Source organism: Adiantum capillus-veneris, unplaced genomic scaffold (genome assembly GCF_014529385.1).
Source record: "Adiantum capillus-veneris isolate H3 unplaced genomic scaffold, ASM1452938v2 Hic_scaffold_478, whole genome shotgun sequence".
Taxonomy (NCBI): Eukaryota; Viridiplantae; Streptophyta; class Polypodiopsida; order Polypodiales; family Pteridaceae; genus Adiantum; species Adiantum capillus-veneris.
The window spans coordinates 10,914-78,506 of record NW_028221561.1 but is presented as its reverse complement, the minus strand read 5'-3'; the positions used below and the strand labels follow the sequence as shown (position 1 = coordinate 78,506).

At 44.5% G+C, this 67,593-nt stretch overlaps 1 protein-coding gene across 2 annotated transcripts; it reads right to left on the bottom strand.

The window, feature by feature from the left end:
* Positions 1-9,664: 9,664 nt before the first annotated feature.
* Positions 9,665-19,446, bottom strand: LOC147416766 (putative DNA helicase MCM8). Of its 2 annotated transcripts, none has more exons than XM_086508070.1 (15): positions 19,341-19,446; positions 19,012-19,234; positions 17,701-17,864; positions 16,920-17,177; positions 16,657-16,752; positions 16,305-16,457; positions 13,654-13,724; positions 13,431-13,549; positions 13,191-13,320; positions 13,052-13,097; positions 12,818-12,971; positions 12,519-12,693; positions 12,274-12,444; positions 12,075-12,188; positions 9,665-11,494 (listed from the first exon to the last, which is right to left on the bottom strand). In XM_086508070.1, the coding sequence occupies exons 2-15, from the start codon at positions 19,197-19,199 to the stop codon at positions 11,435-11,437; spliced, it is 1,899 nt and encodes a 632-aa protein (XP_086364196.1). In that variant the 5' UTR covers positions 19,200-19,234; positions 19,341-19,446; the 3' UTR covers positions 9,665-11,434. The 2 variants fall into 2 exon arrangements, with proteins under 2 accessions (XP_086364196.1, XP_086364197.1); XM_086508071.1 differs by having other exon boundaries at positions 12,075-12,145.
* Positions 19,447-67,593: the final 48,147 nt, after the last annotated feature.

Below are 67,593 nucleotides of genomic sequence, written 5' to 3'. Positions count from 1 at the left end.
GTGCAACTTGAGCAGAAACAACACAGGCATCTTTGATCCTCGTACCTGATGACTTTGAGAGTGGTCCAAAGACCTCTCTAAACAAGCAGTGGAAGCGTCCTCGTATCTCGTAGTAGACGGGGCAGTGGCATGTGTAGTGTAATTCTGTCTCAGGCTCCATGTCATCTTTGATCCGCGTACCTGATGACTTTGGTGAGTGGTCCAAAGACCTCTCTAAACAAGTAGTGGAAGCATCCTCGTATCTCGTAGTAGACGGGGCAGTGGCATGTGTAGTGTAATTCTTTCTCAGGCTCCATGTCACACATGAGGCCTGTCCTGGCCTCTGTTGGTACTCCAATGATCCTCGTACCTGATGACTTTGGAGAGTGGTCCAAAGACCTCTCTAAACAAGCGGTGGAAGCGTCCTCGTATCTCGTAGTAGACGGGGCAGTGGCATGTGTAGTGTAATTCTGTCTCAGGCTCCATGTCACACATGAGGCCAGCCCTGGCCTCTGCTGGTACTCCAATGTATCTCCCAGTCTCGATCCGCAACTGGTGTGAAGATATGTGTATCTAGCAAATAGCACACCGTATCCCATGAGACAAGTGGGTGTCCATGTATCTGGGCCTCGTCACAAAATCATCCGCTGTAAGCTAGAGAAGATGCTCTTTTTAGAAATCCATCTTTATGCCCAACTCCTGTGTTGGCTGTATCCATGTTCTCCTGGTGTCTAGCTGAGTCAGGTCCTGGCGGATGAGCCTGGTCATCTCGGATTGTGTAAGAGTCAGGGAGGGTGCATCCAATGAGTACTGGAAGGGGGGCAATCCGTCTATACTGAACCCATGCGCCTGGAACCATGATGTCATCTCCCCATACCAACATGTTGTATCTCCCTACATGGTTAGCTGTCGAGAGGACTCAAGTGCAAGGCGGGCGTATCTGTCTCTGGGAAGTTCCCACATGTGGTGCATGAAGGAGACAGATCTGGTGAGCGCCTCAAGCACTAGTGGGGGGGCACCTAACTCTGCTCGGATAATGGCACGTGGTATTGAAGCCCTTGCTCTAATGATTCGTGAGATCATAGAGACTAGGGGCTTCTCCATGCCCCCCATCCATCAATGAGATATGTCCTCCCGTGATGATCCAATGAAGGCCCCGAGATCTCAGCTCCATAGAGCAATGCAAAAGCCACCAAAGTGTCAAAGAGCCAGAGCTTCGTCCGAGGCTCCTGAAACTGAACCTGTGAACACATCCTCTTCAATCTACCTAATGCCGAATGAGCTCTCATCAATCTAGTCTCTGTTGCTCTCCTCAATGAAAATGTCCACTAAAAACCACTCTAAGGCAAGTGTAAGCATCTGTATACTCCACTGTCTCCTGGCCGTATGTGAATTTGGCCGCTAACCTCCTGATCCACTGTGGGGTGGTATTAAATACCATGAGCTTGGTTTTTCCATGGTTGACAGACAAACCACTTTGATGGGCAAACCTATGCAAAGCATCCAAGTGACGTTGCATCCCCTCTGGAGAGTCGGAGATCAACACAATATCATCAACATATAACAATAGCGGAATCCATGTCCCTGTCAGCGGTGCACCTCTATCCCCATCTCTCTCAATGTAGTAAGAAACCTCATTCACATACATACCAAACAGAGTAGGAGAGAGCGGGTAGCCCTGCTTCACCCCAATAGTGGAGTGAACCGGTGTAGATAGACCCTATGAGGTGCGTACATGCCCTACTACTGATCTATACAATGCCATGATCCCCTAAATGAGCTTTGTGGGTACTCCCATCTCCTGTAATCTACGCATCAATCTAGCTCTGGGTACTGTGTCAAATACTTTGCGGAAGTCCACAAAGCTACAATAGATCCGTCTCCCACGAGATCTGACCTCCTCGATGATGGCCCTGAGTGTCAAGATATGGTCAAGAGTAGAAAAAACTCTCTTGAACCCTACCTGCCCAGCTACACGCACTCCCTCTCTCTCTGCCCATCTACTCAGCTGCTGCTGCTCAAGAATGGATGCGTACAACCGTGCCAATGTGTGTCCAATCATGATAGTGCGATAATTCCCAGGCTCCATAGGGTCTCCTGATTTGAAGATAGGTATAAGGGTAGATAGGCTCCAAGTATCACGCAACCCTCACACATGGCACGGTTAAACATGAATGCTAGAAGCTCTGCTAGTAGATCTCTGGCTTGCATGAAATGCTCAGCCACCAGGCCATCATGATCATATGCTTTCCCAGTCCTCATCGTGTCAATGGCCTTCTTCACCATCTCAGCAGCAGTGAAAAAAGCACGTGTGTGAGCATGGATCGGGGGGGTCGGGAAGAGGCGGTTGTCCAAAAACTGTGTACAAAGATGATGCGTACTGACCCCAAGTCTCTGTAGAAGTAATGACAGGGGGGGAGATAGCTCATGAAAGAGCCGCCATGCCTCACGCGAGTCCTGACTCAAGAATAGCTGGTAGAGATCCTGCTCTAGTCGAGCCAAAAATACGCTCTTCTTCCGCCGCACTAGGCGTCGAAAGTCAATATGTGATTGTCTGTGAGTGGTGTCCCCGAAAAGCACTTCCCTTTGAAGTCTAGCTCTAGTCTGGCGGCATTCCTCATCATACCAGTTGTTCTGAGGCATGCTCCCAGAACGGCGTCTATGCTCAGGCTTGGTGTGTGGGTATGTCTCTACTGCTGCATCATGTAATGTCTGTGTCAGTATAGTAATAAGCTTCTCCAGAGGTCTCCCTGGCTCCTCAGTGCATATGCGTCTGTAGATCCCATCGATGTATACAGAATCCGTCTCTCGCGTGAAGGTGTAGCGAGTAGGGGCTGCTACCTGTGGACTATGTGCTACACTAAACTGGAAAGAGATGGTCAGTGACACAATAGCATGATCCACTGCCACCCCAACAGGTCTTGGCCCAACTATGAGATCCTGGATACTAGAGATGAGGCTTGGTTGTGACATGACATAATCCATTGTGTTGGCTCCATGTCTGTGTGGAAAGCATGTGAAACCTCCCGCAACGGGAAATCTCTGTAGGCCATTCAAGATGGTCAATCCATGTGCAGCCCCCATGTTTATCAAGTGTCGTCCATACTCAGTATGTTCCCCATCCTGTGATAGTCTAGATAGGCCCGTCTCTGCAACATCCAGCTCTCTCAGCATCTCCTCTGAAGTATCATAAAATATTGTCTGATGATGGGCAGTCCTAGCATTGAAGTCCCCTAGAATGATAATGTCACCATCTCTAGAGAATTCCAATATGTCATCATCCAAAATAGAGAAGGGGGATTGTCCTCTAGGTGGTGCATATACTGACGTACTCAGGGGAAAGTAGCACATAGCAATGTAAAAATATATGTCAATCTTTGCTCTCGATCTCACCCACATGTACCTAGCTTGCTCATCCCTGCGAGCCATGGAGATGATTTTTTATTATTAAAGAGCAAAGGAGAAGGATCGTTCCACATGGTGCATGAACCACGCAAGAGGGGACGGACGAAGCGTGGCTAGTGTTTTTAGCTCAAATTAAGCAAGACTTATACCAACTGTTCTTGAGCAGAGACTCGGGAGAGGCATAACGTCTCTTTCATGAGCACTCCCCTTCCCCAGTCATTACTTCCCTAATGTGTGGGGTAAGTATGAAACTTCCTTATATACGATCCCTAGACAAACACCCCTTCTAGATCCTCCTAAGCCATGTCCATCTACGAGTACCTTCTTTACCACTAAGATGGTAAAGACGGCCATTGATAGGATGAAGTCCAACAGCGCATATGGTAACGATGGACTTATGGCAGAGCATTTTCTACATGCTAGAGATATGTTGGCAAAGGTTCTACCATACTATTATGATTGGACACAAACTAGCACGGTTGTATGCATCTATTCTTAAGCAACAGTTGAGTGGATGGGCACAGAATGAGGGCATATGAGCAACGAGGCAAGCTGTTTTTGGAGAGGCTTCTCCACTCTTAACCATATCTTGACACTCATTGAGGAGGGCAGAGCACATGGAAGACGGATTTATTGTAGCTATGCCGAAATCATTTGACATGGTGCCCAAAGCCAGATTGATGCAAAGGCTACAGAAGTGGAAGTGCTCAATGAGTTGATTTGGAGGATCATGGCTCTCTACAGATCAATGATGGGACAAGTAAGCACTTCAAAAAGGATATTTGATTTAGTTCACTCCACTATTGGAGTGAAACAAGGTTATGTCATCCCCTACTCTCTTTGGTATGTACTCTGTCAATGTAATAAAAAACCTACCTCATCTATATACATACCAAAGAGAGGGTGACAAAGGTGCCCAATTAACAGGGACATGGCACATGGATTCCATTGTTGTTACATGATATTGTGTTGATTTCTAATTCACCAGGGGTATGCAACGACATTTGGATGCATTACATAGCTTTGCGGAGGATAGTGGATTGTGTTTATACCTTGGTAAAACTAAGGTTATGGTGTTTAACACCACACCGCAATGGGCCATGAGATCAACACCTACATTCACTTATGGTCAGGAGATTGTGGAGCATACACTTATCTTGGGGTAGTCTTCACTAGGCCAAGGTTTTTTTTTACGAGAGCGACAAAGACTAGACAAACTAGAGCATATGAGGCTTGGTTAAGGTTGGAGAGGGTGTGTTCCCAAGTTCAACTCCACGAACCCCCCAACAAAGCTCTAGACATTGGTAGTTTAAGCTATGCCCTATGGGGTTCACGTTTGGGGACCCTCTATAGGTCAGGATGGGTAGAGAGGGATGGAGAGTCCCAACTTTCAAGGCTTTTTGTCTCTCTAACTGATGGAGAGGCCCAAGGCTCTGTCTCTCTAACTGGGCATGCGGGTTATTACGAATGCATACGGAGTAAGTGCATGAGGAGGTGGGGTTGGGTCTCCTACTCTACAGTGAAGGCACAATAGGTGTTGGGTGGAGGTTGAGGACAACTTGGGTGAGGCAAGCTATCTCTCTCTCTCTTGTGCGCTTGTGATGCTAGTATAGGCTATCTCTATGTCGCGTGAAGGGGATGGGAGCAGGGTCGTGGGTGTAGCAAGCATAGTAGCTACGGTACGAGCGGGACATTTAATACGCGACGATGTACAATACGCATACTATATGTATTTTTGAGAATCGAAAATAAAATACGTCAACTTAGCGGTTCATGGACCTCCTTAATGACTCTTCAATATTAAGCCATAGCATACATAATTTTCAACAAAAAAAACGTTAGAATAGAAAACGTTATGAGACGTATTATACGTTTCAATACGGAACGTTGTGTATTCTAAATAAAATACGCGTATTTTAGCTGCTATGGTAGCAAGCAGATGACTATTTGGAAACACAAGCATGATGGTAGCCAGAGGTCTAGGTACGCGTTGCTAGTGTTGGAGCTGCTCAATTGCAGACATCATGCAAACATGTGTGCAAGCAACAGAGCATCAGAAAAGGGGGGAGGGGGGCCTCGTGATTAATTGACACCCCTTCGTCAGGTGGGATCTACGTTCCCTATTGATTGGGGGTGCCGGGATGGGTTTTGCACCATCCGTTGCCGGATTAATCCCCAAGTGATCACTATGTGATCACAATTAAAGTGAACTCCACGTAAACCTGATGTGAACATCAAGTGACCGCAAGTGATCTCCATGTGAATTCCAATCAGGATGTGATCACCCTATGAACCCACTTATTTCAAAGTGATCATGGTGTGACCTCAAGTATCTCAAAGTGATCGCCGAGTGAACACCATATGATCCTCACCCCGTCATTTTTGTTATACGACCGAACATTCTCACCTCCATTTCAAGTAGCGCCCGATAGCATAATGGAAGAGCCGTGGTCTCCGGTGTGGTAGGTGGTGGGTTCAAGTCACGGGGGTTCAACCAGTCGGAATCTTTTAATTCCTAATAATAAACGCACGGTCGAGATTGTCCGAAGATCAGGACCGTTGATCCCACTTGACAAGGGGGGTGTCAAATAGTCCAGAGGGGAGGGGGGTACGTGAGAATAAAGAGGGTATCTTTTTCTAAAGAAAACTTCTTTCATTTTAGAAAGTAGAACTTTAAAATTAGATGGAAAAAAGGAAGATACAACGCAGAGCTATTAGGAAGGGGGCGAGCAGCTCCATCTTACAATTAATCATGGGGGATTTAAAATCAGTGTCTCGCATGTAAAACCTTGGGCTGAAAAAATTTGGGGAATTTGTTTCTTCCACTGCTGCCATCTCAGAGACCTTTGAAGCTAAGTGAAGGAGGATTGTTCTTGGGCATCCTTAACCTGACGGCACGTAGACTCTACAGCTTTTAGCAGCTCTTGATGGAGCCCAATGGGGTGAGTAGTGGGAGACCACGTCCAGATTATTATACCTCTCCAAATGTTCCAAAGTGGGGCGTCCAGGCCCTTTCTCGTCTATAAGCGTCACAGGATAAACTCGAGGGATCTACGGTGGATGTTCAATCCACCGTTGATCGCATCTTTGGATATCAAAAAATTTAGGCCCGCATCGCGACTTGACCTCGCCACCTCCCGCTCCACACACACAATACCTATCCAACCCACCTGTCACGATTACTTGAAACGTACATAGCCGCAGTACTATATAAGTTCTGCTCCCCCTGCTGCGTCGATCCAACGGCCCAAAGCCCTCCCCGCCCCGCCGATAACGCGCCAGCCGTAGATCCCTTGAGTTAGACCCCGTGTCATTTATAGACGAGGCAGGCCCTTGCTACAACCTAAGAGAACATGCATGCAATCCAAAGTTTGTTGAGTACAAAAGTAAAAACATTTTTGGATGGGAGACAAATACTGCTTATTCTCTTTACAATTGAAGAATAGATGGGAAGTATCTTCAATATAGCATTTACATCTTGAGCACATGCCATTACTGATTCCACACTTCAAAGCTTTTGAACCTGTCTATACCCCTTGATGCAAAAGAAGCTAGAGGAGAGTACGGTGTTTGATGGAGAGGGGGTAGGCCCATAAACGCTTAAACCTATAGGGCCATTGTTTGCTGCTCCACTTGATTTTCCATTTAGTGTTGAGTTTCTTCTTCAAGTCTTCATATACCCCTTCCTTATCTTTGAAGCTTGAAAAAATTTCATGGGCAACATTGTAAGGATCGAGAGGGGAAAAGAGCTCAAGGAGGCTCAAAGGTAAAAGACTCCATTGTTACACAATGAGCTACACACAAATAATAAAAAGGTACACGATCACTAAAGGGACAAATTGATGTACACACAAAAGTAGGATATCATATTGCATAGCATATTTTTATGTACAACACAAGGCTTTATTTATAGGCCTTGATATTACACAGTTGGTAGACTTGGCTCATTTTTGTGTTTACAGCAAATATACTAAGGTGTCAACATCAACTGAAATGAGGTGTAGAGGGATGTCCCATGCCTATCTCAACAATCCTCCCCTTAGGCATGGACTGTACTGAATGAAGCTGAATCTAGACCTAAAGCCACACAAGCTAATGGTCACACAGACCGAGGTAGTCGCACAGACTATAGTCACACAGACTGAGTGGTCTCATTACATGGTGTCACACAGACTAAGAAGTCCTCCCCTTAAACAGAGAAGGTGGAAGACTATCCATTTTACAGTAGATCAATATATTCGTAAAAGTAATTGGGAGCGGCACACACATGGAGACAATTCTCTTCCTGTTGAGCTGCATCTCCATCCTTTTCTTCTGCAAGATTGACTCTATTTTTGTTGCTTCCTTGGCACTTTGATGGTGGATGACCTTTGATGCCGCAATTGCTACAATATTTGTTCTTGTAGCAGTCCTTGGAGAAGTGTCCAAGCTTGCCACACTCATAACACTTCTTGTTATTTAATCTAGGTAATGATGATGACGCCCTAGATGATGATGATGATGATGATGTAAAATAAGCTCCTCCCACTGATTCAAAATTCTTCTTATTTTTCTTTTCTTCTTCATGGATTCCTTGTAACATATTGCAGAGAAGGCATGGGTTCCTTTTGCTCTAAGATTGTTACTATGTTGTCAAAACTTTCAGGTAGAGCACTTAGCAACACAACGACTTGATCTTTTTCCGAGACTTGGCACTGAATGTAAGTGAGCTGCGTGATTATGCTCATTAGTCTATTAACGAGGCTTGAAACATCCTCCTCTTGAAGCATAGTAAGTTTGTAAAGATTTTTCTTTAAGTTAATCTTACTTTGCTTTTGTTTAGCACCTAAGTTATGTTCCAAAATATCCCATGCATGGATTGCAGTGGTACGGCTATCTGTAAAATGCACATAATTATCATGCAATGATGTGATAATTATGCCGAGTGTATGTTCATCTTTAGCTTGTGCTTGTGCGATTTGGGCTCTAGTGAGGGTGCCTACAACAAAAGTGGATGGTTCGCTTATTCTTGGTTTTACAATAGACCATAGTTGCTTTTTCATAAGATATCCTCGCAACTTGGTCTACCAAGTGTGGAAACCGTCTCCATTGAATTTTTCAATCCCTTTCTCTCCCATGATGCAAAGTGGTTCCAAATGCAAAGGGTCTCGATCTTACCGGCAGAGAGACTCTCTCTACAGCAGCTTCTTACCCAAATTTTATTTTATTTTTTATTAAATATACACAACACGAATATTTTGACCAATAGGTGAAGTCACTCTTCACTTGTGTGAAGCTCCTCTTCACTGTGTGGTTAAAAGAAAAGAATACCGTCGTGTAGACAAAATTAATCTGCCGCTGTGGGCTCTTGAACGGTCTGCAAGTCAACGAAAAATTGCCATATGAATTTGATGCTTCGAGTGGCGTCGTTTAAGAAATTGAAGTCGACCCTTGAATTTGATGAGCTCGAAGTCCGAAGCTGAGTGAAAACTTTGTGTGGCTTGAGAGTGAAGCCGAGCCGAGAAGCCGGAGCCGAGACTAAAAATTTGAACAACTTGAGCACTTGTTTTTTGAGGTTTTTAAATGAAGCCAAACTAATCTTTAAAAGCTAATGTGAAACCAAAGAGTAAATGAAAAGAAATCAACTACACAGAAAATGGCGAGGTTGGCACAGAACCGAGCAGAGCAGTCCACTAGATGGGCAAATCGAAATCGTGTTGCAGCTCGATCAAGCACCGCAGATGGAGGACACTAGCAAAGGCGAAATCATCCATGCAAGCCGATTGATTCAAGGCCGAAGATCAAGGATTTATGTGAGATTGAATCCGGACCGTCGGTTGCAAGAGAAGGTTTTGATGCCTTTGAAAAATTTGTTTTGAGAGTGTGCAACAACTCAAGCAAGCAGAAACCGTCGATTTGGCAAGAGGTTGAAATCTTCAGCTTATAAAGCTCTCCAAGCATACAAGAAGGTCCTTCTTGACGTGGGAAGATGATCTGTAGGTTCCGATTAACTCCATTCCCCTTGAGTGGGCTGATAACAACCGATTAAATAAGTTGTTTTTGGCTCTTAATCAGCTTCTAATCGACTGTGTGATTAGTAGAGAGTGCACAAATGGGATATCTATGGAATGAGGAGAAGATTGCTAAGCTAATTATGGTGCTCACTGGCTCTGATACCAGTTGTAAGGATCGGGAGGGGAAAAGAGCTCAAGGAGGCTTAAAAGTGAAAGACTCCATTGTTACACAGTGAGCTACACACAAATAATAAAAGGTACACGATCACTAAAGGGACAAATTGATGTACACACAAAAGTAGGATATCATATTGCATAGCATATTTTTATGTACAACACAAGGGTTTATTTATAGGCCTTGATATAACACGGTTGGTAGACTTGGCTCATTCTTGTGTTTACAGCAAATATACTAAAGTGTCAACATAAACTGAAATGAGGTGTAGAGGGATGTCCCATGCCTATCTCAACAAACATTTGGTAGCAATGCCAACCTTTGTGAAGCCCTTTTGTTGGCAGATGAATTTTGGAAAGCAAAAGGTGAAGTCTTTCCAAACACCAAGTAGCATCGCTAATTGAGATACTGAACTGAGATGCACTGCAGCAGCATCTTTGATTTTAGCCCCCTGGAACAAATCTTCCCAGGCAGTAAGACCAGCTTTGAAGCATTTGTGAGCTCTTCTATTTAGGGGCAATCCAAACCTGTCAGCAAAGCAACCATACCAAATGGAACCTTGTAAAAACAAGAGTAGACATAAATGAATGAGGTACTGTTCAGTGGTGCTTTACATCCTGCCATGAGTTCCAGAATTTGCAGGTAAGCTTGGAACCATAGGGTATAAATCTGCAGGGAGTTACAATAAGATCTCTGAGTGGTACATTTTCCAAGCATTGTAAGAGAGGAGCCTGAATTTGCTGATGTTTCTTTTTAGAAGCAAGGCCCAGAAGTCCTCAGAATTCAGGCTTCTCAGAATCCACTTGGCAGACATTTTGGTAGCCATCTTTTGTAGGTTGAGCAGGCCCAGTCCTCCCTTGGCTTTTGGGAGGCGGCAGGTATCCGAGGAGATTTTGTGATGATCCAAATCACCACCCAAAGAAAGTTCATAAACATGGCAAAATCTTTCTGAAGCTGGGAATTAGCAGGGTGGCAACAAGACAGAAAATTAGAGAAGAGAGCAGGTAGTGAGTTAGAACAAAAGCTCTACTAGACAGAGAGGACTGATGTCCCTGCCATCTGATTATCTTTTGCTTGATCTTGGCAAGAACCCATTCCCATCTTTGCAAGAAAGAGACATTGAAGCCCATTGGTATGCCTAGCAACCTGAAAATCTGTTCATTTTCTATCTGTTAACAACCTGCATCAAGCACTACCTTTGGCACAGACCCTGCAGATACTTTAAAACCTGTTTTGGAATGGTTAATCACTGATCCACTTGCTACATAGAAAGTATTTAGGCACTTCCAGAAATGTTACACTGTAGTGTTATCATTGCTCATCACGGCATCGGTGTCATCTGCAAACTGTTGCAGACAAAGCTGATTAACTGAACCCGGAATGTTTATCCCTTTCATTGTAAATTTGCTGTGTGCCAAGTAGAGAGAAGTAGAAGAAGAAGAAGAAGAAGAGAATTTTAACATCGTAGGAAACAATCCCAAGAGACTAAGCTTATAGACCTATCCAACGAGGAGAGTTGAACTCAAGACGTGTTATTCAAGAGGGGGAGAGAGAGCAAAGAGAGAGTGATGCTAGAAGAAATAAAGGCCTTCTCTGCTGTACACCCTCCCTTTTTGCCGAAAAGGGAGTGCCAACAACTTGCTAGTAAAAGGTAAAACCATGACAGGTCGCAACCATTGATCCACCTGTTTGGCCTATTTGGCATAACGGTCTTTAACTTTAATAAAAAAAGTGCAAGACTCTCTTCATCTATAAGTTTCGACTTCTTTTATGTATGTACAGCTTCCTCAGCTCCATGGAGAAGCTGCCCTTTCTTGGAAGGAATTGTGGCCTCTTCCGTTAAACAACAAGGCTTCCTTGTTGAACCTTAGAGTCTGGAATATCAACCTCTAGATCTTAGCTGGCTGCCACGCTGTGTCCCTGCAAATGAGGATGAAAGTACCTGCAATATCAATTAAGGACTCAGCAACACTCCATGGCACCAAAAACTAGCTGACCTCTCTAGAAATGCCACTGATTTTCATGAAACAGTGTCTTTGCATGTCTAATGCACAGAGAAGGAAATCCAAGAAGAAACTATGGTGGCTTTATGCACCTTTACAAGTCAGTCTCTGAGCATAGACAAGTTGTATGCAGGTCAAGGAAAATAAACTAGTAGTTCTAACATGAAGAAAACCTGATAGCTTGCCTTCATACTGATCTAATTTCTGACGTTAAGCTCAACAGATTAAGCAGACAATTTGGTCAAGAACATTGTGGTGTTCAATGCATGGAACATTGACAGCAAGTCTACCGGCGGCGGGGAAAGGAAATTTTAACTCAAATCTGAGCGCTGAAAATCATTGGTAGAAGAAGAAGAAGAGAAGTTTTAACGTCGTAGGAACAATCCCAAGAGACCTCAAAGATCTCTCCAGAGGGTCTTGAACTCAAGACCTGGTACTCAGGAGGGAACTGGGATAACCAAGAGGGAACTCAAGACTTGATACTCAAGAGGGAGCTTGACACTCAAGAATGAAGACCACCTGGTAGGTTCTAGGTCCCTTCTTAAGAAGATAGCCAGCAGCATTCAGATTCTCAATAAAAGCGTCAATATCTGGAACACGCAGGTCAATGTCATCTGCAAGGCAGCAAAGCTCCTGTACCCAATGCACTTCCTCAAGACAATCAGTATGCAGCAGATAATTTGCTTCTAAATTTACAAAACAACAAAGAAGCACATACACTCAGTGTAAATGTAGCCTTTTGCTGGACTTCTGACTGTCTCTGTAGTGCATTTAGAAACCTCTTTGTTTCTTTTTGTTGACTCATTCCACCACTCCGGCCAAAGTCTAAGACTCCATGCTCATCCACCAATTTGTCATACAAAGACTCCTTCATTATCTCAACCACATCCTAATCACAGTTGCAAATTGAGTCGATGTTTGTAAGTACAACATAACAGACTCCAATGGGAATCATAGCCGTACCTTGGCATCCTGTTCAGTGATTGTATCCCTTAGCTCCAGGCGAGCACGTGCCTCTGCGAGGCGTACAAGACTTTCTAGTTGTCGGGCTGTAATCGGTGTACCATCTGCGCTATGGCTGTGTTTTCTTAGTTCCAGATAAAAGTCGCCAAGCTCCTTTGCAGCAGCATCTGACATTCTGCCCTCGCAAGTCCACTTCTATCAGTTCAGAGCTTAGCAGTTTTTTGCACGTAATTCCAATGCAAAGGCAGCATAAAAATAGTGCACATTGGCATAGAGAATTAGGGGGTTAGCAGAAAGACCTTGGAAAGACATACTGCTTTGCGTAGGCAACATATTTTCGTAGAAGAGGCCCTGGCAAAGGTGAGAAATCGCGGTCGGTTTGGCTGTGCAGTTTCAGTCTAGCAGCCAAACTAGAACCCCCTCCACCACTGCTTTGATTTGCAGCTCGATACACTTCGAAAAAAGAAGCAACTGATTGGAAATTGACTTTGAGCACAATCAGAACAAACATCTGAGATTTGGAGCTGGCTTACGAGACTGTTTTGCAGCATTATAGCGTTCCTCAGAACCTGCATGAAGCTGTTATAATACGAATGAGCTGGAACGCCTTGGCCACACGAGTAACCAATGCTTTTAGTTAGGCACCATATGCATGTGCACAGCCTGACTTACTGCCATGATGTGTTCAGAAAGGCGTTGGTCCATTAGCTCGTCTGGTTTGTCCAGCAAGATGAAAACGAGATCAAATCGAGATAAGAGAGCAGCACTCATTTTCAAGTTTTCATTCACCGTCTTTGACCGGCTGCACAATAAGGAATCAGAAATAAGTTAGCATCAACAAGGCAGCCTACTGACATTGGTAACAAACTTGCTGAGGTTGCTCCAGCAAACTCAAAAGATGCAAAGACATACTTGTAATGACCTCCAACTGGATTGGCTGCAGCAAGAACAGCTGTCCGAGCTGATAGACTAGCAACTAATCCAGCCTTCGCAACAGAAACACACTGCTGTTCCATAGCTTCTAGCAATGCCTGTTAATAAAGTCAATAACAAACTTAAGGAAGCTTGGGCATCTATATTTGGTACCAGAAGGCCAATAAAAGCGCCTAGAGGTGATAGAAGAAGTTGGAATAACCTGGTGTTCAGCAGACATTTTGTCAAACTCATCAATGCAACAAATGCCACGATCAGCAAGAACCATAGCACCTGTTATTGAAGCAATTCACTTACAAGGTTCAAGATAGCAAGTCCTTATATTGTGGAAATTCCATGGGTTTGTAAAGCCCACAACTCAGACACATCAACAAAAAAAATTTCATCAACACGTTCCCAGGGTTGCATATGCATCCATACATGAGTATGGATCCGGACGGCACAGTACGTCCATACGGAACCCTTTTGCTTTTTTAATCCTGATCTTCAGCATGGCATGTGTACGCCTCACATTTTGGAATCGCCTGCAGCCATTCTTTGGTTTATTATAGAGAGCAACCTGCTATTGCAGAGAGTGTTCAAGGCGTGACTACGAGGGTACCGTGTAATTATTTAAGGGTCTTATCTAGTGTTCAATCTATAGTGCTAATCCATGAAGTTGGTTCATTGCACACACTGTGTAATCGATACATAACCAACAGGTTTGTGAAGAATCTATCTACATTTCAAGTTTTTAAGAAAATAGTACATACTGATACGTACCTTAACATTTTCTCTATGCAAAAGTATATACCTTACGTACTCCCTACCGTACACTATGTACCTTTCCACCTTGCACATTCTCCTAGTCAGAGCAAGTATATAATGGCAGCATAACAAAATGCCAAGTTAAGAAATGGGAGGAGAGTGTAGAATCTAGATACTAAAGACAAACTGTCAGAATCCCAAATGAAAAGGGCCCAATAGTGGGTAAGGTGCCTGACTAAGAGTGAAGCTAAATCAGTGAACTCCTCTGGGGTCAAGCCTCGGGCCCAGCTCAGCCTTACCAAAATTCAAATATCAATCCAATGACAAACAGATATTGCTGAGCCTAGTCCCATGCAGAAATAGAACTTGCTTTCTTTGGCCTCTCCTTGTCAATCGTCTATAAATTGCAATGACGCCATATCATTTGCAAGTTGCACTGCAAGGGAGTTCCTCCTCCTCAAGGCAATGCAACTGTGCACTCACCAAAGTTGCTTCAAGCAACTGCCTATAAGAGGATGCAGATAGTCAACTGCTGCAACTAAGGACCGTTTGCATCCCACCAAAGCGCAGATCCAACCTCCCGGTATCCCACAGGTGCTACTTCTCTCGCAAAGCTAGCCTCTTGACTTTGCAAAAGATCACTATATGCAGCACCAAACTATCTAAGACCATTCAAAAGCTATTGCTCACCTTATTGTCCTTCTCTTGCTTGTTCCTTGAGAGTCTAGATCAACCATGTAGAGTAGTAGGCAGTCTAACCTTTCACACACAAGTCACCTATCGCGGACACAACCCTTCAGCTTCTCAATCAACCGATCCATGGTCTCATACACTTTGCCATCCACAATGCTCAAAGAGGTGAATCAAAGACTTCATCATAGCCTCAATGTTCTTCGAGTTTTCCCACCTTATGCCGTTGTCGACATGTGCCCTGCACTCTATCCATTAACTGTAGAAGCCTTTGGCCTGCCAAGAGACTCATTAATGAGGAAGAGTCCCTTGATGCCCCGCTGGATGTGGGAAAGTACCCTATATGTACCACCCCTGTCAGACTGTTTATAAGTTCCTGTAGAGAGCCATCGAGGTCTAGTGTGATCAAACCATCACACATTACATCGCAATATACTTGACAAGTCTGCATGTAAAGTGATACTCAGGATACCGAGAGCTAGGTGAGGATAGCCTTTCTATCTGACCCATACCTACTTACAATATGCATAATCAGCTGCCACACCAATCAGTCACCCAGAGATTAGCGGAGTTATGTAGGAGAACCCACAGGTAGTCCGCTGTACTAGCATCTCCTGCCTTGTAACATGTAAATGCACCAGACCCTAGCCATTGTGACTATCCATCTAAGTCAATCAGTCCATGCGCACTTCCCATAGTCTCCAATATTCTTTTATATTATACATATCCTGCAATGTATTTCGTATAGCCATCTTGTCTGCAGCTATCTAGAATCCCATAATATATATCTTTGTTTTGTACTGTTGATTAGGTTATTTTGTTACTCTGACTTTGTATCAGATCCACCACCTTGTAACTTTCTGGTCTCATAGGTCACTATGGCCTTTTGAAGACGTTAATATAACATTTCATTTCATTTCTATACATGGGCTTGGAATCTTGGATGCAGTGGACCTTCTCCTCAGTAGTCAATGACCAAATCTTCTCCTTCTCAGGTGCTGTTTATTATTCTGAAAAGTTAGGTACTGCTGTGAACCCTTGAGAGCATCACAAGGGCTGAAAATCTGGAGCATTTAGAGAAAGCAGCAGTCTCCATTATTTCAAGGTTTATGGCATTCAATTCTTTAAACCACCATAATAATTTCAGGTCATGTAAGAGGTGCATGAGCAACTTCAGGATTAAAGAAATGAAGCTGGCAGCACCATACAACATGTTCAAACACAGCACTGATCCAAGCACAGTCATCAGAGGGGAATGTGCCTTGATACAAGAAGAAAAATAGTCCAATCACATCTTGCAAACATACAGAATGTTGTATATGCCCTTCATGTAATCACTACCCAAGTCTATCTAACAATTCACGTGATCAATACCCAATTCTATGTAGCAAAGTAGCATAAGTACTGATATTTTACCTGCCTCAAATACATAATCACCCGTAATAGCATCCTTGACAACTGCCACTGTCAGTCCTGCTGTGGTGGTGGTATTCCCGCACACATAAATTCCACGAGGTGCAACTCCAGCGGCAGCTTGCAAAAGTTGACTTTTCCCAAGACCCGGATCCCCTTAACATTTAAGAGCTGACATTATTAATCTTGTTGGATCAAATATACATTAGATACATTATTAATCTTGTTGGATCAAATATACATTAGATACATTATTATACATTAGATACATTACTATACATTAGATACATTATTAATCTTGTTGGATCAACTATACAATATATACATGATAAGATTGCAAGGTTAATCGGCTCACCTACTATTAAAACATGAATGTCCCCCCTTACAGGGACTTTGTTTTGATCAAGTACATACTTCTGTACACCTCCAAATAAAGCCAATGTTAAACCAGCTGCACCCAACAAAAACCCTAAAACATGTTACATTCCTACAATACAAAGCCACATTCCAAAACACTTCAATTCATAAGAATGTGTGAGCCAAGTGATAATAAAATGTCATAGAGCCTTAACAAACTAAGGTAATTCACAACGAAGAAATTTTGACCTGGTCAAGCACCTTTTACAAGTTCGTGTCCATAGATTGATGGGCATATTGAATGTAAAATTTGTCGAAACAGGTCAGGACCATGCTCTGTAGCAAATCTCACAATGAACTCCAAATCGCGTGGACTAAAAGTTCTGGCATTTGGTGGAGCCGCAGCCCTCACATCATTCTCATGGTCCTCTGTAGCTGTGCTCTGATTTTTTGAGTTTACTACCGAGATAGCTTCCAAATACAAGTAAAAAAGACTCTGACCCTTTGTTTTGTGCTTTCCTGCATGAGTACAGACAGTCATGTCCATAACACTAAAAGGCTTCAAGGACACTTGTATCAATGCAGATACAAAGCACGATCAATCATGAACCCAATGAGTTAAATGCAACACTTGATGCAGGTAACGGCATCAAGACTACCATCTGGCAAAGCATTCACAATGGACTGGAGTGCCAGCCTAAGCAAAGTACAGATTTTGCATTGAGCAGAAGTCTATATATAATTTGGCAGCTGGAATACATCTGCTTCTTCAAAAAGACGAACTCAGTCACTTATCAATTACTGCAAAATAACCCCTTCTTTTAAAGATTGAATCTGTTAAGATCTTAAACAACCCAACCACCCAGCTCCCCCCCCCACCCCCCTGCCGCGCCAGCACCAAAAAAGAAAAAGTAAAGACAACAAACATGAAAACAGATTCCTATAATAAGGTGTTTCCCAGAGAGAACAAAAAATGTGACAAATTTGACATTATTAACCCAACTTTTACCACCTGTACAGGATGCATGTACTTTGCACTTACCCCCTCCAACATCCATGTCAGTATTGATAGCCTTCACTAAACCACAAACCGTTACTACATCCCCTGGTACACAAACATCCACAAGATCATTTGTCAATTCACACTCCACAGTCCTCGGCATGCGTCCTTCCTCATGACCATGAGCCTCCGATAGCTCTTGGATCCTACACAAGATGAATGACATGATATGTAGCAAATCAAAACGTACAAGTTGCTACTGGAATAATGTAGTCCTTCACTATTAAAATGAAGCCAAAAACCCCTGATAAAAGAACCAGAAGCAAACCTCCAAAAACAAGAAACACAGAGACCCACATAATCACAAAAAAAGAAACGAGAAATCATGCTATAATATGGTGCCTCCTTGCGCACATAAAGTATCCTAGCTTTCAATGATGCTACACGAGTCATTCAGCCAAATAAGTTCAAGTGGTCAATTTGTAGGTAGCCGTAGTCTCTCTGTGACTATTTCTCAATTGCGCATCTTCATCAGATGACATTTGTTTGGCTGGATATGGAGCAGACTTGAATATCACCTAGAGAGGAGTTTGGGAAAAATATGAGACCTTACGAGATCATTTCGTACATCCTAACAACGTACATTAAACCTAGAGGGCCTATCACCTATGCCATCTTATGCAAGAGACAAAGAGCACTACACATCCAAACGGCTTTCATACGCCAGAAACGTTTTGAAACGCTTTGTAAGTTTCGAACGCGTACAAAACACGTTAACAACACTGGACTCCAGCACAAATTGCATGGATTGTAAGCAGTTTTGATCAGATGGTTGTTCAATGTGTCAAAGATTCAAGCCAAGGACATATGTATCAAGGATTGATGCAACTTATGTTTTCAAAATCGATAAAGAACTTTTTTGGACCAAGGAAGATTGATATACAACAATTTCTCTCCCAAAAGGGACTTCTGCTGGTAGCAATAGGACAACACAATGACCTTACTAGGAATGTACACATCTGGCATCCCATAACATTTTCAATAAAACTCACCTTCTCATTGCATTGTTTAGCAATGTCTTCCCTAATAGAAAACCTCATGATTAGGTATCATATCACTTGAAGACCAGACCACCACTCTTCAAGGTGTAGTATGTACTGGTCTATGAGAGCTATGAGGAACACTTTTAATTTTCTTTTCTCCATTTGGTACAAAAACTTCAGGATTGATGAAACGGCTAAGGTGCAGACTTGTATTTCGACATTTGCATAAATGGGTGTCCAGAAAGTATAAATGGTCATCCTTATCCACAAAAAGTTAAATCAAAATTTTCAAGCATTTAGACTACTTTACCTCAATTTCTGAAAATTGATGGTTTTCACAAGGGTTCTATTCGGCTGAAAAGTTTTGCTCTTGCATCCATGCATTCCACATGATGCTGGTGGTGAATAACGACCATCTAGAAACTGTTTTTCCATGGCATGGCCACATTTTAAACATGAGAAACGCATTTCCACAACTAAAGGCTTGACCACACTCATCCGAACAACAGTACCCCGTACAGAAATCAATCTCCCTGTCAATTTGTCAGACATATTTAGCATTTTATTTTATTTTTTTCAAGTTCAATTAAAATATAAAACCTAAGAAAGAAAACCTTCCAAAGAGCACATGTAACCAACCAACATAAGCTGCCTTCAAGTGCTTTAAAGCTAGCACTGATTCTGAGTAGTTATGCAGTCGAATATAGATTTTTCCTGGGTTCAAAGACTCCTTGTTGCCAGAAAACAGTATCTGAAACCAATGACTTCAAAAGGTAAGCCCAAAACATCAATAAGCCTCACTAAGATTATGAATCAGCCCAACACATCAATGAGCTCTCTTGGATTATAAATCAGAAAAGCTTTATTTTCAGGAGACAAGTCAGCAAATTGTTTTTTTAACGGCGTCCAAAAGCATGCACTGCTACGGACATAAATGCAGCAAATACTTGAGACTAGACAACAGTTATTGAATCAAAAGAACACATCACCTGGTCTCACCAATGATAGCCTCTTAAAATCAGTGTAAAAAGGTTGGATCAGCATGTAGATCCAAGTTTTCAGCCCAAAACAGGCCATTCTCAGCCAAATAAGAACTAGACTTAGATATAAAGCCCCTATCCTTACTGTCACGGGACGGGCACCACGTGCCAACGGAAAAGAATAGACTGAACAGACTTTTAGCACTTCAACAACTGAACTGAAAGAGAAATGAAATGAAATGAAATGTTATATTAACGTCTTCAAAAGGCCACAATGACCTATGAGACCCGAAAGTTACAAAGTGGTGGATCTGATACAAAGTCAGAGTAACAAAATAACCTAACAACAGAGAGAGAGAGAGAGAGAGAGAGAGAGAGAGAGAGAGAGAGAGAGAGAGAGAGAGAGAGAGAGAGAAATGAAATGAAATGTTATATTAACGTCTTCAAAAGGCCAGAGTGACCTATGAGACCAAACTGATACAAAAGTGGTGAATCTGTTACAATGTCTGAAAAGTGTGAAAGTGTGAAAATAAATGCGCAAAACTAAATACAAAGTATTACATAAACTTCTTAGGAGCATTCTGGGTGTCTGGCTAGAATGCTTCTAATCCTATGTTGTAGTCTCCTCCGGTGAAGTGTGCTTCTGCATCTCGGTCGTGGTCGTCTCGATTTCCTAAGCTCAATCGCCCTGTCAATGAGGGTGCCTTTGGTATGAATGCGGGTACTCCTTTGTGCTCGCTGCTGGCCTCTTGCTTCTCCTTCCATTCCTGCTTCTCTCGATCCGAAGAAATCTGTGATCTGCCTCTGAGGCTGTAGTGCTCTTTGTCTTCTCATTAGATTATCCCTGTGCCGATGTAGTTCCAATAGGTACAGGCCTAAGCACCTTTGATCTTGGTATTGCATGACTCTATCTAGAGGTCCAAAGCCTTCTTTAAATAGGCAATGGAAACACCCACGTATCTCATAGTATACGGTGCAATGACATATGTAGTGTAATTCTGTCTCCGGCTCCATTCCGCATAACTTGCAAATTCTGCTCTCAGGTGGGATTCCCCTAAATCTGCCAAATTCAATTTCCAGCTGGTGTGAGGATGTACGAATCTGACCAATAGCACATCTCAAACCATGAGACAGGTGGGTATCCATGTAGCTCGGGCGAATCACAAAACCATCTTCAGATAGCTGTAGGAAGTTTTCTTTGTAGTCGGCCATCTTCGTGCCCAATTCTTGTGTAGGGTCTACCCATGTCCTCTTAGTGTCCAACTGTATAAGACCTTGGCGGATGATTTTATTAATCTCCGTTCGTGTGATTGCCAGTGATGGAGCCTCAAGAGAGTATTGGAAGGGGGGTAACCTTTCCATACTGAACCCGTGTCTCTGAAACCACGAGGACAGTTGCGCATACCAGCATGATGTATCTCCTTTCATTGCTAATTGTCGAGAGGATTCGAGGGCCAATCTAGTATATCGGCAATTATTTGTATCCCATAAACCATGTATAAAGAACATTGATCTGGTAAGAGCTTCAATTTCTATCGGAGGGGCAGCTAGTTCCGCTCGGGTAATCGCGTGTGGTACGGAGGCCTTGGCTCTAATCATTCGGGAAATCATAGATACCAAAGGTCTCTCCATTGACTTCCAATTATCCTCATCCACAGATGGTCCCCAAATCTGGACCCCATAAAGCATAGGTGAAGCCACCACAGTATCAAAGAGCCAAAGTTTTGTTCGTGGTTCCTGAAACTGCACTTGTGAACACATCCTGAAATTGCACTTGTGAGAGAGAGAGAGAGAGAGAGAGAGAGAGAGAGAGAGAGAGAGAGAGAGAGAGAGAGAGAGAGAGAGAGAGAGAGAGAGAGAGAAATGAAATGAAATGTTATATTAACGTCTTCAGAAGGCCAGAATGACCTATGAGACCAGACAGTTACAATGTGGTGGATCTGATACAAAGTCAAAGTAACAAAAATGACAAAATAAAATGACAGAATAAAATGCTATGGAATCTGAAACAGCTAGGTGTGATCTAAGCAGATAGGTGGGATAGCTAAATCACACAGCACAAAAGATCCAGCATCGGTCGCTGGCGGATCTCATCAATCTCCTCCATGGTCAATAGCCTGACCGGGCGTCGTGCATGCTGGGCCAAAGTGATCTGAATCCTCTGATGCAACCTCCGTCGATGTTGTGTGGTCCTCCGCAGTCGTGGGCGTCTGGATCTCCCTAGCTCAGTCGCTCGGACGATCAGTGTGCCTCCAGTGTGAGGCGGCGAGCTCTCCTGTGGTAGTAGCTCCTCTGGGTGTCCAGTGTCTGCTCTAAAGAAGTCTGTGATCCGTTTTGGAGACCGGCTGACCTCTCCTCGCATTAGGCTCTCTCTATGTCTGCGCAGCTCGAGCAAAAACAAACCCAAGCATCTCTCATCCTCATACCGCATGACTCTAGAGTGTGGTCCAAAGCCCTCTCTGAACAAGCAGTGAAAGCGGCCACGTATCTCGTAGTAGACGGGACAGTGGCATGTGTAGTGCAACTCTGTCTCAGGCTCCAGGTCACATAGGAGACATGTCCTCGCCTCTGCTGGTACTCTGCTGTATCTCCCAGTCTCGATCCGCAACTGGTGTGAAGATGTGCGTATCTGGCCAATAGCACATCGTATCCCATGAGACAAGTGGGTGTTCATGTATCTAGGTCTCGTCACAAAACCGTCCTCCGTAAGCTGGAGAAGATGCTCTCTGTAGAAAGCCATCTTCGTACCCAGCTCCTATGTTGGCTGTATCCATGTCCTCCTGATGTCTAGCTGAGTCAGGTCCTGGAGGATGAGCCTGGTAATCTCGGACTGTGTGAGAGTCAGAGAGGGTGCATCCAGTGAGTACTGGAAGGGTGGCAGTCTGTCTATGCTGAACCCATGCGCTTGAAACCATGATGTCATCTCCCCATACCAGCATGTTGTATCTCCCTACATGGCTAACTGTCGCGAGGACTCAAGAGCAAGACGGGCATATCTGTTTCTGGGAAGTTCCCAGATGCGATGTATGAAGGAGACAGATTTGGTGAGAGCCTCAACCACTAGTGGGGGGGCAGCTAGCTATGCTCGTATAATGGCACGTGGTACTGAAGCCTTGGCTCTAATGAGCCGTGAGATCATAGAGACTAGCGGCTTCTCCATGTCCCCCCATCCATCAGTGCGACCTGTCCTCCCATGATGGTCCAATGAAGGTCCCCAAATCTTAGCTCCATAGAGCAATGCAGAAGCCACCAGGGTGTCAAAGAGCCAGAGCTTCGTCCGAGGCTCCTGAAACTGAACATGTAAACACATCCTCTCCAATCTACCCAATGCTGCATGGGCTCTGGTCAATCTAGTCTCTGCTGCTCTTCTCAATGAAAATGCTGGTCCACTAAAAACCACTCCAAGGTAGGTGTAAGCATCTGTATACTCCACCGTCTCCTGGCCGTACGTGAATGCAAGCACTGACCTCCTGATCCACTGTGGGGTCGTATTAAATACCATGACCTTGGTTTTACCAAGGTTGACAGACAAACCACTCTCATAGGCAAAGCTATGCAAAGCATCCAAGTGACGTTGCATCCCCTTTGGAGAGTCGGAGATCAACACAATATCATCAGCATATAACAATAGTGGGATCCATGTTCCTGCCAGTTGTGCACCTCTATCACCATCACTCTCAATGTAGTCAGAAACCTCATCCACATACATACCAAACAGAGTAGGAGAGAGCGGGCAACCCTGCTTCACCCCAATAGTGGAGTGAACCGCTGTAGAAAGGCCCTCTGAGGTGCGTACATGCCCCACTACTGACCTGTACAGTGCCATGACTCCCCAAATGAGCTCTGTGGATACTCCCATCTCCTGTAATCTACGCATCAATCGAGCTCTGGGTACGGTGTCAATGCTTTGCAGAAGTCCACAAAGCTGCAATAGATCCGTCTCCCATGTGATCTGCCCTCCTCAATGATGGCTCTGAGTGTCAAGATATGGTCAAGAGTAGAAAAACCTCTCCTGAATCCTGCATGCCCGGCTGCGCGTATCCCTTCCCTCTCTGCCCATCTACTCAGCTGCTGCTCAAGAATGGATGCGTACAACCGTGCCAATGTGTGTCCGATCATGATAGTGCGATAGTTCCCAGGCTCCATAGGGTCTCCTGACTTGAAGATAGGTACAATAGTAGATATGCTCCAAGTATCAGGCAAGCCCTCACACATGGCACGGTTAAACATAATTGCTAGGAGCTCTGCTAGTAGATCTCTGGCATGCATGAAGTGCTCAGCCATTAAACCATCATGATCATATGCTCTCCCAGTCCTCATCCTGTCAATGGCCTTCCTCACCATCTCAGCGGTGAAAAAAGCACATGTGTGGGGGCATGGATCGGGGGGGGGGTCGAGAAGGAGCGGCTGCCCAGGAACTGTGTACAGAGATGACGCGTACTGGCCCCAAGCCTCTGTGGAGGTAATGGCAAGGGGGGGGGGGGGGGGGGGGGGGGGTGAAAGAGCCGCCATGCCTCACGTGAGTCCTAACTCAAGAATAGCTGGTATAGATCCTGCTCTAGGCGAGCCAGAAATGCCCTCTTCTTCCGCCGCACTAGTCGTCGGAAGTCAATCTATGACTGTCTGTGAATGATGTCCCCCAAAAGCACCTCCCTCTGAAGTCTAGCTCTGGTCTCTCGACATTCCTCATCATTCCAGCTGTTCTGGGGCATGCTCCCAGAACGACGTCTCTGCTCAAGCTCAGTGTGTGGGTATGCCTCTGCTGCTGCATCATGTAACGTCTACGTCAGTATAGTAGTAAGCTCCTCCAAAGGCCGCCCTGGCTCTTCTGTACACAAGAGTCTGTAGATCCCATCTATGTATACAGAGTCCGTCTCCTGCGTGAAGGTGTAGCGAGTAGGAGCTGCCACCTGTGGCCTGTGTACTACACTAAGCTCGAAAGATATGGTCAGCGGCACAAGAGCATGGTCCACTGCCACACCAATAGGTCTGGGTCCAACTGTGAGGTCCTTGATACTAGAGATGAGACTTCAAGCGTACTCTTTTTTAGTGTCATTAAGGCATCTATTGGCCCTTTTAAGCCGCATGTGGCATATATTAATTGTATAAATAGCTTGTTACCAAGCTCTGAACACTGATCAAAGATCAGGTAAGCTTCAAGTAAGCTTGATGTGTATCTTCTTGGTATCTTTCTTAGCTTGGAAGCGGAGCTGCACGACAGCGTTGGGGACAACCAAAATAGTTATGTCCTGTTTGAAAGCATCCAAAACAGCGGCCTTCTAGTTGTTGAGGTGTCAAACGAGGCCTTTGCGGTTGGCTTTCACGAGACTGTCGAGAATTTGTTCTTTGTTGGCGAGAGTTGCGGTTAGTGGCCGGAGGTTCTTCTGTGGTAAACTCTAGCTTTCCCTTCATCAGTTTGTAGCCGACTGCGGCATGGTCCATAAGCTCCTACATGGTAGAGACTTGCTTGGAAAGACAATATTCCTGCAATGGTGATGGTAGTCCAATGGTGTAGCGCTCACAATGGTCCTCCAAGGAAATGAACTTAAAGAAGGGCACCGGAAGGTACACGTCGAGAAACCTTTGGTTATAGTCGTCCATGGTTTCGGTGGCAAGCATTTTCAAGTTGCCCCACTCTGCCAAAATCCGGACTTCAAACATAGAAGTCATGTAACTACATGCAAAAACTATCTTGAAAGCTTGCCAAGTCCTTGGAGCACGCGGTTATGTCGCGATTGAACTCCACCATTGCATAGCATTATCTTTAAGAAATCGCGCTGCTTGAGAAATCTTGGATTCTTTTGTATAGTTCCCCAAATCATAGATGTTGTCGAATTGCTGTAGGAACTGCAATGCTTTTTTGCGAACTTTCACAGCCCGGAAAAAGTGAAAAATTTGATTGTCATGCTGCCATCCTTGAAATCTTTGGGTTGGTTAGGCACATATCCCGGGTATGGATAATAAGGGTATCTATATGGGCTCCAACCCTTGTAGCCTGGTGGCGGTGGTGGTGGGGGAGTTGGGGGCAACGGTGGTGGCAAAGGCGGCTGCATTGGATCAGGGTCAGATGGTTGCACCATATTCCTGAAGACTCCTCCGATCGAAACAGACGTTTGAGAAGGTTGTCGGTTGGAAGCTCTCGTACTTTCTGGGGCCGGAGGAGGTACCACCTGAGGCATCAGAGGGGGTAACATGTAATTCAAAAATTGTTGAAAACTTTGCAGCATCGGAAGATTTTGTTGAGGATGCCGCGAAAGAATGTTGTGAAGCTCGTCGAGCAGAAGCTGTAATTATTCTGCTCAATCCATGAGCGCCATGTCTTGGGTTCTTTATGTCTTATGCCTTGTAAGACAGAGCGATGAAGACGGGAGCGTGCCCGATGCGCGATGAAGTAAGGATGGGAGTCGCTAATAAGTCCGAGATCGGGACCTGAAGATACTTCAAATAAGATTCCAATAGCCTCTAGTTTGCTCTGTCCGCTTAGAGAGAGAGAGACCACACGCGACACGGAGTGGCAGAATTCCACCAAGAGAGTATTGGCCCCAAACACTGGCGCCCCTCTCGGTATTTCTTTACATTGCATCTACAAGCCGGTACTCTGCACTCTGCACCTTCGTCCAGAAGCATGCTAGAGAATGAGCCCATGGCCTCATATTTAAAGGCCCTAGGCCCAAAAGCAATTTACATGAAAAGCCTTCAGACTCAAAAGCATTTGGTCTAAAAGCAATGCCCAAAAATCTGCCAGTGCGTTTTGCGAAAATCCGTACAACTGCCACGTCAACTCTGTTAGCGCGTTTTGCGGAAATCCGTACAGTCCTGCCACGTCAACAGTCAATGGAAGCCAGGTTGTGTGTGTGGGGGTCCTGCTTTATTTATATGCCTTTATGTCACTTGGCCCCCCCATCGAACGAGATCCTATAAGTTGATAGGACTTGTTCTTCTTCTGTTGCTTGTTCTCCTTAGGCTTTAGGCCCCTCGGCCGTGATCTGAAGATTGGCTCCGTTCTTCAGTGGCTTGACACGTCACCAGTTTGTGACAGGAGTTGCTTGCCCATAGCCAAAGGCTACCCATGAGGGGTGCTCAACAGGGTTGCACTTCATCCCCTTAGAGGTCCCCTTTGTCCCCAAAATGCATGTCACGATTGTGACGTATTCTTTATGTTTGTATTACCTTCCTCGCTTGGTTCTCTTGTAGATATGAAGATGTACCAAATCAGAGACTCCTCTACTCGAAAGGACGTGCCTCTCTGCCAAAGAGTCGCACCTATTCGGCAAATAGCCATGCCTCTTCAGCGAATGGCTGCACCTCTACGCCGAATGGTCACGACTCTATAGTAGAGGGACACGACTATTGAGCTAGAGTCATGTCTTTTGACCTATGGTCATGTCTCTTCATCGTGTCTCTTCAGATTCTATATAAGAATGCCCTTGTAAGACATTTCAATCAATCAAACACATTCAGTCTCTGAGTCTCTTGTTATCAAGTTCTGTTCAGAGTTAAAGTTTCATTTAAGTTTAAGTATGAATAAACACACATAGTAAGCGTGTTCTCGGGCCTTTGGACTTGGCGTCTACCTAACTTCGCCATTGCCTATCCTTCCCGCAATCCTCACCTTGTGAGTTGTATGGCAACACAAGAAAGATGGTGTCCAATTGCCTATGTGTATGAGGTAACTCTTAGCTGTTCTATTTAATTTTATGAACATCAGAGAAAAATAAAAAAGGGCAGACAACAATGTGTGTGGGTGTGTGGCGTACCTTGAGCGTGCTTGTGGCGTACTTGGAGAATCGCGCACTGCGTGTACCCGGAGAGTTGTGTGCGTAGTGAGTACCTAGAGAGTTGTGCATCTTCGCCACTCCTCTTCCCAAGCTGCAGCAGTAGCAACGTTTCAATTCACCAAGTGTCTACACTTTTCCCAAGCGATAACGATCTGGCAGCATTTAACGTTTTTTTTTACTCGTTGGCTGAATTCTTTTTACTCGTTGGCTGAATTCTTTTTACTCGTTGGCTGAATTCTTACGATGGTTGGTATAAAACATTAAAAATGTTTTAACTTGCCCGCTCGCCCCAAACTTGGATGGCCGGTCAATAGGTACTCATTACAAAAAAATAACTCAAGTATGACTTATTCAAATCGAATGAAACCTGCGCAACCATCTGTACGAGCCCGCATTGCATAAAAAAGCTCAAACGCTGGCATTCTTGCGCGCACTTCCTCTCGCAGCACGTCACATGTCCTGGCTTTCACCTCCTCATGGATGACGACGCGTACGATATGCTCGTTCCGTACTTGTCGTACGTAGACGATCTACCGGAAGAAATCCTTCCAGAGAATCCTCCTTTGCCTTTACCGGCTCTTGCGCCAGAACCTCTTGCCGCCCGCGAGATTATCATCACTGATTCATCGGAACCTGACATCATACGCATTCCGGATTCTCCAGAGCCAGAAATTGCAGAGATCCCTGCACCCGTACCTATTCTTGCACCCATCCCTCAGCAGGTAGTTCCGGACGTACCGTGGGGATTTCGTCTCCCACGTCCCGAACCTCCTAACTCTCTAGAAAGAGAGTATCTGGTGCACATCTCCCGTTTCGGGTTCCAGAGATGGTCAATTTGGCGGATTACCATTCGGTGCGAGCACACAGAATTACCAGATTACGAGTTCCTTTTGACTCGTTTTCCATTCGTCGCACACCACATTCCGGCCTGTTATGTGAATAACTTCTTTGAGATCCAAACTTCCCACACATTGGTTTCTTTTCACGCAGAGGAAGTTGTGCCAGATTACACTCCACTGACTCCATAGCTCGACGAGATCGAGGATTTCACAGAGGACGACCCGGCATTTGCCGAGTTCGCGGAGCCACTAACACACCGCCTACTTTGCCTACAGGTTGGTCTTTTCTAGCTTCGCCTCGCTACGAGCTGTGAGCTCGTCATGTCGGACTCAGGGACATAGCAAGGACAGGTGGACGGAGCCGCACTCTTGGCCGCTATTCAACAACAATTTGAGGCCCAAATTTCTCGACAGGCCCAGTAGAATGTCAATTTTACATCATCAGTGCGCGGCAAAGATCAAGCCATGACATATCCACCTGATGAGGTTAATAATCCTGAACTTAAATATTTATTTCGATCATCACAAAATCTAATTAAAAAAAAGTGGACATAAACTCCCGGAATCTTATGATGGTCGTCGCAATAAGCGAGTGATTGATCAATGGATATTCAAAATGGACAATTATTTCAATAACTTGGACATAATGGGAAAAAAAAAAGTAGCTTTAGCTGCTAGTCTCTTGAAAGACACTGCCTTTCTTTGGTGGCAAAATCGGGTTACCTTAGGGAAACAAACGCCGAAGTGGGTAAAATTCAAGCGCGTAATGTGCAAAGCCTTTGTGCCAGCAAGTGGTGATTTTCATGCACGTTCTGCGCTGCAGCCTGTGCCACTTAAAGCAAACAAGCTCTGTGGTTGCTTACATATCTCAGTTCCAACAACTAAGATAATGACCATTAGTCCCGACGATAAATTGCATTTTTTTGTCGATGGACTTGAGCTCACCCTACGCGATGATGTACACAAGGCAAACCCCCCTACAGTTGAGGATGCCATTTCATATGTGGAACGATTAGGAGACTTTTGCAGAGACCACTTTCCGCTTGGTCGAGTCGATGATCGCCCATTTGGTCGCGGATCTCGTGCCCCTTTTCGAAACTAGCGTGACATCTCTTATTCATGCAACAGATCACACAGTGGTTCTAATGTTTCACAGTCCCAATTAACTGCTAGTTCCTTGTCCTGATGTAGTGTTTGTAGTTCGAGACTGTAGAATAGTGGACCAAATTTTCAAAATGATCGGTCTAATTTCAATCGATGTCGTCGAGGCCGACAATCTTTTCGGCAAAATTCTTTTCAAGACGGACGTTCGTATGGAAATCAAGCGTCAACTTCTACCGCTCCTCCACAACAATCAATTCGCAACCGTCCAAAGATGGATTATGTACACTTTGCAGTGGACCTCATCGATTGTTCCAATGTGATAAACGGCCTCAACCGTCTACTGTGCAATTTTCAAAATGATCGGTCTAATTTCAATCGATGTCGTCGAGGCCGACAATCTTTTCGGCAAAATTCTTATCAAGATAGATGTTCGTATGGAAATCAAGCGTCAACTTCTGCCGCTCCTCCACAACAAACCAATTCGCAACCGTCCAAAGATGGATTATGTACACTTTGCGGTGGACCTCATCGATTGTTCCAATGTGATAAACGGCCTACCGTCTAATGTGCGACGGAGCGCTAATGCAGAGACACCTGCAATGTTATCTTTTAATTCTGACCAATCTGCAGATTCTGCTTCACAACAAGACAGAGGCAAACGTGTTGTTAACACAATACGCGTTTCCAAGGTGGCTACATTTCTAATGAAAAATGTCAAGAATACTATGCAGATACCGAGCAGCTCGTCTAATCAAGTCTCAAGTCTCCTTGGCTTCATTCATGGCAAACCAATTAACATTTTGGTTGATAGCGGATGTTCCAATAATTTTGTGTGCATTTACTACAATTGCCTAATGTCCTAAGTACTCAACCATACGTTGTTGAGCTAGCAGATGGTTCATTTTTAACGTGCAACACAATTGTTCAGCAGTTGCCCTCTAACGTCCAAGATTATCAAGACAACCTTACTTTCAAAGTAATGCCATTATCCACTTATGATATGATTCTTGGCCAATGCTGGTTATACCAATATGATCCTCTGATCAGCTCCCGAGGACATACTATAACCCTTTGCAAAGATGATCAGCTTATTACTTTGAATGGCCTATTTCGCGTACAACCAATGACTATCGTTTCTGCACTGCAAGTTAAACGAATGGTACGAAAATCCGATAACTTCATAGCACTTTTAATGATACGTAGCATCGAAGATGTCGCAATTGATACAGTTCAATCCAAACCAGCACCAAAGCCAGCACCTTACCTTGAGCAACCTTTCTATAAACTATACTTGGATCTTTTTCCTATTGACTTGCCGAGCACCTTACCTCCTTGTAGACCAGTAGATCATCCGATTGATCTAATTCCTGGTAGTACTCCGCTTACACGAGCTGTGTATCGAGTCTCATATTCTGAATATCAAGAAATTCAGAGACAATTGGCAAATTGCTAGATAAAGGTCACATTCGTCCAAGTAAAAGTCCTTTTGGTGCTCCAATCTTGTTGGTTAAGAAAAAAGATGGTTCAATGCGCTTGTGTATTGACTACCGCGCATTAAACAAATTAACAATTAAAAACAAATTTCCTCTTCCACGGATTGATGAATTGTTTGACGAACTTTTGGGTGCTAAAGTATTCTCGAAGATCGACTTGAAGTCTGGCTATCGTCAAATCAGAATCAAAGCAGGTGATGAGTATAAAACAGCATTCAGAACAAAATATGGACATCATGAATTTCTAGTAATACCTTTTGGATTAACCAATGCTCCTACATCATTTATGACCTTAATGAATGAAATTTTTGGTCCATATCTGGATAAATTTGTCATCATCTACTTGGATGACATTCTGGTTTTTAGCAAGGATATTACAAAACACAAAGAACATCTTCGTTTGGTGGGTTTAGTATTGCGAACTAATGTGCTTTATGTCAACAATAAAAAGAGAAAATTTTTCAAGGATCGGATCGAGTATCTTGGTCATGTTATATCAGCTGATGGAATAGCAATTGACCCTCAGGAAATCAAAGTCATTATGGAGTAGCCTCTTCCAACAACAAATTCCGATGTTCGCTCATTCTTGGGATTAGCAAATTTCTATCATACCAAGGTTTACAAATTTTTAGATAGTGCTGCTCCTCTCTCAGAGAGGATGAAGTTTGATAAGCTTACCTGGTCTTCGGAAGCAGAGAAGTCTTTTAATGATCTTAAACAAGCCTTGATAACTACTCCAATCATGGCCATTGTGGGTCCTACAAAACCATTTCTTGTGATGATAGATGCTTCAGATCGTGATTCTGGTAGCGTATTAATGCAAAATGACAGGGTTATTGCATCGATAGCAAGAAGTTTACTGCTATATAGATCCGTTATCCAGTCTATGACAAAGAGTTTATAGCCATTGTCCATGCATATCATACGTGGAAACATTACCTTTTGGGAGCTGACTCTGTTTTCAAGACGGATCATCAATCATTGCAGTATATTTTTACACAACCAATTATTAATCCTTGACAAGGACGTTGGATGGAATTTTTGGCAAATTTCCATTGAATATGTGCCAGGAGTTCAAAATTCGGTAGCAGATGCACTTAGTAGAATGCCTCAAGTTACGAATATGACGATATCTACAGTTACATTTTATATTCTTGATTGTTTCAAGGATAAATACTTGATTGATCGAGATTTTGTTGAAATTTTTTGAGTGCTTCGAACAAACACTCCTACACAGGTAGGAATGAACTTGGTTGCAACATATACAATAAAAGATGATCTGTTGTATTATGAGGACAGAATTTGCGTACCACATAATTCGCGTTTGCGAAAGATGATTATTCGAGAACATCATGAAGTACCTTATGCTGCTCATCCCGACATCAACAAAACGTACAAACTATTGACAACTGTTTATTATTGGCCTCAAATGAAGCAAGACGTGTTGAACTTTGTCAAAGCTTGTCACTCTTGCCAAACTATGAAGGCGTCACGACAATTATCCCAAGGATTGTTACAGCCTTTACCAATTCCAAATGAACGCTAGGAAAGCATCAGCATGGACTTTATTACAACGTTGCCCAAATCTTCAAAAGACAATAATCAGATATTGGTGATAGTGTATCGATTTTCCAAAATGGCACGTTTCATACCTTGCAGAATTACTGCTTCAGCACCAGATATTGCTTCATTATTTGTGCAACATATATTTCGAATCCATGGATTACCAAAATCAATCATTTCAGATCGAGATCCAAAATTTACAGGACATTTTTGGGCCTCCTTATTCAAATCATTGGGAACGAATCTTTTATTCAGTTGAGCTTATCATCCACAGACTGATGGGCAAACTGAATGAATCAATCAAATATTGGAGGAAATGTTACGACATCATATACAGACTCGATTTAATTCTTGGAAAGAATATATGCCATTGGTGGAGTTTGCTTACAATAACTCCTTTCACTCAGCAATTGGCATGACTCCCTTCCAAGTAGCCTTCGGACATACTCCATTGATTCCTACAAATTTTGTGATACAACATAAGGTTGCTTTGGTAGATCAATTGGTAAATGAGATGCAAGATATTCTTATTCAAATCAAGGACAAGTTGGCACATGTTCGACAGACTTATCAAAAGCAAGCAAATAAACATTGTCGGCATATAGAGTTTCAAGAAGAAATAGAAGAAGAACACTTGATTCTAGTTCCAGAACTTATTCTTGACGCTCGTTAGAAGGAGACAAGATGGAAGATTACTACAGAGTTCCTAGTCAAGTGGATGGATCTTGATGAATGAGATTCTACATGGCAAACGGATGAAGAGATGCAACAATACCCTCAGCTTCTACAAGAGTTCTTTGATAAACGATGTGTATAATTTAATACACAGGGTTTTATTTTAAATGGGAGGGAATGTCACGATTGTGACGTATTCTTTCTGTTTGTATTACCTTCCTTGCTTGGTTCTCTTGCAGATACGAAGACGTACCATATCAAAGACCCCTGTTCTCAAAAGGATGTGCCTCTCCGCCCAAGAGTCGCACCTATTCAGCGAATAGCCATGCCTCTTCAACGAATGGCTCTACCTCTACGCCGAACGGTCACAACTCTACAACAGAGGGACACGACTATTGACCTAGAGTCATGTCTTTTGACCTATGGTCATGTCTCTTCATCGTGTCTCTCCAGATTCTATATAAGAACGCCCTTGTAACACATTTCAATCAATCAAACACATTCAGTCTCTTAGTCTCTTGTTATCAACAAGTTCTGTTCATAGTTCAGTTTTCATCTAAGTTTAAGTATGAATAAACACACATAGTAAGCATGTTCTTCACTATGCACATATGTACTCGTCAATAGAGGTTGCCTGGCCCACATATCCAACCCCATGACAAAAAAGGCCAAATACATGGAAAAAGTGGGAGGCCCGCAAGGAGCACATAGGGCTCCATTGAAAAATAGGCACGGCAAGTAAAAAAAATACCGAGCTTGCAAGAGGCTAGAGAACCATGGAAATAGCCAAACCCCGGACTACACATGGCTATGAAATATCTTGACAAGAGAAAACTATCTCACACCCATCAGCCACAGCCACAAAACAGCCCTCACTCCCTCACCTGTCTTTGGGAGATGGATCCAGAGATGCCAACCTCTTAACACTAAATACATGGTCACATAAGTGCTAAAAGATGCACATCACACACTATATGGCTTATCTTGAATTTCGATTTTTTTTTAAACTCAAGCAGCGCATTTTGTCCCCCTGTTTCGAGTTTGTTTAAAAATGTCTAGAGTGTTTCTTGTTACGTTTTGTTTCGAGGGGACGAAATGCTTTTCATGGGACACTAGTTATGGCAATACAGTGCAAGAAATTCGCTTATTTGCACATTGCACATTGCATATTGCACATTGTAGGGCAGCCATTGACCCTAAGGATTTAGATGCTTTTGAGACACTGCTATCCACTATAAAAGTAGCCCGTCCCTCACTCATTTTATCAAGTTTTTGGGCACCTCCTCTCTCTAGCATTTTCTACACGCATCATCCTCCCCTTTGGTGTTTTCTCCCTGGCTGGTCGCCCTCCATCGGCAGGCACCCTTTTCAGCCTCGGCATTCTCCCGGATCTGCAGCTCCAGGAATCCTTTGGCAACCCATTCCCCTCATCACCTCAGGCCCCCAATAGCCTTGGTGGTTTAGCTCATCTGCTGCCCATCATTTCTGCATTGTTTGCGTCATTTTTCAGCCTTCAATTCCTTGCCAGATCTGCCGTGTTTTTGAACCTCAGATCTGCGTTTCTGCTGCCAGCAATCAGCCCTTGAATCTTCTCACATCGGTTGTGTAAATCAGCTCCATATCTACCCTGTGGTGGCCATTCGCAACCCACATCCAGTCGGATCTCATCAACACATCATTTCATCCCCTGAGCTGCTTCATTTCGAAGAGTTACCGTGGCTACATTGTCCTTACTGCAAGTAGAGCGTTGCATTGAGGTATTGCGTTTGTTCTATTTCATTTACGCAAACTAAAGCAAATATCACAGCAATAACGGTTTGAGGGACTCTTGAGAGGCCATGGTGTGTCTTCCTCTGTGTGTGTGTGTGTGTGTGTGTGTGTGTCTTTCAAGTATCTAAAGGGAACCATCAATAACGCCAAGTTAATTCATTAACGCATGGAAAGAACAAAGGATTATGAAAGTGTGATTTCTTGATTCTACCTTCTCTCTTAGTTCCGTTGCATATGACATTAAGGATGCGCAGATGATTTGGATTTGACTTGTTCATAGTCACAAGGGACCCATTCCGGGACGGGGAACGGGGGACGGGGCTCAAATGGATTTTTAGTGTAAAAAAGAGGGCGGGACAGCAAGTGGGGGCGGAAAGCCCGAAAAAGGGCGTCCCCTGTTACTATGGACTTGTTTCCTCGTCTGATCGAGTTTCTCCAATGAAGATGATAACTGTGGAGGTACAATTGAGGACCTTGGTTGTAAAACAAATATCAATGAGGGACCACATCGACACGGTGTAGGAGCTCCAACAGGAGATACTTTACATGGGAAAGCACGTAAATTTGGAGGATATGACAATTCAACTTTTGACTCAGTTTTTTTTTCCAGAAAAGAAAATCTTTCTATTAAAAAATCACCTCAAGGGCACAGTAATGTACAAACACGAGGTGAGGTTACTTTACTTTACTTTACTTTACTTGAGAGAACTAAACACAATGAAGAGAGAGGCAACGAGAGAGAAAAGAGAGACGACATTGCATGTTGGGTCCCAACCCCCCTCAAGGCCCCCCTTGCACTATTGCTAGAGCAAGTAATTGCTTTAATTACTTGCACAAATGCTGATACAATGGCTAAATGCTGAATATTGAATGCTCCATGTTGATGATCAACTAAAACACTAGATAATGATGCTGATGCAAAAACGCTAGGGCTTATTTTATTAGATGCAAGCTAAAAACATAGGTGCTGGCGATGGAAATGCCGGTTGGTGTTGAGGGAAAATGCTAGGGTACTCTGATCTTCAAATGCTCCCAATGGAGACCAAGGGGTTGCTTAAATAGGTTCGTTCGCGATTTGCCCTACCTACATTTCATAAATGTCATGTCAAAGTCAATTATTAATAAATAACTTAAGTGACTTTCCATATGCCTATATGCTTAAGTGACCATGCACCTCCTTCTAGAGGCTCACAAAATTAGCAAGCTAGATCCTAAGTCAACTAAGACCGATGCTAAATTGTAGTAGTAGCTTGTCTATGTGGCTCCAATGCGATGCACATGTGACACCCAAGGGTAAAATTACATCAAAGTATTACAACAAAGAATCAACCATGAATGGTATCACCAAAAGATGAAGTCCTAGGGCAATCTAAACTGAGAACACTTAAAAATACTTCACAACTTTATCACACTTTCACAATTCGAGTCGATACGGCCCGACATAGTTTCGTGGTCCTCATATTGGCCCCAAAGATTGGCGCCCCTTTCGGTGTTTCTTTTATATTAATGCTTGATCAACCATACACACATACTCAATTGTGTGGGATGTTGATGATGTGGCAGCAGTATGGAGTCTTGGATTTTGCGATGACAGCCTGTACGGATTTCTACGTTTTACGTTGACTGTTGACCTGGCAGAGCTGTACAGGTTTTTGTTTTTGCATTGGCAGCTTTTGGACCAGATGGTTTTGAGTTTATAGCTCTTCATGTAAAATGCTTTTCATAGGCCAACGGCCTTTAAATATGTGCAAAGGACTCACTCTCTGGCGCTCTTCCAGATCAAGGTGCAGAGCGCGAGTACTGGCATTGTACTGAATTCAAGTAATATAACGAAATATCGAAAGGGACGCCAAGGTTGGGCCAGTACTCTTTGAGGTGGAATTCCGCCTGTGTCGAGTGCTCTCTCTCTCTCTCTCAGTTTTGTTGTTGTTGAAGTGCTAAAAGTTTGTTCAGTCTATTCTTTTCCGTTGGCATGTTGTGCCCGTTCCATGACAACGGTATCAGAGCTTCAAGCGTGTGCTTTTCTGAAAGCATATCGGTCCTACCAAAGAGCAAATAGAGCAAGATGGCGCTTCCAAAGTTTATAGGGATAGTATTAAAGAATCTTTGAGCCCCGACCTCGGACTTATTAGCCACTCCCACCTTTACTTCATCGCGCATTGGGCACGCTCTCGTCTTCATCGCTCTAAGGACTCTACTTTGTAAATTTACCCTCTCAAAGTATAAAGAAATACCGAAAGAAGCGCCAATTTTGGGACCTACAGGTTGTCGGCGTCTGCTCGGGGCATTCTAGCTTCCGAGCCGTATGTGCTCTTAAGTTGTCACGTGACACATCCCAACCCTATGTGTCCGTGGACAAGCTATACCACAGCAGGGTTCAATCAGTTTAGTCAAGTCTAGATTAGCAGTGATCTGGCACTTTTGTGAGTCTATTCGTAGACCGTGCATGCCGAGTCACTTAGCATAGATGCGTATCCTCCGGTTGCACACAGCATGATCATCGGAATTCCCATCAGAATCCATTAGCATCAGTTAGGGGAATTTTCCAGTGCATTTAGCCTATTTTCCTATTTTTGGTTATTTTCACTTATTCTTTTTTAAGTGACTTTCCAACAAAAGTAGGTAGGGCAATTTTGCTAAGTTAATATATAAGCAAACCCAAGTTAGCACTTTCTGGCAGAAGAGGCAGCAGGAGCTTCCCGCTCAACAGGCAACTTCTCAGCAGTACCCCCCTCAGCACCCCCGCCAGACACGATTGCCTAGCCTCTGCAGACTCTGGCGTTTCCTTCCCAACAGGCCATCGCCATCCCCCAACCCAGTATCCTGGCGTTTTCTTCATCCAGTAGACATCGCCAGCAAGCTTCTCAGCCTAGCGTTTCCTCATGATCACCATCAGCGTTTTCAGCTATTACTAACGCCAGCCTCATCAAGCACATCAGCGTTTTTGCTTTGCAGAGTCAGATCAGCCTCGCATGCATCAGATACATCGGCTTTTTGGGATTGCAGATGCAGATCAGCCTAGCGTTTTGGCAAAGGACAGATTCAGCCAGCGTTTTGGTTTTCAGCCCTAAACCACATCAGATCTACAGCGTTTTTCAGCCTATGACACAGTAGCAGATCAGCCCCAAGTTGGTTGCAGATGTTCCCCCATTTTCAGCCATAAAAACGCAACCAAAACAGTCATTTTCAGCCACCGAAACAGCCTCGAAAAACATCAGTTAGAAGATCCCAGATTTCAGCCATCAAGTCGTCGTCATCGGCATAGTCCAAATTGCATCAGTCCGTTGCATACGCATTGTACACCTTTGTGCACTCAAAGTAGACCACTCTCGCCGACGAGAGTGGGGCCTTCGGAGGAGGGTTTTACAACCTCTTGGGTGTGGTATCTCTTCTCTCTCCTTCTCTTAGTCTCATTCACTTGCACTCACAATATCCACTCACTTTGTTCGTGATCATAGCACTCTCCATAAGACGGAAAGCTCTCTCTTTCCCTAAGAACTAAAAGGAACCTTGAGCAATAAAGATCACTAATCTTGAGAAAATACAACATTCATTCCGCTCCACCTTACATAAGTGTTAGAGCTTTGGAAGTGTTCTGCATTACTCAAGGAAAGAACTAGAAGAATTTTTTTTGCTTGTTGCGATCGCACGAACCCAAGTTTACTTGGGCGTGGCGATTCCTAATCGTGTTTTGTTGAAGAGTGACAGGAATCCCAAGAAAGAAGGGCTTGTCCAGCCTCCCCTTGTGTCTCTTTTCACTCATTGAGAGCGGACCGTGCACTTAGCGGCCGGCCAATCGACGTGAGGTGGGAAAAAGCAACCTTGGTGTGAGCGCAAGGCCGCTAAGGGGTGCGCCCGCAGAAAAGGGTAGAACTCGGGTGAAGAGAAGATCTTTCTCTAACGCGATTTGCAAGCAAAAGAAAACCTCAAGAACCTCAAGATCCTCAAGAACCCAAGAACTCAAGAACCCAAGAACCAAGACCCTCAAGAACCCAAGTTCCTCGCGAGCTTAAGAACCCAAGATCATAGTGCATGGTCGTCACCCGAAGCGGAATGGATACTTCGCATACAAGTGATGAGCATGAGAGAGGCGACGAAGACTCGTCCTCACCCGGAGATGATTTCTTCAACCCTCCCCCTTCGCCATCTACGCCACCAAGTGCACCAGACCCTATGGAGGCAATGATGAAGCAGATGGTGGCCATGATGGATAGACAAGAAGACAAGCACCTTGCTTTAGAACGCGAGCGCGACGCAAGAAAAGAAAGAAAAGAACTAAGGAAGGAGGAAGCAGCAGCAAGAAACGCGGCATTGGAGGCCGATCGTGCCGCTCATAGATTGGCTTTGGAGACCGAGCGTGAAGCTCGACGAGAGCTACGCACTCAACAATTGATTGCCCGAGTCCTAGCCTCGAAGACCAAACCACCCAAAGATCGTGGGAGTTCGTCAAGTGGCGCAAGCCACGACGTGAATTCCAACCATCCAGTCACAGAAAAGTTGACTTTCAGTAAGTATGACGGTAAGATGGATGCTACAGTTATTCATTCTTGGTTGCATCAATTTAATGCTTATTTTGCGACAACTAAGAAGATAGGAAATAGCAAAGTTTTGACGGCAGCTATGTACCTTGCCAGTGATGCCATTAATTGGTACCACGCATGGCAAGAGGCAGAGCTAGCCGCGCATTTAGAAGCAACCGACGATTTCACGTCCCTCTGTTTTAGTTGGGCTGATTTCCAAGACAAGCTTAAGGCGCGGTTTATGTCACCTCAGTACCTTGCACAATTGAAGGACGATTGGCACGCTCTCAAGCAAAATGATATGCCGGTTATGTCTTTTTCTAATCGTGTTTTACAGCTAGGTATCCAATTACGCATGTCGGATGATGAGCGCAAAGAGGCATTTCTTTACAGATTGGACGAGTATATCTAAGTATGATGTCGAGGTACTCGATCCAATCGATCTCAACAAAGCGGTAGCAATTGCTCTCGCCCACGAGATGAGGCACAACAAAGGAAAGCCTAAGGAGAACAAGACTTCCACAAGTACCTCGGAGACTTCTCAAAACCCGCAGAACGGTAAGAACGGTAAGAATGGTAAGAATGATAACTCTTCAAACCAATCTACCAACAGTATCTCATCAAAGAATTCTTCCAATGAATCTAAGGGTAAGGCTAGCACAATTGCTAAACCTAAGCTTACTCCAGATGAAAAGGTAGCACAAGGAATTGTAGGAGGTTACATCACTTCGGAAGAACAAAGCACTTATTCTACGGAAGGTCGTTGTTTTCATTGTCACATTAAGGGTCACATAAAAAGAACATGTCCTAAGCTTGAATCGAATGAATCTAAAGAACCCACGACACCCACTACATCTGTCAATGCAATGAATGATAACACGGGTGTGCCCAAAGTTTCGCAGGACCCTCCCATTGATGATTCTCTCATTAAATGTTATGGTCGTACGTCGGGGCACCGTTTTGTCATATTGTTTGACCCAGGTAGTATGCATGATGTGATCAGTCCCTCTCTTGTTGAGAGAGCCCGCCTCGAAGTTAGTCAAAGATCTCCTATCGAGGTCTCTGGCTTTCGTCCTGGTATGGACGCTCTCATCACAGAGGAGTGCCTTGATGTGTTGTTTGCAATTCAACAGACTGCCTTCACTAGAAGATTTGTTGTTTCTCCTCTCTCAGGATGTGATATGATTTTGGGCATTCGATGGTTTCATGATAACGACGCTCTCATGAAATTTGCGACTAACACTATAACTCTCAATGTCGACAGTGATTCTCCTATTGTCATTCATGGAGAGGACATTACTCCTTCTCCATCTCTCAATGCTACTATAGGATTCGGGATAAGGAGATTCTCTCAATCTCTTTTTCTCCACAACATGACACACAGGATTTGCATGATTATGCGAAGCATGATGATTTGAAGGATAATGATTTGCATGATGATTTGGATGACAATGACAAGTATGATGATTTGCATGATCAAGACGTGATTTCTCACAAGCATGATGAATTGCATGACGATGATGTGATTGTTCACAAGGATGATGTGTTAGTGGATGCTTTTTCTAGCGAAGCTAACCTCGTTGTAGATTCGATCAATCACGAAGAACCGATCTTGGCTTTCGAGTCGAGGTCCAAAGAACCCCCACAAGAAGATTCGATAGATCCCGAAGAACCGATCTTGGCTCTCGAGCCGTGGTCCAAAGAACCCTCACAGGAAGTATTGTGTGTTCGCATGATTGATACGCACGCATTGTTCGAGTGTTTCATTCATGACGGTTTCCTGTATTTTAGTCAGCATAGTTATGTGATCCCTTTTCCTAGGCATCACATATTGTATGTTGAGCACGTTTCTCTCATGGATGAGCACGAATATATGTGGATTGTTCATGAAAAGCTGAAAGGTATGTATGTAAGGAAGCCACATTCCACGTCTCTTCCTTGGCATGACACAGTACACAAAAGAGCACATGAAAGTATTAGCACCATGCATGGGCATTTCCATTGTGATTTGCCACAGTTGATTGATTTCGATCAAACAGACACGATTCGAGCGTATTGTTTGCATGTGTTTGATGAACGAGTTGTCATTCCGTCTCTATGTTCATCGACATTGCATACACAGTCTTTAGAGAAGACAAGATTTATTTCCATCACTTTACATGGAATGGGTATGTTCATGGTTTTGTGTTGGAAATGGTTTCAGGAATATTCAGCCATGGAGATTCTTGAAGACGAAAGTAGATCTCTAGACGCAATTGACACAAGAAAGGAGATTCAAACGACTTTGTGTCGCTTTCGGCGCGGCCCAAAGAAGCAAGCGTTGCAGACCTTTATGAAGTTCAAGTACCGCTCGACCCACACAGCAGAGTGTTCCCGGCGAAGAGTCCCTTCTAGGATTCCGGATGCTGTTGGCGATCTCCCTCGACGCCATACAGTTCGGTACCAGTACCTCACTTTGAAAAGGAGGGGATGTCACGTGACACATCCCAACCCTATGTGTCCGTGGACAAGCTATACCACAGCAGGGTTGAGTCAGTTTAGTCAAGTTTAGATTAGCAGTGATCTGGCACTTATGTGAGTCTATTCATAGACCGTGCATGCCCAGTCACTTAGCATAGATGCATATCCTCTGGTTGCACACGTCATGATCATTGGAATTCCCATCAGAATCCATTAGCATCAGTTAGGGGAATTTTCCAGTGCATTTAGCCTATTTTCCTATTTTTCGTTATTTTCACTTGTTATTTTTTAAGCGACTTTCCAACAAAAGTAGGTAGGGCAATTTTGCTAAGTTAATATATAAGCAAACCCAAGTTCGCACTTTCTGGCAGAAGAGGAAGCAGGAGCTTCCCGCTCAACAAGCAACTTCTCATCAGTACCCCCCTCAGCACCCCCGCCAGACACCATTACCTAGCCTCTACAGACTCTGGCGTTTCCTTCCCAACAGGCCATCGCCATCCCCCAACCCAGTATCCTGGCGTTTTCCTCATCCAGTAGACATCGCCAGCAAGCTTCTCAGCCTAGCGTTTCCTCATGATCACCATCAGCGTTTTCAGCTATTACTAACGCCAGCCTCATCAAGCACATCAGCGTTTTTGCTTTGCATAGTCAGATCAGCCTCGCATGCATCAGATACATCAGCTTTTTGGGATTGCAGATGCAGATCAGCCTAGCGTTTTGGCAAAGGACAGATTCAGCCAGCGTTTTGGTTTTCAGCCCTAAACCACATCAGATCCACAGCGTTTTTCAGCCTATGACACAGTAGCAGATCAGTCCCCAAGTTGGTTGCAGATGTTCCCCCATTTTCAGCCATAAAAACGCAACCAAAACAGTCATTTTCAGCCATCAAAACAGCCCCGAAAAACAGCAGTTAGAAGATCCCAGATTTCAGCCATCAAGTCGTCGTCGTCATCACCGTCGTCGTCATCGGCATAGTCCAAATTGCATCAATCCATTGCATACGCATTGTACACCTTTGTGCAATCAAAGTAGACCACTCTCGCCGACGAGAGTGGGGCCTTCGGAGGAGGGTTTTACAACCTCTTGGATGTGGTATCTCTTCTCTATCCGTCTCTCAGTCTCATTCACTTGCACGCACAATATCCACTCTCTTTGTTTGTGATCATAGCACTCTCCATAAGACGGAAAGCTCTCTCTTTCCCTAAGAACTAAAAGGAACCTTGAGCAATAAAGATCACTAATCTTGAGAAAATACAACATTCATTCCGCTCCACCTTACATAAGTGTTAATTTCCGTCGCAAGTTCCCTTTGCAAAGTGCTCTGTGTGTGTGTCTAAAGTAAAGAATTTCGGGTGAAAGCCAACGCCTACCGCCCTACGGGCCGGTTTCATGGTTCCGTTGCCGGGACATCAATCACTTTTTCCTCAAAGAGTGAGCCTCGGTTGTTTTGGGTAAAGACACAGAGTACAAGAACGCAGGATTACACTATGGCCGACAAAGGGAAGGGCATTATGGAAGAGGGTTCCTCTTCATAAGACAGACAGGAAATTCCGCATCTACGCCCTGCTAAAAAGTGGTTAAATTAGGGCTGATTTTCTGCTACGTTTTTAGGGTTTGCAAGTATGAACCAAGATGAGATAGGGAGAGGTCTCACGGTGGTAGATTGGCCGCTAGATCTCCTGCGGGAGTGATGTGGGTCGGCCAGGTGACGCACTGCTTGCCGATTCTCTGAGGCGATTGCTTGGATTCTATGACGCATTGGTAAATCATCTTGAAACTTGAGCTTGCTTGGTCGTAGGTGGTACGTCAGTGTTGTGGAATTATGCTCGTTTGCAGAGGCAAGAGCCTCTTGCACAGGTAAAAAGTTAAGGGACAGGTTGCAAGATGCTATGTGGTGAAGTTCAAGAACTATCCACCTATGGATGCAAAGTGGATGGAAGAGCATGAACTGTCAGAGTCACCAATGTATTGCAGCTTTACCTTGAGGCCTTTGGGTTACAGCCTACATATGCCCCAACCCAATGTCTGCAAAGGAGGGGTAATGATAAAGCTAGCACATGAAATGTACTCATGGATTCAGTGCAACATCAGTGTATAGTTTCACAAAAGTATGAAGGTCTCATTAAGTCATTTGTACATATGTTTTGACAGTCTTTCTTGTGGATACATGCGATGATAAAAGGGTGCTTACCACACAAGATCATCTATGGCATGTATTTATGGTATGCAATCGAGGACGTTTGCGATTTCAAGAGGGGGGTATGTCACGAGGACGTGGCAACTGCTAACCTTAGTTGTTGGTTTCTTTCCAATGATTTTCGTTTAATTTTTGAGACCCTCTTTTTGAAGTTGCAAATGGTCAGACATTGTATGGCCAATGTGAACGGTAGTTTCACCCACAGACGAGAAGTTGGTCGGCATTGGAATTCGTATAGTAAGAGGATGTCTAGGCTCAGTGCAAGGTCATGTAGGTCCCCCCGTCGCACTTAGCAAGGTGGTGGATACTAGGAAGTGAACTCAATAAAGGCATAAAGTCAAGGTGGGATCACCAAGAGAAAGTGTCCGATAGTTGGGCCACATTGCACTTTTGGATGCGGTCCCAATGAGGATAGATGGTCAGAAGACCAATGGGAGCCCAATGGAAGCATCTCCTAAAAATTAGGAAACTACTATTTTGGGCCACGAAATCTATTCGCGTCATTAGCTTCAGAATGACAAGGGGAAAATTTTATTACTCTGCTGCAAAGTCAACTGATGCACTAGTTGAGAGATTTAGTGGCACTTTTTGGCCAATTTACCAAGTTTGGGAGAAGAAAACTCGTAACTGACTTTTTGGAGCAATTTTGGAGGCTGATAACTGTGATTTTCAGCCATTTCTCTGCATTTTTGAGCTTCCCATGACTTTACCTAGAACCAAGGAGCTCAATTTCAGCATTGGAAGGCATCAGATGCGTGTTTACAGGGCTGTTTTGCTGTGTTTTCAACGATACACAGGTTTTGGCAGCCATGGAAATCTTCCCCTTTTTGCATCTATTTGTTCACAAATGCATTACAGGTCAAGGGCAGCAGAGGGGGCGCTCGATTTATGCTGGGGGGATGCTTCATTGAGAACCTCTCACAGGTTAAGAGCTATGGAGTGCTTGCTTTCCTCTCTATGTACAGTGTGGTGCTAGGAGTGATGACCTGCACACTACACGCTGCTCTCTCTCCCCCCTACGTGCAGTTATGTGATGCCCCACAAGAGGGCTCTTCATTTGACTGATGTACAGCTGTGTGGTTTCGTGCTTTTGTGTTGAGGCAAGAGCCTCCTTGAGCAGGAACAGGGGTAGCTAACTGCTACTCCAAAGCAGGCATCGGTGAGGGTCATAACCTCACCGTACAAGTGCGTTTTCAGCGTTGTGTATGCGCTGTAAATTGATTGTTTTCAACCATACGGACGTCAAAACCATTGGGAATAGTGTCCCACTGGCAGAGGACAGTTAGGGGACTGTTTGGGGCTGAAAACAGGGCAAAAACCAGTAAATACAGCGTGCTGAATTTACTGTTTTTGGGCAGGAATCAGAGGATTTATGCTAGTGGAAGTGAGTTCCAACAAGGGAATTGGTTTCGCGCAAGTTTTGGGATTGTTATGTTGCCGAAATTTGGCCAAATCAAGTGGTATCTAGTTGGATATAGACAATTGATTCCCAGGACTCTACTTTGTAAATTTACGCTCTCAGAGTATAAAGAAATACCGAAAGGGGAACCAATTTTGAGGCCTACAGGTTGTCGGCGTCTGCTCGGGGCATTCTAGGTTCCGAGCCATGTGTGCGCTTGAGTGTTAATTCCCGTCGCAGGTTCCCTTTGCAAAGTGCTCTGTGTGTGTTCTAAAGTAAAGAATTTCGGGTGAAAGCCTACCACCCTACGGGCCGGTTTCAGGACTACTTATTTTGATCATGCACCAATGATTCTTACTATGTCAGATTGACAGAGGAGTGGCAGGGTCATGCTACGCATCCCATAGAGGATTTTGTTGGATACAGAGCTCAGGGAGCAAGTTGTGGTCTCACAAAGTGATGACATGGCATGCCCAACTGGAAAGAAAATGGCCGGGAGGACACTGTTACCATATACATGTGGTAGTGATGTGTATGAACACACTAGGACCGCCGAGGCATTATTTCCCTCTTTAAGAGGTTTTTCCCCTCGTGCATTGTATATACGCCCATCACTCTAGGGCTATCTATCTTTCCATTGCACACTAAGTAATACACTCTTTGTTGTGTGCTCTGAGCTTCCTTCGTCTTCTCCAAGCTGCGTGCGTTTTCTTGCCACCCCAATTCCAATAATTGGTATCAGAGCAGGTTACGTCCTATGGGGCTTAATCGCCAATGTCGCCAGAACACCTCTGCTCGTTTTCTCAAATTTTAACGAGCTTTGGCGAGCTCAGAATTTCAATTCGGGCTCATTTCGACCTCTGTTTCCACTATAGCCAGGTCTGCAAAGGCAATTTCGTCATTTTGTGCAAAATTTTTGTCAGTGCCAATTACTGCATAACAAGTCCCATACAGTCTACTGCGGGTTGTGCTATATAGCACATGTTGGTCTCACTTAGTTTCTCCTCATTTCATCAAGTGCAGGCATTTTCCATGGTTAACAACACAGGTGTGTTCAAGATGTTTGCTGCTGAGGACAAGTTGGATGGGGACAATTACCCTATGTGGGCTTACATTATGCAATATGTACTTGTATCAAAGGGAGTTTGGAACATTGTGCAGGGCATTGATGTACGTCCTGGTACTGTGGATGCAGCGATGTTGAGGATGCTCTTGGTTTTGCTGCGAGGGTTGCTGCTGTCAAAGCTGTTTTGCCTACAATTGAGCAGGCTCTTTGGGATGTAAGAGATGTGTAGGCTCATGCATTGATTCCATTGTCTGTGAAGCACACTATCACTCCTCTATAGGCTACCCTTTTTTCTAGCCATTGTTGTCGTTCCAGCCCGTTCCGGTTTTGTCCGGTTTGTCGGAACGCTTGTCCATTCCGGGACGTTTCTTGCAATTGCAACCGGTCGGAACGCCATTCCGGCGTTCTAGGCCTTGTCTGGTCCGTTCTCTCGTAACTATGGAAAAGAGACTAGAGCCCCGACTTGAGAGGGAGGTACTTCTAGGAGTCATTGCTCATAGGTAGCCACGGATTGCTTATCGACGCTTGGTGCGATGGAAGAAGAGGGCGTTTCTAGCTCGCTTAGAGCAGGATTTATACGAGTTGTTTTTGATACAAGACTCAGATGAGGCTTGGCGACTCTTCCATGGGCATTTTTCCCCCACCAGTCATCACTTCTACGGAGGTATGGGGCCAGTATGCATCATTTCTCTACACAGTCTCGGGGCAGCCACCTCTTCCAGACCTGCCAGAACCATGCCCACACACAACCACTCTAGAGTGTCAAAGTCGGCGATGCGGAAGCGTGTAGACCAAGGTGAGAAGCACGAGAGAGAGAGAGAGAGAGAGAGAGAGAGAGAGAGAGAGAGAGAGAGATGCACTGAACCAATCAACCAAGGCAATGAGATAACCGATGATAATACAATGGGGGTTGAGGGTTTCTTATATAGAAATCTCAATAAATTGCCCTACCCAAACTTTGACAAATAAGTGAAATAAATCCCTAAAAGCCAAAATAAATACTAGGTTCACACTGGGCAATTCACTTGAGATGCCTAAACTTTAACACCCTCTCTGCAGCTCATATTGGACATCAATAGTGAAACCAAGTCGATGAAGAAGAAACCATGGACACCCCAGCAACTGCAGACTATTGGATACACCTCGGTGTTGCTCTCCTCAACTTTGTACCTGAAAGAAATAGACCATCAGTTGCCTGTGTAGAAAATCTGAATTGTAGACAAGACTACGTCCAATAATCCCCATTCATGAACTGTGAACATATCACATCCTAAATATAACACTCCAAGATAATAAACTCTGGAACACATTCTGTCCATGATCCGACCAATAACAATGAATTGGCGCGCCCATCCATAGTCTCTTTGATAAGCCTGATTGGTTCCCTGCCAGATGCATGTGCCTTGAACTGCGACCTACGAATAACTTGAATTCCTACACAAGGGTCCATAGGGAGCACCGTCTGCCCCTCTATGCCACTCACAAGCCTCTCTCTGGCTGAAGCTAGTGGTGACATCGTCATTTTGACTAGAAATTTGACGTCGAGGCCACTGTGGCCACCACCACATGTGCCATGCGGGTCGCCTCTGTCAAAACTTTATTACCATAACCTCTGTACATCTTGCCTTTGACTTTGTCTTCAAGTGAATTCCTACTTTTGCCTTTGGCTTCCAACTCACGAGCCAAACAAAGCGTCAAATCACAGTCATAATTGTGGTCGTACCTCTCGGGTACCGAGGCAGCTAACTGAGTACTGGTACTGCCATCCGTGTCAAGCTTGTCGATGCCGTTGTCCTCAATCAAACTCGCCCATTTGCCTTTGACTTCAGAATGTCGAGCCAAACAGTTGGGTGGTCTCCTTGAGAACTGTGCCGGTGCATAGGCCACTCACTTGAAGGTTGATCTGCTCTCCATAGCTTTTAGCTGGTTTGTCTCGCCTCTTTTGCTGCTCCCCGACCGCTTCATTAGGCTGCTGTCCAGCCTGCAAAAAACACTCCAAACGCGCTCCAAGCGAGGCCGAAAACGTTGGATGATGGTCTAGCCAACATAGGAACTCCTCTTGCTCGAGAAACGCCTCCGAAGAGGCTGCTGTCCACGCAAGAAACGCTGCTGTTTAGGGCTGAAAAACGCAGCCAAAAATGCCAGGCAGCAGGGAGTTGGGGGCAGATCGCTGCGAAGGCGGGTAGAACAGGGCAGCAGGCCTGTGCGTTTCAAAACGCCATGCAGCAGAGCAAAACGATGGCAGTTCGGGCAGATTTCCGCGGTAATGCCTGCAGAGAGGAAAAAGGCCCAGGAGATTGGCAGGGCAGCAGGGCATTGTTTTAGGGTAATGGCAGCAGAGGGTTTCTTCTTCTTCTCCTCCGGGTCACCTTGCTCCGCCAAGGTCCTTCACGCACAATGCTCTGATACCATGTTAAAGTCGGAAGCATGTAGATCAAGGAGAGAGAGAGAGAGAGAGAGAGAGAGAGAGAGAGAGAGAGAGATGCATTGAACCAATCAACCAAGGCAATGAGATAACATATGATAATCAAATGGGGGTTGAGGGTTTCTTACATAGAAATCTCAGTAAATTGCCCTACCCAGACTTTGACAAATAAGTGAAATAAATCCCTAAAAGTCAAAGTAAATACTGGGTTCACATTGGGCAAGTGCCTAAACTTTAACATGGAGGAGTTTGTTGCTACTCCTACTAGGATAGAAGGGGCAAGGAAGCTATTCAACGACTCTCCTCAGGTAGAGACTACCTTAGTACTTTTGGAAAGTCCTTCTGATCCTTTGACTTCTTTACGTAGGGAACTCAAAGCATTGAAGTTACAACGAGTTCTCAAGAGAAGAGATCGTTCTCTCTTCGACAGGAGAAGCCTCCACATTAAGAAGCTTTGGACCAGATCAAGTAGGAGCTAGAAGAGCTCTGGGCTCAACTTGAGTCTAAGGCTATGGTTTCGTGTAGCTCTTGCCATTCTCCATAGGAACCCCCACTTCGAGCATACTGTCACTTCTATGAGAAGCCCGGACATGATGACAAAGAGTGCTGCTATCTGAAGGGATTGCAACAATTACAACAGAGCCTCGCCCCTACGCTTCAACACGGCTTGGAACCTGCATCCAATATGGTTTCCCCATGTGGCAATCCAAACCACATGCCACCTTTGCTAACAACCCCTCCTATGCAAGCTATGCAAAATATGTAGAGTGCTTTCTCATCTCAAAGTTTTTATCATGCTAGTGCTCCCTCAGCCCCTCAGAGCTTTTACACCTCCATGCAACAGGAGTAGAGACCACCTCGCCCTGCGACTCGCTTGTCCAATCGCCACATTTTGTGCTACAGGTGCGGGGAATATGGGCATTACCAAAGCAAATGTCCCCTGCCCGAAGGGTCTCCTCCTTGCCGTCCTTGCCCCGAGGCTAAGGATCACTATAGTAAGGATTGTCCCAAGCAACGGGCATCCACGTCTTCAAGCTCGATTCCGAACCAACAAGAGTTCACCTTTCCTAAGATCGACCTGATGGTGGTAAGCGCCATCCCTCAGCAGTCACCTGCTACACATGTGGTTACCCCTAAGGATATGCTGCAGCCCACTGGTGCCCTTACAGGTTTCCTCACAAAGAGCAGCCCTTGGCCTTTGCCTTCCTGAAGGTCTAACTCTTCCATCTCCACTTCCACAACCTAGGTACCATAGTTGATGGTGGATCTGGCATCAATCTGATGCTTGAATTCACTATGCCGGCATTAGGTCTTCAGCCTACTAGGCCCGCCCCATTCACAGTGACTTTGGCAGACCAGAGAACTGTTTACCCCTTGGGCATAGTCGACAAAGTGCCTCTACAAGTGCAGGACTTCACATTTAGCCTCGATTTTGTTGTGGTTCGTCTTCCCGAGGTTGAGGGCGGCTTTCCTTTGCTCATCGGCAGACCACTAAAGCACTTCATGACTGAGGAAACAATGCTATGTGGATACGTACTCCTGGCTCCCCCATTGAAACCCATTCGACTTGATGGAGGCATGGATCCAGTAGTGCAGCATAGTTCTTTCTCAATGGAGTTCAATCCCAACCAGGGACAAGCGATCCCACCTGACGGACTAGACAAAGACCTATTGGATTGGTTGGAAGCTACCAAGTCTATGCCATGCTATGTGTTCTCTATTCAATCCTTGCCTGAGGATACATCCTCTTCCAATGTGCCTCTAGTTGTTGAGCCTAGTCAGCCACTCAGACCAAGCTGTGTGCATCGCAATCATCCTGTAGCAGTAGGGAAGCTTGACTGAACCGTCGGCGCTGTGAAGATCCTCTGAGAAGAGGAAAGGCCAAACCAATTTGTTTGCGCCGTCTTGCCTGTATCTCTTGCCTCCAATCCTCCGGTGTCAACCAAAACAGAATCCACGCCAACAACGCCACCAAACCGCATCTCCGTGTGGCTCTCAATGTGAATGAGTTGGGAGTGGCCTATTGCCTAGGTCGAGGGATGAGTCTGTTGTAAGGTTACCGAGGGTGAGTGTAAGTAACTCTGAAGGTAGCAATCCAAATGATCAGGAGTGTAGAGGAGCAACTGCACTACCATCCAAGCCAAGCTTCGGGTGACTCCGGATGTAGTCGCGGGATGCCTGATCTCCCGCATCTTGCGGGTAAACTCTCCAAGAGAGTCCAAAGCATTGAAGTCCCACTCCAGTCTGTACACACAAGCAATGAACTTGTCCAAGAAGAGATCCAAGATCCTCTCCCTAAGTCCATGTAGATGCTCCTATGTTAGCAAGTGATCTCACGTGTCGAGGTCAAGTGGTAAGTGTGTCCACCCAAGATGGTGGTGTCTTCTCTAGGAATGTCGGAATCCCATATGCCATGAGCATGGCCATATCTCGTGTGAACTTTTCTGATGAGTGCATAGGTGTGTCCATAGCAAACCACAAGTCACCACCGCCTCTGGAGTGCGCAACTGCCGAATGATGGTTGGAATGAATGGATCTCCTAAGGATCGTACGCCTGTAGATGATCAAGTCGATGTCGAAGATACCGTATACTGCAGCAGTCACTGAGAGACCGCATGGACCACCATTCGTGTCCTGGCAGGAGGTAACTTTATCCTCTGTGAATAAAACTCAAACCATGTGGCTGCTGTCCACCAAAAACACAACTGCGAGGTGATGAAAACGCTGCTGTCCAGCTATTTTCAGCGTGCTCATACGCTCCCGGCATGGTCTAGAGCGGTGCAGAGGGTGTAGGGAGGGGTTATCTCTATGTGCACAGCCGTCGGAGGGCTGAAAACAGAGAAAAACCAGTGGTGGTGTATGGCTGAAATCTGTAGCAGATGGAGAGGAATCAGGACGGCAATGCATCGGATGCAAAGCCGTGTGGAAGGCAAGATCTAAGTGGGTGTGGCTAGCGCTCTCCCTCTCTTGCAAAAAACGCTGCCCTGTTGTCCTGAAAACGCAGATCTGGCTGTCCAAAAACGCAAATCTGGCTGACCAAAAACGCAGGTGGAGAGGGTTTTCCGGCAACGGAAATGTCCCAGAAGTGTAGTGTTGGCAGCCAGGAAGTGATCGCCGGGTGTGGGAGAAGCAAAGGCAGATGGAGAAGGTCCTCCGCGATGAAAACTCTTCAAGTTCCATCGCTTGCCTTGCTTATGCAAAAAATGCTGGCTGATCTTGCAGAAATTCCTGCTGATCTGATCTTGGGAAGAGAACCTCTACAGGTGAAGTGCCTTGGACGTGAAGAGCCTGAAGCTGCTGAGACCATGTGAGAGTGTGTGTGTGCGAAAGCGTGAGATGAGAGAGAGAGAGAGAGAGAGAGAGAGACAGGAGACCAGAAACGCAAGATATGGTGAAGAGGGGGCAATCATCCCCCCATGACTATCATGAGCAGAAGACCCAATACACAATGACCAGATGATCTTGGGAAGAGAACCTCTGCAGGTGAAGCGCCTTGGACATGAAGAGCCTGAAGCTGCTGATACCATGTGAGAGTGTGCGTGTGCGGAAGCGTGAGAGAGAGAGAGAGAGAGAGAGAGAGAGAGAGAGAGAGAGTAGACCAAAAACGCAAGATATGGTGAAGAGGGCGCAATCATCCCCCCATGACTATCATGAGCAGAAGACCCAATACACAATGACCAGATGATGCAAGTGGGTACCCCCTTGGCCCCATAAATAGGTGCCCAAGGGTAGGTAGGGCAATGCCTAGAAAAACCCCCCACGACCCAACAAGAAAATAAATGTATGGAAATATAAGAGGGCGCTCGAACAAAGGTGGGCGGTCGGCCGGGGACCAGGTGCAACCTAGACTATGGGTGGCTAGCCCGGAGTCATACTAGCCATGCAAGTATGCCCTAAACCTGTGAAGTAGCAGAGGGTGTAAGTCTAGCACTTGACCCAAGCAGAGAAGTCAACCTGGGCGACCCTGACAACATTGAGCCCATCCTTTTAGCCGCTTGGTTATGGGATCACCTCGTGCTGCTCGATCAGGTAGCCAATTTTATGCACTCTTTCAAGGATGTTTTTGCCTGGTCTTACAAAGATTTGGAAGGAATCCCACCAGAATTGGGTGTCCAGACTCCACACTATCCCTCTGGTCGAGGGGGCTAAGCCAGTCAGAGGCAGAGCTTACAAGCTCAACCCAAAGTATGTAGAAGCTGTCAAAGTGGAGCTAGAGAAAATGCAAGAAGCAGAGATCATTGTACCTGTGGAGCACTCAAAGTGGCTATCAACCATGGTCATCGCACCCAAGAAGCAATTTGGTAAAATCTGTGTGCGTCGACTATCGTGCCTTGAACAAGGTAACAGTCCCGAATAGTTTTCCCGCATCCTTCACCGAATGCGTGCTTGAGGATGTGGCATGCCACATACTTTACAATTTCATGGATGGATTCAATGGCTACAATCAGTTGGGCATCCATCCTGCTGATCAGATCAAAAGTGCTTTTGTGACTCCATGGGGTATTTTCATTTATACCAGAATGTCTTTTAGGCTGAAAAATGCTCCACCTTCATTTAATCGTACAATATATCTATCTCATCTTTTATCCTTTGGTCATTGATCATCTTCGCATATTCATGGATGATGTTTCAACCTTCTCCGACGCTCAATGTTTCATCCAAGTGGAGAGCACCTTGCTCTTCTCTGTGCCGTCTTCCTCAGTTTGCATGGAGGCACGCCTAAAGCTCAATCCTAACAAATGCCATTTTTTGATCAATGAAGGTACGCTTTTAGGCCATGTGGTGCCTGCTCAAGGTTTAGCTCTTTACCTTCATAAGATAGTAGCCATTTTTCGGTTGCCTCCAAAAGTGTTTAGAGCTTTGTAGGCCACACAGGATATCATCGCAGGTTTCGTATGTATGCAGAGGCTGCTCAACCACTGACCCACCTGACCAGTGCTACTATACCCTTCCAATGGTCAAAGTTTGAGGCCGACACATTTGCTTACCTCAAAAAATGACTAACTGAAGCTTTAGTTACCCGGAACAAAAATCGGAACGGGTAACGAGGAACAACAACATGCAGGAAATGCCATTCCTTGTTTTGGACACTCACGTTTAAAACACGGAAAGGGGATCCGGAACGAGAAATTAGGATGGGCACGGGAAACGGGGACATGCGATGCTCTCCTCAAGGTGTCATGAAGTCTTGCTCCCAACGGATTGCACCATCGGTAGGTGCGTGCCCTCCACACGAGATCGCCAAGCTATTGGTGCCCTAAGGAAAAATAGCCCTAAGGAAAATGCTAAGGGGGATAGTCTCTTGCTGCTCCAAACTGCTACAAAGGAAAGCACTAGCTGCCTAGTAAACACAAGGCGGGGCTGCTCCAAAAACGTTGGGTGGGCTGAAGCACAAATGTCGATCAGCCCCTCCCATGGAGCTGTCACAAGACGGGCACCACGTGCCAACAGAAAAGAACAAACTAAACACACTTTTAGCACTTCAATAACAATTGAATTGAAAAAGAGAGACCATACACGACACGGAGTGGCGGAATTCCACCCCAGAGAGTATTGGCCCCAAACCTTGGAGCCCCTTTCGGTATTTCTTTATATTGCATCAACACAATACAAGCCGATACTCCACACTCTGCACCTTCGTCCATAAGCATGCTAGAGAATGACCCCATGGCCTCATATTTAAAGACCCTAGGCTCAAAAACACTTTACATGAAAAGCCTTCAAACTCAAAAGTATCTGATGCAAAAGCAATGCCCAAGAATCTGTCTCTGCGTTTTGCGAAAATCCGTACAACTGCCACGTCAGCATTGTCAATGCATTTTGTGGAAATCTGTACAGTTTTTCCATGTTAACAGTCAGCGGAAAATCCGAGCTGTGTGTGTGGGTCCTGCTTTATTTATATGCCTTTATGTCACTTGGGCCCCATCGAATGGAGCGCCATAAGTTGGTAGGACTTCTTCTTCTGTTGCTTGTTCTTCTTAGGCTTTAGGCCCCTCGCCTTGATCTGAAGGTTGGCTCCGTTCTTTAGTGGCTTGACACGTCACCAATTTGTGACATCCCCCCTTCTTGAAAGAAAGTAATCGTCCGCGATTACATCATATCTGCAAAACAACTTAAGTTAGTTCAAAAATATCCGAGGGTCATTCTGAGGGACATTCCGAGATACAATGATTTTGCTCTTTTTTTGTTAAGGAGTTGGCTTCTCCTTTCGCCTCTTTTGATCAAGGAGTTGGCTTCTCCTTTCGTCCAGATCGGAACTCTTGATATTACAGCGTAGTAAAATTAGCCATCACACCGAGTGCGCTGATCTTCCACGGGTGTCTTGATGCACTAAAATCACATACCTAGTCAATTTCATCCAATTAGGAATATTCAGTAGTTGGCACATCAGAATGCAACACAAATGCTCACATATGCATGTTACAAGACATAGAAACATAAAGTCGCCAATGAACACTCCCCCCACAAATAACCATCCCGGTCCGGGCCATGAGCTGTTCAACGACTCCCTCATCACTCCTCTGCAAATAACCTAAAAAGGTCCGGGCCATTAGATATAGAGGCCTTTTACAACCAAATTCCCCTCAGACCGCAGCCTGCATCGTTTGGAGGTGGTGAGAATAAGGACTGCTCAGACTTCTTAATACTACCCTTGTAAATAACCACCTAGGTCTGGGCCATAAGTAAATACAACACTTTTGAATCATTCAATACTCCCCCCGCGAATAACCACAAGGGTCCGCGCCATGAGTATGAACAAGCATTTTCAAACATTATTTTTCACTACTCGAGTCGGAAGTAAAAATCACCAATTATTGAAACTAGTATTAAAACCAGAGTTAGACAATTCAAATCGGCACCAAGACAGGTTTAAAACAGATAGCATCTATTTCAAACAAATTTCAAACAATACTTTCTCAAATAATGTTCAAAAGTACCTAACTATAAAACAATTAGAGAGCTCATTCAAGGCTTTGTTCGGACAATCGAACTTTGAGGACGACTGGCTTGCCCTTCTGCATCACAATGATGGTTCGGTTTCGAACCTGGAGAGTCGCATCATTCTTGTCATGCCAAGGCATGCCCAAGAGGACGTCACAATTGCCCAACTTCATGTGGAAATCGGCTTTTCCATGATAATCTTGGATAGTCACTAGAAGAGCACCAATGAGCGGTACCACTTTCTGAGTTTGCCTTGTGGCTAGCTTAGCTTCAATTTCTCCACCCTCTGCATCATAATCAAAGTGCATCTGCTTCAAGAATTCTAGATGGATGAAGTTCTCTGTAGCTCTTAAGTCAAAGAAAATTAGGGCTTTCAAACAGTTGCCTTTGCCATATGCTCGACACAATTGATCTGTACTTTCAAGGCGTATGCCATAGATGTCAGGTACTAATCCAATGGTCGATTTAGCTCGTTTGGTTGGAGATGGTCCTGGAATTCTGTGGACCGTCGACTCCGCTGGTCTGTTAGTGCGTTGTCGGGGGATATGTATTCGAAACATGAGCCGGGAAGGCGCCGGGCCTTTGGCTCAGTGTAACAGGGAATGGGTGGAACACAGTCCAAACTCCGAAACGGCGTTCCGGACGAGTCCTGTTCCCAAAAAGGATTGGCAATGGAACGACGTTCAGGAACGGAGTGTAACCGGAATGGTGTTCCGATACGGGGGGAACGTGAGGCGGAACGGCGAAACGGGGGGCGGAACGGACAAAAGTAAGCATTTGGGGACAGTTTTTGGGTTGTTTAGGAGTTTATTTGGGACTAAGCTGAATGGAGGTAGTTCAAGCCTTACTTTAGCGGACCGTTCCGGGCTCCTCCTCCCCGTTCCCGTCCAGACCCTCCCGTTCCCGTTCCCCGTTCCTGTTCCGGGTAACATACTTCGAGTCTGGTTGTGAGAGGTGTGAGAGACTCGAGAGAATAAGAACAACATGTGAAAAAGGCTATGGCAATCACCATAATCATCAATTAATCAATTCAAGCTTTGAGTACAACTTCATCCTTACCCAAGGCTACTGTTAACAGCACCGTCACTTGGATCATCTGATAACTAGGAGTTTAAGCTCCCGTTTTACAGGATTAACCGGGCCGTTAACGACACCTAGATTTACAAGATGAGTATTCAAGTTTAAATTGATGACGACGATGGAAATATCCTCCGTGTTGGGCTTCCTTCTTTGGTTGCCAATAAACTATTTTTACTCTATTCCTTGTCAAAGGTCTCAAGAGCTTGTCTTTTCCTATTTGTCTCCTATGCTTGACGAACTCGTGCTTCTCTTGCCCCAATCGCCAAAAATAATCTTCAACCTCCTTATTTAATTGTTTTGCTTTGATTGCAATCGTGCTTTATATGTCCTTGGTGCTTTCTCTTTCCCAGTTCGAGAGAGAGAGAGAGAGAGGATGTACCTGCTTTATCTCCTCCTTCCTTCTCTAGGTCGAGAGAGAGATACTTCTTGATTAAGCTCAAAAGAGAGAACAAGAGCTTCTAGCTTGCTCATGCACGAGAGAGACGCCTAGCTTGCTCATGCACGCCTTTTGCTGTGCCTTCTCCCCTTTTACTAGGTCGAAAAATCCTTGCTTATGCAACAAATATCCCTTTGCTTGCTTTTTCTCGAGTACCCTTCTCTCATGCGACACAACCTCCTCAATCGAGGCTCGACCTTGCTTCTCACCCGAGAGAGAGAAAGAGCAAGTCTTGCTTGTGATCCGAGAGGGAGCTCCCTTATGCTTTCCACCCCTTCCTTAGGTCGAGTACCTTCCTCGCTTATGCACAAGATAAAGAGCATGTTTTGGTCGTCCAAGCTCTCCCTTTGCCGAGACCTTGCTTCAAGACTTGGCTTCGACAGTCCTTCCTTCCGGTCTTTGCTTTGAGATCCCTTCCTTGCCGCTTAACCTCAAACTCCTATCCCTTGCTTGCAGAGCTCGACATCTCAACCTACTTCCCTTTGTTGCTTTAAGGTCCTGAGAGAGAGAGAGAGAGAGAGAGAGAGAGAGAGAGAGAGACTCCTTTTCTCCTCTTCCTGCTCGTCTTCCTCTCGTTGTTACTTCCTCATGCCAAAAAATCCCCCTTTTAATAGCATTTTATTATTTTTAGCACCGACGGCGCCGTCGTTGTGGGAACGACCACCGGTGACGTGGCAAGTGAGTTCTGGAGTAGCTCCAAATTTGCGCTCCTTGCCGCAGCCGTCTTGGGCATTCCCCGCAACCAATGATCTCCGGGAGAACATTTTTGAACTGAAGCTCATCAAAAACCTTATGTGCTTCCGTACGGGCGCCAGATTTAACATATTTAACTTCCAAAGCATGTGTGTCCCATTAGCCATCTGGCATACAACTCAACTAAAGAACTACCAAGCACGACATCGGTTTTTGGCATTCCCTAGTTGAAGCTCAAAAATTCCCAGATGGCACACCGATCGAGCTGACTGGACTGGTACGGAGCTGGCCCCCAATGAAATTTAATCATGCGATATCTTGGTAACTGTAACTCTGATCACTGATCTGAAAAGAGCAACATTCTCCACAAAGTGAGCACTTCAGGCCCATGCATTCACTTTATTTCTATCCCCTCAGCTGCACTTGCCCAATCTGGTATGGATTTGCATCAACTTAAACTTCAAACTGCCATAACTTCTTCGCTGTAGCTCCAATCGACGAGCCGTAAAGATAGGCCGGTAGAGCACTTCAAGTATTGCAGTTTTATACCATAAACTCCCATCTGTGCTCACTTCAAGCATATTCTTTTTTAGCATCATTAAGGAATCTATTGCCCTTTTTAAGCCGCATGTGGAATACATTAATCATATAAATAGCTTGTTATTGTCATAAAATCTAATATTTAACTAACCCAAATGATTTTCTCATATTAAACTGATCATTTGATGTGGGAGAATAAACGGGAACAAGGGTTAAGATATAGACATGTGCTTATAGATCTATCTCAACACGGGGCCAATAGTAAAGGGGCCCAAATGAGAGATGGTCCATCAAAGAGCAAGGCTAACCAATGGAGCATAAGACCTTAGGGTTAGCTTCATTGAAGACCTCCAATAATTAGTGTAAAAGTCCTTTGACCTTAGGTAAGCTAGGGCTAAGCTTGAGGTGGGAACCCGACCCAAGCTTAAGGTGCTTGTCGTGCTTGATGACTAAGGTGCTTGAGGTGCCTGATGACTGAGATGCTTGAGATGCTTGAGGTGCTTGTCATGCTTGAGATGCTAGGGTTGTACTTGAGGTAAGAACCCAACCCAAACTTGAGGGGCTTAAGGGCTATGCTTGTGGTGAGAACTAGGCCCAAGGTTGAGTGACTTGAGGTGTGCAAAAGTCAAGATTCAATCCTTACAAGGAGGAAGCGAGCCCTACATGAGGGGAGATGAGAAAGAACACACACACACTCACACACGGCATGCCTAGTACAAAGAAAGCAAAAGGGATACTTGTCAAGTTCCTCCTCATGTTGCCCTCATGGTGTGCCTGAAGCCTATTGGTTGGCCACCCAAAGGATCCAATGATAATTTAGAAGATTTAATTAATTGTTTTAGCATTTATCAAGTTCTCTCTCTCAAAGGGGAAAGGGGAACACTTGTCCCAAGACTACCCTTGTTGCTTGGTATGACTCCTGCTTATATTGGCTAGGTCTGGAGGGGTCCAATGAGCTTCAAGCATGAGCTACAAGGGGGGGTCGACCAAAGCTAGTAGGGGGCTTGCTTAGGGGGTATACTCTCCTACACACACTCACACACACACACACACACACACACTTATTGTGTGAAGTGCAAAGTGCAAGAGCTCCCTCTCCTTCTCCAAGCAAGTAGAGGTTGAGAGCCTACACTAACACTCTTGGCTATGGAATGCAAATCCAACCAAGAGCCATGCTTCAATGCTTAAGCTTGCCATCTTCTCCACCTTCATTACTATGCTATTATGTATGCTAGCAAGAAGAGTGATGATAAGTGAGGAACTAATTCTTTCTCCTATAAAATGTTTCTTCTTCCTCTTTCCTACCCTCATTCCCTGTTAGCTCTCTCCACCTTCGAAGGTGTTTGAGGTCTTGGGACTAAGGCTTCGGATAGTTAATGCTTTCTTCAAAGTTTATGTTATGCTCGTGATACATGAAGCTTTCCATTTTCATTGCATCACCTAGGTCACAAGGAACACAAAGATTGTACTGTAACAAGTCTTTCTTGATAGGAGAAATCATAATACAAATGCCTATTGGAGGGGGGACCACGGCTCCACATAAATCCGGTCCTCAATTGTTGTCATGTTCTCTAAATTCTCTCTTGCAAAAGTATTGTTCATGCCAAGTTAACTAAATGCTATGTTTATGTTGCTAACTTCAATTATGTTCACCCGCTATGCTCACAAAGTAATTTCTCAAAAGTACTCTCTCTAATTTCCGCTACTCTCAAGTTAATAGGCCAATTCCATTACAGTTACCAAGCCTTGAACACTGATCAAGGATCAGGTAAGCTTCAAGTACGCTTGATGTGCATCTTCTTGGTATCTTTCTTAGCATGGGAGCGGAGCTGCACGACATCCACCTCCTCTGAACCTGCACAGCCTCCGGTCTGTGCCAATTGCACTTCAATCTGCATCTGCTATAGATACCTTAAGCTCTTTTCCATCATCAGACTCATGTAACTGGTAAACATATGGAAAAAAATATAAGGCGTATATCCTATCATCTATGTTCTAGCTTAATCATTAGGTAGCTCTCCATCAAAAATCTTTGAATCGTATCTGCCGTATCTCCAAAGAATTCAATTATGGAAAACCTCTTTAGCGAATCCCGCCATACCCAAATGCTCCAGTTAATGATGCACGTGGCTTGACCATTAAGCTCGCTTTAGGGAACCGTGTCAAGCTCAAGTATGCCTTACTCTGTCTGCACACGGAATGACCGTCAAGTCCTTTACTTCAAGTTTTGGTAGCAGAACCAACTCAAAAGATGTGAAGCTACTTCATCAATTGTTTAAAGAAGTCAATTGTAAGCTAGCCATGTAATCTTATTGATCGCATAACCAAAAACTCTTTTGACTTAGCATAAATCCAAAAAACAAAACCTTGTATTATGCAACCTGCTACAAGAGACATCTGGTATCCTTTGAATCTGCAACTTGCACTTTAGTAGCCCTCATAATCAAATGGAATAATAAGGAATTGCCCAAATACTTCAGCATCATAATATCCACATGAGCATACATTTCTTGTATCAATCAACATCAAGCATTTCTGGTGCAAATATGCTACCCCTGGTTCAAATAGCACGCAATTACTATGCATACTTAACAGTATCCATCCATATTGAATCTGCTTATGAATATCCTTAGAATCTTCTGGATCAAACACCATTGAGATCACATAGCATTGACGGGCTCCACAATATACTAGAGCTTCTCTTGAAGCATAATGCAGCACCCACATTCGTAAAAAGAAATTGGCAACTTAAGCTCGTTACCAAAAAGTATTAAAGAATTTAGACACTCTTTTACTGACAGCCATGACATCACTGACATAAGCATCAATAGGAATAACATCCAAATCGAGCCACATTTGGCACATTGTCCAAGGAAATGAAAAACCCTGTGCACTTTTTGCAGTATCAATGATGATTTAGCATCATCACCCTCGCTAGCCATCACGAAAGACCATGGGGGTCTTTGGACCTGTATCATTAGAGGAATTTTTACCTATTGGGATTTCAGCTTGACCATGAAAAACAGCTTTAGCCTGTAAATCTTCATCCATAGCATTCTCAAGAAAATCACTCTTCAAAATATCAACATTCATCAAAACTGTAGGAGTTATCTCCTCATGCAATCCATGTACAAGCATAGATGTAAAATCCATGTCAATAACCTAGTCACAATCAGCATGATCTAGGCAATCTTCATATTCATTCATGTCATCCTCTGCTTCCACATCTGCATCCATGTTACTTAGCAATCCGTCATAGCATTGCAAAGGTTTATCTGGCACCCCCTTTGAAGAGGTACACACATCAGAAAGCTCTTCTATGCTGTTATAATCATCTCCTTCAGATCTAGCCAAGAAATCATCAATTATGGCATCTTCTTCTGTGATAACAGAATCTGCAAACATATTGTTAGTAGCAACCATAGGTTCATTGACATTCTCAGGCTCATCCTGTGCTGGGTGCACAATCTTGGTCACTCATCTACTACTGTGTATATAATAGCTTTATTGATGCAATCATCTGCAGCAAACATGTTGTCTTGCTCGGCTATAGTGCTGATAGTTTCATTAGCATCTTGTAGAGGCTCATCTGCTTGATGAACTCCTTCAGAATAACCCATGTGAAGGTCAGCAGCTTGTGAACCACTTGCTGTACAGTCTACGTTGTCATGAGTTTTTTGGAAGAAGTGATTGCGCATATGTACATACCCATGCATGGTGTATGGAATAGAGAATTGCCCATTTTCCAGAGCCAGGTGGCTACGTGGGGCCCACATGTGTACAGGTAGGACAGCATGTACATAATGCATCGAATTTCACTATCACCAGTACCAGTGTGTTTTTTCTGTAATAATGAGGAGTTGGTAGCGCGTAAAACTTCTCGAGGAAGCTATCCGCAGGCCGACGACATGAGGTAAGCAGGTGCGTGAGATGGCATCTAGTGGCGTTAGGAGGTCGAATGGGGTCAAGACTTGCACGTGGGTAAGCGAGGACACAACGTGGGTGTTTTCTTGTGATAATTATGCAAAAAGGTCATCATGAGAATTGTATTTGGGGGCCACTTCACGTGATTGAGGGATGCATTATTGGAAAAAGTTGAGTACCAGGTGCGCGGATGGATGCAGCAAGGTGATACTATGCACTGTGAGGCCACTTTTTGGCTTGTTCGGGGTTCGTTTGAAGTCAACTAAAAGGCCAAGGGTGCCCAAGTAAAAAATCTAAGTGTAGAAATTGAAAAACCTGAGAGAAGACCAGAAAAAACATGGAGAGAAGAGGAGGAACAGCCGCAATTGTGTTTTTGATGTTTTTGGAGCTTGTTTTAGCCATAAACTGCTCATCCGAGGTCAGATTTGAGCAATTTGACATTGTAGACTAGGGTTTTGAGCCGTTCCGGACGCGATGGCGCTATCCATTTTGCCAAATTCCTCGCTGTTTTCTGTTGTTTTAGCTATGTAAGTTTCTCCTATGAGCGAAGCCTCTACTCCAATTTGTGATTGTATCTGGCATATTTTACCCATATTGTGTGAGCTATTTGCCCCATTGGTGTTGGCCCAAGCTCAATTGTATCTAAACATCAGAAATTCTCCTCTGTTGAGCTGAGTTTTTTGGGTGTGTGTGTGTGTGTGTGTGTGTGTGTGTGTGTGTGTGTGTCTCTCTGAGTGGAGTGGGTAAATGGGTAGTCTCTCTCCTCTCACTCCATCGGTGTGTTCCCTGTCTCGGCCAGGTGGATTGTGTAAGCCGAGTGGTGCCCCATAGTGTGTGTGTATGTGTATCATCTCAAGAGTGTGTGTTGGGTCATTATAGAGGCGTTGTGTGTGTTTCCATCCCGCTCACGTCTTCACTGGGACCATTATTGAAGGTAGCGTCCATGCAAGCAATCTTTGAAAAAAATTCATATAATTTTGTTTCAGTATTAAATTCATCGTTTACCTTTTCTACGTTGCTCAAAATATGCTCCTCTAAAACTAAATCTCCTACTTCCAATTCTGCATCTTCTTTGGCTTTACTTCTTGCAAAAACGTGTTCCCAAAATTCATCATAGTTGAGGAACTGCGTATGATCCCCTTCACCTTTACTGAAGACAACCTGGCTTCGTTTAGTAATCTCTTTTATTTTCAAATCTAGAATCCTTGAGCTTTCGTAAATAAATTGCTCTGCAAAATATTCTCACCGTGTCGGATATGCTTCTGCCAGTTCTTGAACCTACTTTTCAAAATCTGAGATTACAACCTCTTCAAAAGTTGCAATCATCCGATTTTCTAGAACATTTCGGCTCTTCATCTCGGCTTCATAACATACAATAAAACCTTCTTGATCATATCCTTGAAAAACACGTTAGTGCTCCCATACAACATCAAGTGCCATCTCTACTGCATCATCAATTTGCTTTTCTATTTGCATGGCTTTCGCTTCCTGTAGACATCCCTGAACTAATTCTAGCATTTTTGGCAAATCTGCAACTGCTAGATTTTTATCAAATCCATTCGAATTGAAATCGTCAATAAACTCCTTCAATTGTTCTGGCATCTCCGTCTTTACCTTCCACCCCGGCTCGGTTTCGCGTTGGGTTCACCAAGTATGTCGGGGGATATGTGTTCAAAACGTGAGTCGGAAAGGCATCTAGCCTTTGGCTATGAGAGGTGTGAGAGACTCGAGAGAATAAGAACAACAGGTGAAAAAGGCTATGGCAATCACCATAATCATCAATTAATCAAGTCAAGCTTTACAACTTAATCCTTGACCAAGGAAGACTGTTAACAGCACCGTCACTTGGATCATCTGATAACTAGGAGTTTAAGCTCCTGTTTTACAGGAGTAACGAGCTTTGGTTGCCAATAAACTATTTTTACTCTATCCCTTGTCAAAGGTCTCAAGAGCTCGTCTTTTCCTATTTATCTCCTATGATTGATGAATTCGTCCTTCTCTTGCCCCAATCACCAAAAATAATCTTCAACCTTCTTATCTAATTGTTTTGCTTTGATTGCAATCGTGCTTTATATGTCCTTGGTGCTTTCTCTTTCCCAGAGAGAGAGAGAGAGAGAGAGAGAGAGAGAGAGAAAAAGAAGGTTTACCTGCTTTATCTCCTCCTTCCTTCTTTAGGTCGAGAGAGAGATACTTCTTGATTAAGCTCAAAAGAGAGAACAAGAGCTTCTAGCTTGCTCATGCACGAGAGAGACGCCTAGCTTGCTCATGCACGCCTTTTGCTGTGCCTTCTCCCCCCTTTTACTAGGTCGAAAAATCCTTGCTTATGCAACAAATATCCCTTTGCTTGCCTTTTCTCGAATACCCTTCTCTCATGCGACACAACCTCCTCAATCGAGGCTCGACCTTGCTTCTCACCCGAGAGAGAGAAAGAGCAAGTCTTGTTTGTGATTCGAGAGGGAGCTCCCTTATGCTTTCCTCCCCTTCCTTAGGTCGAGTACCTTCCTCGCTTATGCACGAGATAAAGAGCATGCTTTGGTCGTCCAAGCTCTCCCTTTGCCGAGACCTTGCTTTAAGACTTGGCTTCGACAGCCCTTCCTTCCGGTCTTTGCTTTGAAATCCCTTCCTTGCCGCTTAACCTCAAACTCCTATCCCTTGCTTGTCGAGCTCGACATCTCAACTTGCTTCCCTTTGTTGCTTCAAGGTCCAAAGAGAGAGAGAGAGAGAGAGAGAGAGAGAGAGAGAGAGAGACTCCTTTTCTCCTCTTCCTGCTCGTCTTCCTCTCGTTGTGACTTCCTCATGCCAAAAAATCCCCTTTTTAATAGAATTTAATTATTTTTAGCACCGACGGCGCCGTCGTTGCCTGTGTTCCACACTCCCCTGTTATCTCTCTCCCTTCACACCCATTAACCTCCTCCTTTGATTTGAGCTGCCTTCCCACCTTCTTGGGCGGCCTCCCTTTTCATTGTAGTGGGTGGTCGACTTCCCTTGGTTTTATGGGGCACCACATTTGACATGCATATTGGCCAAGGCAAGCCCTTTCTAAAAATATCATCGTGAAATTTACTGGCCTCTTCAACATCTCAGATAATGCCACATGCCTTTAAGACGCACGTATAGGTGATTGCATTTGCCGGAAGGCATTCCATTCGCACTTGTTGAAAATAGCCCAGAGCTCCTTGCCGCTGCCGTGTTGGGCATTCCCCGCAACCAATGATCTTCGGGAGACAACATTTTTGAACAGAAGCTCATCAAAAACTTTCTGTGCTTCCGTACGGGCACCACATTTAACATATTTAACTTCCAAAGCATGTGCGTCTCCATTAGCCATCTGGCATACAACTCAACTATCACTAATCTGAAAACAGCGACGTGCTCCACAAAGTGAGCACTTCATGCCCATGCATTCACTTCATTTCTGTCCCCTCAGCTGCAGTTGCCCAATCCGGTATGGATCTGCATAAACTTAAACTGCAAACTGCCATAACTTCTTCACCGTAGCCGTAAAGACAGGCCGATAGAGCACTTCAAGCACTGCATTCTTATACCATAAACTCCCATATGTGCTCACTTACGACCGCGACTGAGGAGGGGAGCCACGTAGCACCAGCAGAGAATGCGGCAGAGGATTCACAAGATTCTAGCACGGCACCCTGAGTGTCGATCAGGGTAGGCTTCTACTACTGCTATATTATATCATGGTGACACTTATCCCCACTCTGTACCTATGTGGCATGATACCATTGCTCAGCCTACCAACCACCCATAGGAGTCGGTAGCACTCCTATCTCAGTGTTTAGTTTGTAGTTTTCTTTGTTTGTACCCAGACTTGGTAATAGACTCATCATTGTAATCAGTTGGTCTCATAGGTCATTTTGGCCTTTTGTAGATGTTAATATATCATTTCATTTCTCTCTCTCTCTCTCTCTCTCTCTCTCTCTCTCTCTCTCTCTCTCTCTCTCTATATATATATATATATATATATATATATATATATATATATATATATATATATATACATACACAAAGATGGATTTCTACAAAGAGCATCTTCTCCAACTTTCGGGAGATGGGTTTTTGATTCGTCCGAGCTACATGGACACTCATTTGTCTCATGGTCTGCGATGTGCTATTGGTCAGATTCGCACATCCTCACACCAGTTGGAGATTGAGACAGGTAGATTCAGAGGGATACCACCGGAATCTAGGATATGCCAACTATGCAATAGAGAGCCAAAGACAGAGCTACACTACATATGCCACTGCACTGTGTATTATGAGATACGAGGGCGCTTCCATTGCTTATTCAGGGAGGGTTTTGGACCCCTAGATAGAGTCATGAGGTATCAGGATCAGAGATGCCTTGGCTTATATCTACTTGAGCTACACTGACATAGAGATAGTCTGCTGAGGAGACATGGAGTACGACAGTCACAGAGACACATCAAAGACTTCTTTGGATCGAGGGAGCCAGGAGACCAACCACTAGCACAAGGTTGTACCCACATTCATACCAGAGGCACCCTCATTAACAGGGCGACTAAGCTCAGGAGATCGAGACGACCACGACCGAGACACAGAAGCACACTCCATCGACAAAGACTCCAACAGAGGATCAAAGGCATTCTAGTACGACACCCAGAGTATCATTGAGGGCCTATTCTACATTTTCACATTTCACACTTCATTTTCAGTTTTCATTTTTACATTCAATACTTTTTGTACTTATACTTCAGACATTGTATTAGATTCACCACTTTGTATCTAATGGTCTCATAGGTCATTTCGGCCTTTTGAAGACGTTAAAATATCATTTCATTCTCTCTCTCTCTCTCTCTCTCTCTCTCTCTCTCTCTCTCTCTCTCTCTCTCTCTCTCTCTCTCTCTCTCTCTCTCTCTCTCTCGTCAAACTCCATCCTTGTCAGGAGCTCCGTCATCGTAAAACTTGTCTAAATATGGCTCTAATTAGGATGATTGAATTCAAAAGCTTAGCTTATAGTTTTTCACTAACA

Excerpts from the sequence above, each read along its gene's own strand:
- LOC147416766 (XM_086508070.1), bottom strand. The coding sequence starts at position 19,199 with ATGAGTGTGGTCAAGCCTTTAGTTGTGGAAATGCGTTTCTCATGTTTA. Across the intron at positions 12,694-12,817 it reads AAGCAGTATGTCTTTCCAAG|AATGTCAGATGCTGCTGCAA; the intron begins GTCTTTCTGCTA and ends TTGCGAGGGCAG. Across the intron at positions 11,495-12,074 it reads AGGGACCTAGAACCTACCAG|GTACTTTCATCCTCATTTGC; the intron begins GTGGTCTTCATT and ends TTGATATTGCAG.